At 36.5% G+C, this 72,089-nt stretch overlaps 4 protein-coding genes across 5 annotated transcripts; 2 read left to right on the forward strand and 2 right to left on the reverse strand.

Moving 5' to 3' along the window:
• Nucleotides 1-4,025: 4,025 nt before the first annotated feature.
• On the reverse strand, nucleotides 4,026-5,658 carry LOC133311058 (chalcone isomerase-like protein 2). Its single transcript, XM_061512075.1, has 5 exons — nucleotides 5,451-5,658; nucleotides 5,259-5,342; nucleotides 4,837-4,992; nucleotides 4,432-4,658; nucleotides 4,026-4,329 (listed from the first exon to the last, which is right to left on the reverse strand). Coding segments are annotated over exons 1-5 (630 nt in total). The 5' UTR covers nucleotides 5,452-5,658; the 3' UTR covers nucleotides 4,026-4,167.
• A 9,238-nt stretch (nucleotides 5,659-14,896) lies between these two features.
• On the forward strand, nucleotides 14,897-16,230 carry LOC133311067 (uncharacterized). Its single transcript, XM_061512082.1, has one exon. The coding sequence runs from the start codon at nucleotides 15,208-15,210 to the stop codon at nucleotides 15,940-15,942; it is 735 nt and encodes a 244-aa protein (XP_061368066.1). The 5' UTR covers nucleotides 14,897-15,207; the 3' UTR covers nucleotides 15,943-16,230.
• A 6,186-nt stretch (nucleotides 16,231-22,416) lies between these two features.
• On the forward strand, nucleotides 22,417-23,894 carry LOC133311050 (uncharacterized). Its single transcript, XM_061512064.1, has 3 exons — nucleotides 22,417-22,654; nucleotides 22,796-23,572; nucleotides 23,863-23,894. Exons 1-3 carry the CDS (start codon nucleotides 22,417-22,419, stop codon nucleotides 23,892-23,894), a joined length of 1,047 nt encoding a protein of 348 aa, XP_061368048.1.
• A 7,180-nt stretch (nucleotides 23,895-31,074) lies between these two features.
• Nucleotides 31,075-37,215, reverse strand: LOC133311059 (U-box domain-containing protein 62). Of its 2 annotated transcripts, none has more exons than XM_061512076.1 (8): nucleotides 36,547-37,215; nucleotides 36,118-36,418; nucleotides 35,044-35,125; nucleotides 33,484-33,541; nucleotides 32,091-32,179; nucleotides 31,861-31,950; nucleotides 31,696-31,766; nucleotides 31,075-31,454 (listed from the first exon to the last, which is right to left on the reverse strand). In XM_061512076.1, exons 1-8 carry the CDS (start codon nucleotides 37,064-37,066, stop codon nucleotides 31,334-31,336), a joined length of 1,332 nt encoding a protein of 443 aa, XP_061368060.1. In that variant the 5' UTR covers nucleotides 37,067-37,215; the 3' UTR covers nucleotides 31,075-31,333. The 2 variants fall into 2 exon arrangements, 1 of the variants encoding a protein (XP_061368060.1); XR_009751518.1 differs by having other exon boundaries at nucleotides 31,392-31,454; nucleotides 31,861-31,955.
• Between the last annotated feature and the right edge of the window lie 34,874 nt (nucleotides 37,216-72,089).

Consider the following 72,089-nt stretch of genomic DNA (forward strand, 5'->3'; position numbering starts at 1 on the left):
TAAAAGTTTTAATTTAAATTTTTTTTTTTGGTAATGATCTTGTAAGGTAGTACGAGGTCTTTAATGGTTTCTCAAGTGGTTGAGATTCTTCTATCTTTTTTCTATTTTCAGGCCCAGATCTCGGTTTTTCCCACCCAATATTGCTGCTTCTATAAATTTTTCTAATTTGTATTAATTATTGGCTTGATAATTTCTTTCTACAACCGGTTCGTTTCCATTTTTTTATTTTTTATGTTGCTGTTTTGCTTCTCTGCTTTTGTCTTTAATGGATTCCAAAATTTGTTAAAGAAGAGAACTTGTTCTGGGTTTGCATTTGGCTAGTGCTACAGGGAATGCCTATTTTTGTATTCTGCCATAGCTTTTGGTACTTATTTGTTGTTTGTAGTTGAAGAATTACTAAGATTCATCCAAATGTACTGAACTCTGTAGTATCCCTTGGCAAAAATTCATAAACAATTGTTAGTATCCCAATTCGTAGACGAAGATGAAGATATGGAGATTTACCCGGGTACACTCCTTCCTACTTGGGTAAATAATTTAAGCAATTTCTCAAGTGCGAAGAACAATACCCGGGTACACCACTACCTACCCAGGTAGGCAAAAAATTTCAAAAAATACCCGGGTAGGGAGGGGTGTACCCGGGTAAACTTGGTGGTCAATGATCAAACAGGAGCAGATTGATGTTATGCTTTTTAAGGGGGTTAAATTTTTGAAATAGTTTGTAACGAAGATCAATTTGATAATTAATTATTAATAAAGGGTTACAAGGGTCAAAAAGCCGTCGTATGGCCTATGGTAGGATTAAGTGTGTGTTCTACTACAACTACATATGCATTAAGTAGGCCAACTATCTATGAGACTAAGTTTCCTCCGAAAAGGTAATATTTGTTGAGGGGGGATATTTTGATTACCAAAAGTGTTCACTACCACCTTACTACCTATCAAATCACTATTGGATCAAGGAGAGAGAATGTTAAAAAGTTTTTGAAGAGAGAGAAAATGTTAATCCAATGGTGATTAGATAGGTAGTAAGGTGGTAGTGGAAACTTTTAGTAGTCAAAATATCCTCCTCATATTTGTTTGGATATCTAAATTAAGATTGAAACCCTTTTTTTTTTCTTTTTGGTGCAAATGCATGGCTATCCCAGAACAAAAAGTGTCTCAAAATAGAAAATGAATGCTCAATGACACCACTGGGTTCAACTAGTGCTAACCCAATTTTAGGATTTGAATTTAACACCTGAGCGAAGAAAAGTGAAATGTTAACCATTAAGTTAGATCACATTGATTATCATATTACTTTGATTTATATATTTATTATATATTTTTATATAAAATTAATTTAAGTGGTTCAATTAATAATTCACTATTTTGATACTTTGACCGAATTAATGATCAATATGATTTCAATAACTTGGTTGCACCAGTGAAGAAAGGAGACCCGTTGAGCCATGTTACCCGATTTTTTTTTCTTTAATTAGTACAACAAGAGTACCAAACTGGTCATTCTCTTTTCTCAAAATACGAAAAATCTCATTCCATTTGAATTCAAACCTTTATTCATATTTTTCTTCAAGTCCGAATATTTTACCCCTTTTAAAAATGACGTAGGTACTTCAGGAGTACCCAAAAAACTATACACATTACCATGAGCCACCTATTATCCATAAAAAGATATTTTCTTATACCAGAGTTCAATGAAATACAAAAGTATCTTTTTATCACATCAAAGTTTAAAAATATTTATGCTAATATTAAAATTTATGAGCATTTAAATTTAAGTTAATATTAATGTAAAAAAAAAATAATAAACAAGATAGGCTTTGGTAATTTAAAAATCACAAAAATTCAATTAGTATAGTGATCAAATCTTAATTAAGGTGGCACTTGTAATCTGAAATGGTTTTGTTGATATATATATATATAAGAAAAATTATTTCTGTAGTCGCTTTACGTATAACAACGACAGGTGTATGATTATGATTTTCCACATTTAATGCTTTCATCTTTTGTATGGTTATGATTCCCCGCATTTAATTTTTTACGTATATATATATGACAAGTATTTGATTGCTGCACGTACAACAGCTGCAGAAATGTAAATCCTATATATATATATAGAGGTAGGATCTTTTGACATCAGTGTTAAATTTCAAATTCGACACCTCATCTGATAGCCGTTAGATTAAAAAAAATCAATGATGTCACATGCTTACAAATCAGAGTCATTGATCATTTTTGATCTAACGGCTCTCAGATGAGGTGTCAAATTTTAAATTTAATATTGGTGTCAAAGGATCCTATCTCATATATATAATGGTTGCCCTCTTAAAAGACAAGATTGTATCATTTTAAGAGAAAAAAAAATATACAATGGAAATCTAAGAAGAAATATTAAAATCTCGTCGATCTCATGGGAGGAAAAAGTGAGAGTATAACGCCTGACCGCTTCAAGAATCAATGACTATCCCCACATACTAACACGAGACTTTTCAGTGTGCTTTTTCATCACTCGCACACTTCCCGGGAAAACTTCCTAAGAGGTCACCCATCCCAGAATTGCTCTAAGTCAAGCACGCTTAACTGTGGAGTTTTTCCGATCCGGGCTACCAAAAAGCAGATGCATCTTGTTAGCATAGGTAGTACCAATTAATTCTTATAAGTTATCCCAAACTGTGCAGCCTTATACCTGCACAGCCTTTGGAATCCCTCTCTTTCGAGTGTCGATTCGATTCATTCATGCATGTAACCCCCCGCTGGAAGCCTGTCAAGAGCCGCTCCGTGCCTCTTTGCACCGGTGATCACTCTCCGCCCTCGTCAGTGCTCAGGATGTTACAGAGAGGTTTTTCTTTAATTTAAATTTTAAATAAAAAATATTAATTTTAACAAAAATGATCATCCTTTAAAAGGACAAACATTATTCCCTATATTATATTATAATTTTAACTCGTTAACATTTAAGGAAAATTGTATATTTTTTTAAGGGAAAAGTATTTCTCTAGTGACTGGAGATAAAGTTATCTTCAGTGAACCCAAAACGACGTCGTTTTAGAATTATAAGATTAGAAAATGATAATGATAAAGACTAATATAACCCTGTAATAAATTATGATTACAAAAATACCTTGATTTCCGCCACAAAAAAACGTCGTTTTGTGCTCACTGGAGATAACTTGTCTCCATTGACCGGAGAAATGTTTTACCCTTCTTTTAAATGATGGTATTTTTAAGAGAGAGAGAAATAGATCATTGGGAGAGAAAGAGAGAAAAAGACCCACTCTCTTCCTCCATGATTTATATCTTTCTTTCTCTTAAGGGACTGTTTGGTAGGGGGCAAAAAAAAATTAGTCAGGAAAATAAGATAGGAAAAATAATAGGCAATGTTTGGTAGGAGGATTAGAAAAAAGGTGTCTGGGAAAAAAGGTTCCGTGTTTTCATTTTGTTTTTGCAATCTTAAAGGTGATTACCTTTTTTTCCTTGTTAGTGGCAAATTCTTAACATTTTGTTGTGACTAAAATGCCCATGCATTAAAGTAAATTTATCAAATCTCAATTGGTGAGCCATTGTTTAGTGTGGAAAAAGATAATTTCAGTAAATATTTTCATTATTTTTTTACAATCAACTAAACATAAGTAAAATTAATCCAAGTTTCCTTGCAAAATTTTGGGCTACCAAACACATTTTCATTACTTACCTGACAACAAAAAATTTTCATCATATTCTCATGCAATTTTTCTTTCCGGTCAAAATTTTTTTCTCTCGTACCAAACGCTCCCTAAAAGGATATAATTTTATCCTTTAAAAAGATACACATTTTCCCGACCTTTAAAGACAAAAAAGAGTTTTTCTATTCTTTTCCACTACATATATACTCTATTCATGTTCATTTGTGAATCATTAAAAATAAAACTCTTAAGCTCCACTTATTATTGTGAATGGCTCAAATATAAGAAATATTTACGTAAATTACTAAATTAATGTGTTAGTTCTTGCTACTTGAAGAATGACCATTCATAGAGCACTCAAGAATTTGGCATGTCACAAGATTAACATTATTCAAATAAGTTAATAGCAGAAATCCGCAAATACAGTATGAAGAAAGTTCCAACTACTACAACATTGCAACACAGAACACATACCACCAAGATTACACAACACAAGTTCTCTTCACTTGGACAACTCCTCCGAGAGAGTGCTAGCCAAAGATGAAATGGTTGAGGGAGACACCGCCGCTGAGCCACCAAGGTACCATTTCTTGATGGTCTCTACCACATTGGCATTCTCTACTACAAACTTGGAGTCTTCTTTCCCCTCCAAAGATACCACAATCTGAACAACAAACACAATAATCAACCATGCTGTTAGCTAAAGTTAACTCACATATAATCAGCAATAAAGGATCAAACAAGGTAGCTGATGCTGCTACTTTACCTCAGCAGTTAGAGAATTTGCTGGGAAATGATATGTGATTACTGAATGTTTCTTGAAGTATTTAGACTGAAAAAACTCAACAACTTTTTCCAAAGCTTCTTCTTCTTCATCCTCATATTTGTCATCAGCTGCCAACCGGTCCCTCACAGCAGTCTCAATCTGAACCCCATATTGTGCTCCCTTGATCTCTTTGATCACCACAAGTCTAATAGCCTTCTCCACCGGAGCTGCACATATACACATCTCTCATTCACTATTGTTACTTACCACTTAGCATTTAGCAATATATCATTATTGTTCCATTGATACCAATTAATCAATAGATGAGTTCATATTAAAGCTTTGTCAATAGCCATACTCTCTAAGATATTGGCAAAACTTGGATTAATACAAATCACAACTTACCAGAAATGAGAGCATCAAAGAAGTCATCTTTCTCTTCGAGCTCCTTTGCAGCTTTACCTTTCCACTGCTGCAAGTGCCCTACTACTTCAGGGTCCAAATAAACCCCGATTGAGTAGAATTTCACTTGGAGAAAGTGGATCTCCATGTCGGTAATCCCTGATCAAAGAAAGAAATGAAGTTGTTTCTACTTGCTACTTGATTATAAATCAAGTCAAAGCAACTAATCCAGCAGTTTTATTGTTGTGGAACAAAAATCTAGATCTAGATCCCTTGCTGACTTTTGTTTATTACTTTAATTTTAAACTTAGATTGAAACATTAGTTCACAGGAACATCAACAAATCTAGACCTCACCTCATCTTCAAAATCAAATGAAGAAAAATAACTTGGAAGATCAACAGGTGGAGAATATAAGCAACTCACCATGACCCAGCAGAGAGAGGGGCTTGGTAGTAGTGATCTTGGAAGGATAAGAGATTTCATCAACCAATACCACTTCACTAGTCACTGAAATTAAATTCACAAAACAAACAGTTTCTCTTAGTTAATAAGCAGTTAAAATCAATAAAAAAAAAAAACAGTTAGCTATTCATTTGATTGAGAGAAAGCTCTTACTAGTTGTCTATGCGGCAGATGAAGATAGAGACAGAGAAGGAAGAGTGGGCGTGAGCAAACAATGTTTAGAGGGATTTTGACAAAAAGGGTGAGATGAAAGACTAATAAGAGTCGCTATATAAGGCTGTTTGTTTTAGACCCTTTCTTCCTCACTAGTCCGAAAACAAGGTGGGTAGGTAGAGAGTGATTTGATGCACCTGTGGGCTGTGAGTTTATCAATTGCTACCTCTCTCTAGTTTATAGTTAATGTTGGCCACTACCTAGATCCTTATCTTAACATTACACCAACCTTTCTCTTTTTACTCAAGACCAAGGAATCTCTTTAATTTTCCATTTTACAGTGGCATTTCACAACAAATAAATGATCTGTATTTTCCCCGATTATGCATTTTCTTTGCTTAGGTGGACTTCAAATGAAAAACTTAAATAAATAGCATCATGGTATGTAGGATTGAAGTTTGAATAGTAACATTCAAGAGTTATTTGACCTTATGTTGCATAACACACTCAAAGTGAAAGTCGGTTCCATATCTATTTTTTCTCTTTCCTTTTATATGTGGGTCTCACTTATAATTTATTTCTATAATATAAGATAAGACATAAGATAAATATAACTCAACATACATAATTTTGTCAAGAGTTAAAATGACGTAAATTTTAAATGGGCTTGAGTTAATGAATGTTGGCATGTATTTTCAGTCAATTTAATTGCCTTTGACTCCTCGGAATTGGCCACCCATGCGGTAGGTGGCACGAGCGCCACCGTTCATTCTACCCACCCATCAATAAAAAAGTGTATTTTATCCAGCTCGATTTTGTTGTCTTCTGTGGCTTTAGTATATGGGTTTTATTAATCTTCTTTTACATAAGATATGTATCTTATGTTGTAGAAAGAAACTAGGTGGGTTCTACCATTGCAAGAAAAAAGAAAAAAAGAAGAAAGAAAATGAGATGCAGAAATCGAAGTGAGAGAAAATGAAATAAGTTACCTCATGTAAGAGGAGACTAATATTTCCCTTAGTATATTCCTTTGTTGCTTGTTACTCGATTCAAAAATAAATTGCTCAATGAAAGCATGTTGGGTTAGTCAGAGATTGTGCAAAAGTAAAAAACTACTACTATACTTTCTTTAATCCATGTCTCATTTTTTTTATTTTTTTTGTTTACCTTCAATCCAGCAGCTATGTATCCCTGATTAAAATTTCCGAAAGATCAAAACAAAAAAGATTCAAAAACAAGGTTCTAAATTTATTAACGGCCTTACCAGCTATCTGCCCTGTCTTACCTAACTTCAAAAAACGAATTGTTGTTGAGAATGGGAAAGTGTAATGCTACTTCTAACATCTTTGTTCACGAACATTGCATGATTTTTTGTTCTTTGAAAGGCAAACAAATTACTGAAACTCCGTTTATTGACTAAACAAATGCATGTAAATACCACACCAAAAAAAAAATGCATGTAAATATATCCTAACAAATTCAGTTTTCTATGCATTCATCAACTTGTTTTTTTCCCTTGTTTAGTCAATACAGAGTTCCAACTAATTACAAAATGTTGTTTTTAGACTCGCAGTATAAGTGTTAGATGAATGCATAGTAATAAGTGTTAGATTTACATTATTTTTCCTCTTTAGATCCTGCAACCATGTACCAGCAACAACAGGGTCATACTAAATGCTTCCTGAAAGCATTCAGTTGTCTCTCTCTGGCCTCAGCATTATCCATTGCAACCGTGTGAACAGAATTGCAATCCAGTCTGAATAGTAGCACCACCATGATGACTAGCCTCGCCCTCTCCATCCGATGCTCTACATGAAGAGTATGTGGAGATGGAATGTGTCGAGGTGGTGGGGGTTGGTTCCTCACTCTGCCATCCCTCATGGTTCTCAACTCAGCCATCATCTAGTCATCAAAAGTTGATTGGTAGCAATTACATCTTGATTTGTCTTCATTAAAATCTCATTAGCTTGCCTATTAGTAGCCAACTCCTGCTGCACTCCAGCCAAAGCAATAGCTATAGGATCAGGCTGTCCTGATATGGCCCCAACATTACTTCGGGGTCTCACCAAAGCAGCTAAGGTAGGATCTTTATGATCGTCATCCGTTGTCGGAGGTCTCCTAGGAGGAACCATGACTGTGCACATATTACACAAAGGAATGAGTTGATCAGGTTCACACTAAGTGATTTCACATGCATTATCATAGTAAAACCTAAAAGCCACTCGTAAACAACACAATTATTGCAATACATCAAGGAATTCCCTTTTTAAAACGGCTCTGATACCATAAAATGTAACGTCCCTTCTGCAGCCGGTTAATTAGCATTCATATGATATTTAGCGCAGCAAATTTTAAACTTAATAAATGTGGAAGCTAATTGATTAACTTTTTCCTTTTCCTTATGAATTATAGTTTTTATCGCTTTCTTGTTCAAAATAAAACGGGGAGCATTTTGTCTGTATTTTGGACCACATGGGATAATTCCCACCATGATAATTTCAACCTGATTGACAGTTTAATATAATACAGGAATAAATCATATTACCCAGCCGTCTATGACATAGGTTATCCCATACATAACAGGTCTCAAAATAATGTCCCTAGAGCTACATACATGATTACATCAACCAACCAAAAGAGGTGTAATTAAATAAGTAATATAGACATATGCAGACATAACTAAAAAAATAGATAAACTATCAATATGACATAGACATCTCCTATGCCCATCAAAAGAATACATGACATGTACATCTCAAAAGAATAATATCATGTCATGTACAAAATGAAATAGCAGTCATAATCCTGACTATCAAGTCAGATAATATCTCTCCTCCGCCCTATTACCTCGCGATGCCTCAGCAGCATCAGCTCTTGTCCCTGAAATGGTAATCCCCATAACGTGGGGTAAGATAATATAATTACCTCAGTAAGCTAGGGACCCTTGGAGAGCTCCTTCACCCCTAAGCTCACTTATGGTATAACCACAGTATAAAATCCATGCATGCATTAGAATATGTATATCAATACAGTGTGCAGATAATAAATCCTACTGCTAGAGAATAAAACATATATGCATTATGCAAGGTAACTTGTCTTGTAACATACTCGTACTCCTGTATTACGCATAAGGTAATTCCTCTTATGTTTCACACACAATGTAACTTCTCTTGTGTGGCACACAAACATACATACATATACATGTACCATATAACAGTTCATATCCACATGCCATATGAAAGAACCACCATCCTTTGGAATTTGGTGGAACAAACGAGGGATTAACCCCAAGGACCGAAAGCTTACCTGAAATAGCTCTCAAACCTAGCCTCTTCCAAGCCAAGTAAAGTCCACGAGCCAACAAAATGCTCTATCAATAATCACAAAACCTATTTCAAGGTGAAGATTATCACAATTAATCACATATTTATTATGTAAGTCTCATGTCAAACCATTGTTGATACTTACCTTAATCCAAAATAATCAAGAGCTTTGGTCAATGTCCATAGCTTGATCTAATCCATGCTCTTACTCCACTAGTCCACTTGGTTTTACACTATAACCAATGAACACATATTCACATTTATAAACTCAACGTGATTCCTACACAAAACCAAAGTTTTTACATTTTAATATCACTTGATTTTGAGTCCAATTTATCAAAGTGTTCTAAATGGCGATTTCGTAATTTTTTCTTTTACGGGAACCAATCCCAAACATGTTTAACAAAGGGACTCACATACAAATCACCCTCTAACTACTTAAGTCATCAAATTTTCGAATTACTATTTATGTAAAACTTAAGATTCTTGAATTTCCATAATAATGAGGTTTGAGTGGGGGGAACTTACCATAATTCATCATAGAATGCTAGAGGAAGGAGACTCCAAGCTCCAATGCACTCAAAACACCCAAAATCCTAAAAATTCTTCACTAACTCGAAATGGAAGAGGTGAAAAATCTTTCTCCACAATGAACCCCAACCGAAAATAAGCTATGAGTTAGAAAGAGGAGAAGATTTGAAGTGATTTTGGCTTTGAAATCGTTCGATTTTGTTGTGTTTAGCTCAACTTATCAATTTTTGAAGTTTTGCTCTCATTTTCTTTTCCTTCCAATGGCTGCTACTATCGAAGAAGAACGAAGGAGGAGACTAAAATGTAAGATTTGTGTCTTTCTTTAGTCACTTAAGTGAGTTGTACTGTCTAAGTTGGTATAAACTTATCTATCTCACTCACTTAACTTTCTTTCTAACTTGGCACATTGATTTAGAATATTTTTGTGGTAATATTTATAATTTTACTTTCACTTTTTGGGTAACTTTATTCACCTGCATTTTTACTCCAATACTGTCATTTTTACTTTTTTCACCAAAAATGACTTTAATTCATTTTAATTAAACTTTCCATCTAATTACTCTTCAATATTTATCATAAATTCCTTAATCCATAATTAAATCCACAATTTAATATTTGGGTCATTATACAGATAGAACGCAACTAATACCAAAATTATACCATTTTTGAAAACTCAGTCAATGCCAAGGCTATACCATAATGTTTAAAGAAAATATGTATCATTTTTTAAACGAGCTAATACCAAGGCCTCAACTGATCTTAATGTGGCTCCGACACTAGTTAAGGGGTATCCAATTCCCTCTGTTTTGTGTGTGTGTGTGTGTGTGTGTGTGTGTGTGTGTTGATCATAACTTAGTAAAACATGAAAGTTATGCTTCTTACGGGGGAGGTTGGATTGTACGTCTATGCTCAGCAAATGGGCTATAGTTTTGTTATCCATAAAGAAATCCTTTCTTTTGAACATTCTTTTTTGCCATAGTGGTTATTGATCACAGAAGCCCAAAGTTCCTCATTTTCAAGGCCTCATTTCCCTAATAGCAAACGTGTTATCAAGAAAAAAAATAATTACAAACAAATTATATTTGACCGAAAACCAAAATACAAGCCTTATTTCTTTCAAAGGGCTGTTTAGAGCGCGCGTCAGAACAAAAGCATGAGACCAATATATTAAATTATTAATGAGCCCACGGACAATATGCCTTAACCAATAACCAGCAAGATTTTATCATGTTGCACGTATGTGATATTTGCTAGTCAGTTTTTAACGGTTAAATAAATTATTTGCATATGATTTAGGGGATAATGACTATTTATATTTGTGTGGAATGTATTGCAAATCGATTATGCACTAATTAATGCACTAGTTGCGCATTGGCGCCCTGAAACTCATATGTTTCACATGCTACATGGCAAAGTCACCATAAATCTTGAAGACGTTGCAGCTATACTTGGTTTGTCTTCAGACGGACAACCACTGATTGGAGTGAAGTCATGCATCAAATGTTGGGTTTCCATCCTCTACTGTAGAAGCTCAAGGGTAGTTATCTGCAGATGTCATTTTGAGATTGATACTATGGACATTGGGTTGCGCACCAAGGAGATCCTAATCAGGAGCTACTCTACACATGCACTTATCTATTACACTTCATTGGTGGATTTTTGTTGTGCGACAAGTCATCTAATAAGGTTGTCATACGACATTTGTTATTTCTGGGAGGAGATTTTGCGGGTATGACCTCCTATAGTTTGGGTGCGACAATATTAGAACATTTGTATAGGGAGATGTGTTAGGCGACCAACCTAACCCAAAAGGAAATGACTGGTTACTTGACCCTGCTATAGATATGGGCATGAGTAAGATTCCTGCCCATTACACCGATTATACCACCCGAGACCAATGCAAATGATCATTTTGGACTGGATTGACAATTCTTGAATGGTGTTATGAAATTCGTCGGCACTGCAGTTGAATTAGGATCCTCGTCTTCTTTGCTATTTGACTGATTGTTATCATGCTCAGCAGCCAAACAGGCATCCTCGTCTTCTTCTTCGTCATCATTGTTACGAACCCATGTTGGAATGTCTTCATCCTCAATAATAGCATTGCTTTGCACTGGGGAGTTACAGATGATGATTCATACATGTATAAATTATCAGTATCTGGTATTGTATTCAGATCAAGCGATCGAATCGATATTGACAAATCTTCGGCATTTTCAACATCTACGCATAACTCAACAAACTTTCTTGCACTATTCTGATCAAAACTCATTTTAGATTGTTCCACAAATATTTCTAATATAATATCAACAGCATCATCATATGTAATTGATATTGTTGTGTATTCAGCATTGCCAGCAAGAGCTCTTACAATCACTTTAGAAATAAATTGATTCCCTTGCAACCCCAAAAGTAGTATCATGTGTAATACACATCATTCTTGTCTCACCTTTAAATATTGCACCATGATGACCCATAACATTTCTACCATTATAGTACATAAGTGCATGGACTGTTTGTAAATTTGAACTCATTTTTTTTTTCGCCAATTGCTAAACAAAAGTGAATATAAAGACTGATATATGGAAGAAGGTGAAATACAAAAATGAAATAGGATATGGGAAGAAGACGGGGGTATTGAAAGAAGAGAGTTGAACTCAAAAGAAATTGAGTATTGGAAGAAGAGAATTCGAGAGTTGAACTGAAAAGAATTTTGGTATTGGAAGAAGATAGAATTCAAGAGTTGAACTAAATTCGAGAGTTGAAATGAAATTTGAGGTTTTAACGTTCGGGGTTGGTGTATATATTGACACTGAACGCACAACATGGAGTACCGCGTTTAGATGTGCATTGTCCGTAACCACGAATTTTTCAATGAAGCGCTGCTTTGTGTACTGTGTTCTGGTTTGTCCTGCCATGAGCCTAGAGATTGACGTTGTGATTGCAGATCTTACAAATGTTGGGAGAGAGCCTGGCATTGCAATTGCAAATTGTGCACTTGTTGGCTGTGATCACCGAGTCTGGTGTTCTCAGTCATAGTTAAATTCAATGAAAGCACCACTTATGGGAGAATAGAGAAAAATGATAGAGGATGGGAAAATACTTATAATTAATTCTTCGTACTATTTCCATTGAGGCCTACAAGACTATTTATTAAACTACAAGTTTCAATTTCAAAACACAATGCTACTATTACAATTAACCAAAGTAATTAAAACTCATGTCTAAATAGTCTTTAGGTCACCGCCTTCGTAGCCCAAAACACGGTCTTCAAAATTGGCTGAATTCTTGGTCCTCCTTTTGTCCAGAAGGCCATTATATGTCGTGCATGATTACTTATTGGGCCATTATCTAAATGCTGACCCAATACATAACCCATGGTGCCACAACTCTTGGTCTATTGTTATTATGTAACTCACATTAATTTACATAAGAAAAATAATTGAGCAGTTCAGCTTTTATATAGACTGACTAATATTCCATTGGTTTAAAAATATTATTTTTTAAGATTGAAAAGTCATTAGATTATTTTTATGAGAAGGGATTATTAATATATTTAGCTATATTATTCCATATTTAAATATTAACAATATTTTATCTTCATTAATTCTGTCTATCGTTTCATTTAGGAGAAATACTAATAGTTAAGGACAACATTAAAAATATTTAAAATATAATTTTAGTCTCTATACTTGACATTTATTTTTAATTTAGTTCATATACATATAATTATTTCTATTCAGTCCCTGTTATTTTATTATTACGACAGTAAAATGAAACGAAATCTATTCTTTAAAACAACGAAGGAACGTACGTGATAGGGAACTGCATCGTGCAATTGATGCAATCTAAAATTTATTTATTCTTGTGATTACATCTTTCGAGTACACAAATTTTAATTTATTACTCTATCAATATCACTGACCTACTGCTTATAACTGTTGTGATTATAAATTATATAAATAATAAGGTAACTGCGAAAACTTAACAAATAATTGGACTGGCTTAGTTAATTATTATTGTTATTATTATTATTATTATTATTATTATTATTTTTTTGGGGGGGGGGGGGGGGGGGGGGGGGGGGGGGGGGGGGGGGGGGGGGGGTTGGAAGTTGTTAATTTAATTTACAATTTATTTGCTCAAACCATATTTTGTTTTTTCAAAAATCTAAATCATTCCACTTTATCAAAAAATTGGAAACCAAAACGAATTGATCAATTTGAGATTATTTAGTTGCGTTAATTTGGATTTTAGACTCATTTGAATTTTTCGACTGCCTTATATTTTAGAAATCATTGAGGCAGTTTATATCACACAATTAACTTACTAGTTATATATTGATTTTTATTCAATTAGCTAATTATAAAATCACCGACAATTGCCACAATTTGAAATATGCAATTCAAAAAGAACTAGAGGTGATGAGGTTAAGGTCCAATGGTGATACATTTGGTATTTTACTTTTAAAGTAATTGAAATAATTTGATTTTAACAGTATGATTTATTTTTTATAAACTGTAAAGATCTTCATCTGTTATCTGTTGTTTAGATAGTGGGATTACTCTTGATTCCTTGATAGATAGATACGCAGATGCCATTCTAGAATAGTTATCTATATATTTTGAACTCTTGTTATTTTATTTTTTTGAAATATCGCTTTAAAAAAAAGAATAGATGAGAACTTGATTTAAAAATTAGTCAAGATAATATTGTTTAGAGTAAACATCTTTTTGGTCCCTGGCAATATCTAAGAAATCTTTTTTAGTCCCTGGCAATAAAAAAAGACCAAATTGGTCCTAAAATTATGAAAAAAGGGTCACATTAGTCCTTATGTCAACTCCTCCGTCACTAACGTGGCCCTTTTTGCATACTGTTAGGGACCAATTTGGTCCTTTTTTATTGCCAGGGACTAATAAAGATTTCATAGATATTGCCAGGACCACGAAGATTCCGTCAAATGAGCTACTACGTTATAATAGTGTAATTTAAAAACTAGTTGTTGACGTCAGGAAGAAACAGTATAATCAACAGTAACATGTATCCGGGTAAACAAGTACATAAAAAATCTCTCCGAGGCAGTTAGTTGGATCCTGTTTCGCAATGATTGTGTAGTCCACGTGCACAAACAATAATTTTACCGTCCGCATTTTAAAAACCGCGAAAATGCTGACATGGATATTATTTAATCTGACGTGTCATCCACTTTGCACTCTATTGGCCAAGCTTTGCGCGAAGCGAATGCTCCCTGTGTGCCAGCCTTCGCAATCCATGCACTTTTCGCGTGCAACCTCGTGTAATTCTCGTATTCGTTTCTTTACGTCACACGCTGAACCCGCCGACAATCACCTACATCACCCTCTTCCTACTCCTTCACATCGATCTCATCCTCACCGTTCATTTCAATCTCATCCACTCAAAAGATAATCATAACCCGTTCGTTTCACTTTTAAAAGCGTGTAACACATTTTATAACATACTCACCCGCACAGAAACAAACCCGTTTATTGGTGTTTCGTAGCAATTTCAAACATTAGCCTAAATAAAAACGATAGGAATGTGAGTTTTTGATTTGTAAACAGTGGTTGGTGGGTTTGTTTAAAGACAAAGGCAACTAGGAAACCGAGTCAGAGTCCAAATCACCATTGAATCATGACCCTTCATTTGATAATTATTCGCATTACACTATTTATCCTTTAATTTTGAACGCGTACACACTACTAAAACAGAATCATCCCATCCTCTCTATCTATCTCTACTCTGCTTTTAATTCTTCTTCTTGTTTATCATCCTTTCAAACCCTAATCTTCACAAAACCAAAAGAAAACGCGTTTCGGTTTTTAGGTTTTCTCATTCTGAGTGTTCTTCCACGGTTCCTTCACCAGCCATCCTCGCAGAAGCAGATGGCGTCGTCTCTGGGCATTGCTTACGGCGGAAGCAACCGTGTCTCCGTCAAATACGGAATCCCGAAGCGGTGCAGTCTCACCCTTGCACCACCGTCCTCCGTCGGGTTCGGCGATCGTGTCGGTTATTCGGTGAGGAAGGGGAGGATCTCTGCCGTCGCAGCCGCCGCGGCGACGGCGAAGGTAATGGAGAAGCGGATGAGCTTGGAATCGTACGGGAAGCGCGAGGGAGGATCGAACGACGCCGTTGAAGCGCAGGAGAGGCTCGACAATTGGATGAGGGCTTCGGTGTCTGAGATTGTCAAGAATTTGAAGGACGCGCCGCTTCTGGTGCAGGTTTATCCCAAGAGCGAAACGGCGACGCTTGCGACGGAGAAGAAGGTTGTGGTGGAGGATTGGCCTGCGGTGAAGGAGAGGTGGGAGTCAGGGGAGACGCCGTTGCCGGAGGGGGTTATATTCGTGGAGGAATTGGGCGGAGATGAGACGGAGAACGACGGCGAACAGCGAGGGAGGGAGGAGAGAACGACGAGGGCGTGGGGGATCGTGGTTCAGGGTAAGGGTGTCGGGTGCGACCCGGTTTGTTATTTGTTGAAGACGAGCAGGGTCGGGTCGGGTCAGGGTCATGGAATGGGTATTTGTTCGACCCATTTTTGCTTGGTGAAAGTGAAAAACTTCAGGGAAACTGTGCAGTCGCAGCTGAAGAATTGTTGGCTCTTACAGAGTCAGTGGCGGTGATTGTACATTTTTTAAATAAATTTTTTTCACAGTTATTGCAATTATAGCAAAGCTGTGGATTTGTACAGAACGATTACTTTTAGCTAAGTGGATAATCAAACTGTGAAATAGATCTCATTAAGCATTATTTTGAAAGCGACCCGTTCCTATTGGATTTTCTTTAATTGAATTATTTGTTGCTTTTATTTAATCATTTGGCTTATCAAAATTAAGAATTCCAATTCATGATCGAATACATGTTGAATATTATGTAGATGAGTGATCATATTGTGAAATAGAAAGGCTACCAATTTCTAGGGCATGTTTACTTTTATTAAATGTTTGTTGTTTATGTTTAATCCTTTGGCTAATCCCCAAGTATGAGAACATATTTAGGATTAGCTGTTGTTCTCCCAATTAATGGCGGTTTTGACGATTGTTTGCTGATGTTAGTTTTGCTTCTGTTTAAGTCTGGATCTCCAGTGTCACTAATCAATTTTTGTTGTAGAGACATAAAACACAATACGTAGGAATAACCGAATAACCATGATCAATTATATTTAAAACAAATTGTTCGGTCTATCTCGATGATGTTATCTATTATTCATTTTCAAACATTATGCTATATTATTAATTAATTAGGGCGTCAACCTGCACAAAGGTTGCTGTTATTCTGGGTTTTGCTTTTGCATAAAACTCCGCACTCGTCTTATATTTCAGGAGGTAGGATCCTTTGATACCGGTGTCAAATTTGAAGTTTGACATCTCATCTGAGAACCGTTAGATCAAAAAAGATCAATGGTGTCACATGCTTACAAATCAGAGTCGTTGATTTTTTTTGATTTAATGGCTCTCAGATGAGATGTCAAACTTCAAATTTGACACCGGTGTCAAAGGATCCTTCCTCATATTTCAGATATATCTACTTAAAGCAAGCTTTTAATATGAAGGAGGCAAGTTCTACAATTCAAAAAATTGACTCACTTGACTTCCTATTCACAACAACTGCATAGTTTGTTTTCATTTTTGAGGAAATAAAATTTATATTTTACTTAAAAAACGAAATTAAACTAAATTTTTATATTTTAAAGCCTAAACTCAGTACAAAAACAAAATATTGGAGTTTATTTGAAAATTAAAAACTCGAGGGATATAGCTAATTCACCCTCGATTTTAATTGGAAGCCTCCAAGGAGACAAATTATGAAGCATATAGTCATACAGATTACGAAAGTTACTTCTGAATCCATATTCTCGTTTGTTTAGCCTGTAGCTTTTATATCATTTTATTTAGAAGTATTTTTTTATAAAAGTTAAAGTTATTTAGATTTTTAAAAAAATATTTAATTTTTGAAAAAAAAATATTTGACTTAAGGGGTGTATTGGATTGAGATTTCAAAGGATTTTAATGGATTATTTTTGGACAAAAAAATCTATTAGGATTTTAATGGATTGAAAAAGTGTAATGTGGTATTCGATTAGGATTTTAAAAGATTATTTATAAATAGAATTTGTCTCTCTCACGATCTCACCATAACCTCTAGGATTTCTTGATATTTCTCTTTTGCAATGTTTTCTTTTTCCTTTGGCAGGTTGAGCCGCTCAAAATCGGGTTACGCCATGGGGAGCTTCGTCAAAACTCAAAAATAGCATATTTTTGAGCAATTTTCATCACAAAATATTCAAGAAATAACAAATCAGCGAGATTTTAATATAATCTATCTCAAAACAACATATTTTTTGAGCCATTTTTGAGAAATTTTTGAAGTTTAAAAAATAATTTTTCGAGCTATGGGTCGCGATTTTTCTTGACACAAAAGGTGTGATTTTTGTATTAAAAATAACATAAAACAATGAAAAATAACAGCGGAACTAAAACCCTCAAGCAAATTTTCGCTTTACATCAATGAAACAATATTAATTTAAAGAAAGATTGAAATTTTCAAAATATGAACCATATATTTCGTAACAATACATTCATGAACAAAATCTCTTCATTTTAGAAAATGATTTCAAATAACTTTTGTGTCAATAGATAACTAAAAACTTGTTTTTCAAAAGCCGCAAAGCAATTTAAGGTTTCAATGTATCGATTGAAAAAAAATTGAGAAATTTTCTAAACTTTCATGTAATAAAACCCAGAAATTCAGATTCAAATTTTCTTTAGAATATTTATTGAAAATATGCATATAATATATGTTTATAAAACTCTCATCACGTAGGACAAAAATCTCCAAGGTTTTCAAGATCAATTGCAAAAAATTCCAAACGATATTTTATCATGAACTTTAGGTTCTATATGCAAATTTAAAATTATTTTAATAATAAAAAATTGGGTCTTATAATCATATATGCATAGCTTTGATACCAAATGAAGAAGATAATTTTCAATCCATTGATCAAACTCAAGAGCATGAACGAGAAAATGTCAATGCATGGAAGACTAGTATAACTTTAGATATATGAAGAGCCTTAGTAATTCTGAATGTTTATTAAAAATTATATTATGTTTTACTGATTGAGAAAATTATATTAAGTTTTATTTTTTTTATTAATTTCATTGCATTTCTTTGTTATTTTTATTATTATCTCTTGTAATTTTGAGTGTTTGTTAAAAATTAATATGATTTTTTAAAATTTTATAAATCTATATTGTCCTTTCAAATTTTATAAATTCTATTAAAATCCTTTAAAATCTAATTTTATGAAATTTTGATTGTAAAAAACGTCTTTAATGTCATCAAATTTTAAATAGTTTTTTAAAATCTATAAGATTTTTTTATCTCAAAAAAGCAGTGTTATTAAACCCGACCCGGTCGGGGTACTGGGTTACTGGGTCACTGCTCGGACCGGTTGACCCAGATATATATAGATATATAAAAATATGAAAATATGAATTCAATTATATTCTCCATATCTAAAATGAATTACTCAATGTTCATTAAATAAACTCAAAAATAAGAAGCATGAATAAATAAAAATGAATACTATTACTATGTCAATTTAAATTGCAACTCAGTATCCCCATAAACATACCTCTCAATGACATTGAACTCATATTTTTCAAATTCAACTACATTAAAATGACATATATATATATCGCATTCTCTTAATTTATTATTTCGCAAATTGCTTCAGTATTAGAAGCTAAAATTTGAGGTCATTGTAGAAGAGTATACTAGCAAATAAAATTACAAAAAATTTTAAAATGAGTTCTACATATTTTTTTAACAAGATGAAACAATTTTGGTTTTTTTTTTTTTTTAAATACATGACCCGACCGGGTCACTGGGTCACCGGGTTTGATCGGTTTTATCCGGGTTTTGACCGGGTCGATGCATGACCGGTTCAATGCTTAACCCGAACTGGTCCGATGACCGGTTCGCCGGGTACCGGGTCGACCCGGCCGGGTCGGGCCGAGTTTTACAACTATGCAAAAAAGTCTTTTAAAATCCTAATCTAATATAGCTTTTACAGTGAGAAGTGTTTTTTTTTTTTCGTAAAAAAAAAAACAGATTTTGGAAAGAAAAAAAAACTTATCCAAACGGATTCCAAATAGTGCTTCTGCAATTACTTGTTAACTTATTAATTAAATTAATAGTTAATACAATAGTGCGACACAATGTTGTCAAACTCGAGTTTTTACGTAGAAACGAAAAGGGGTGGTAGAAACGTAAAACGTAGAAACGACATGAAACGTAAAGTTTCTACTTTCTACCACTTAAGGTCAAGATACAAAATTATATATATGCATGTAAAAAAAATATCACATAATGAACATGTGTTTGAGTCACTTATCTATCTAAAAAGGAAAATTATTTTTCATAACCAAGTATCAAAATTATAAATAGTGATAATTAACAAATAACGAATAACCAATATGCTCTAACTGCTTTATACACTCTGCAGATTTTGGATCATCGCTCATCAGGATATAATTCCACTTCTTTCAATGCACACAATGATCCAAAAACACAAAACGATTCTCATAGCATAACTTATAATAGAATTGCAGCTTTATAAGGCAATTATAAAAAACATATATCCAAACAAAAAGATATTAAGATACTGTGAATATGATTTGGGGAAAATATGAAAATTAGTTTTTTTTTAAAAAAAATTTTGTAAATCTTTTTTTTTATTAAATTTTTAGTTTTAAGTAAAAACGGTCAAAACGGTTACGCGACGTTTCTACCAATTTTTACCAATGACAGTTTTTACTTGAGTTTTAATACGCACCATTTTAGTAAAAACGTAAAAACGTAAGTTTTTACGTTTTTACACTAATTTTTGACAACAATGGTGCGACATACATAAAGATATTCCCTCACAGACTACATAAGGATTTTTTATTTTTTATTTTTTTGTAAATAAAGAGGGGCTAAGCCCCAACATAAGGATTTTAATCATCACCATTCATCTTCTTTTTTCTTTCATCCCGTGTACGAGAATTTGTGTAAACTATAACTTCCTTAGTTAACATTTCCTAGGGTAGGAAGTTAACTAAAAGTATGGCTGAAAAAATTATTTTCCCATCATTTTTTTTCTTCATAAAATAGTTATGGAAGATTATTATTGACGGGGTTGAATTGTTTTTTTTCATGTGATGAAAAAATTAACACATAACATCAGTAAAATTAACTCAATATTTTCAAAAAGAAATTAGCCTACCAAACACTTTTTAGTAACTTACATGGAAAAAAAATTGCTCATCACATTCCTGAAAATTATTTTTTTCCGATAAAAAAATTCTAATTTGATAAACACCTCCTTAATATTTACTGACGCCTGTTGGAACGAGGGATAAGAAGTTTGAAAATAAGCATGGAAGTAATTTTGTCCCTTTAAAGTAAGTTCATTCAGATATACTCAATCAGTAGATTTTACACCATATATTTTAATCTAAAAAAATTAAAATATTAAATTTATATGTCTTTTCTACTTGTATCGTATTTACTTTATCCATCGTGAACTAATCTGAGACTCTATTATTTACTGTTCACACATATTTTTAACAAGTATAAAAAAACACGTGTCTGAATAATGATATTCAAAATACAAAAATATCAGGTTACCGTATCAACACTCTAATCACAATTATAAATTTCATAGGATTTTTTTTTAATTTTTTGTGTGACTCGCCATGAAGCGTAAATATAAAGTTCGAGAAGGCTTAATGCAAATCTCTTCCCTGCTGGCTCAATTTCGAGCAGGGAAGGGGCACCGAAACAAAAGCCAAGTGCCAAGCGGCTCGGTTTGTACTATGTAGTCTGTACCCAAACTCCATCTCCTCGGCCTCTGTCCTGCGAACAGAACCGCGTCGTCCTCATTTTTGCATTAACGAAAGAGAAATCATATTCTCATTTTGTATAAGATTGATTTTTCATGTTGCACTAATATAAAAAAATGTGACTCTGTTTTTTTTTTAAAAAAAAAAAATTAGTCACACGACAAAATTTTTGGCTTTTTCACCCTTTTGTCCTTCATTAATTATTTAATAATCATTTTACTCCTTATTCAGAACTATCTACCAATCTGCCCCCTCTTTAATCGATTAAGCAAAAAATTTAATCGATTAAATGATCAAAATAGGCAAAAATCGTTGACTTAAAGATTTAGTCGATTAAATCTCCCTATTTAATCGATTAAATCTCTCATGCATAAGGTTGTTCTTCTGATAAAGAGGAAGATTTAATCGATTAAGTTGAAGATTTAATCGATTAAATATTCATTTGACCATTTAATCGATTAAATATTCAATTTAATCGATTAAAGGGTGGCAGATTGGTAGATAGTTTGCAATAAGGGGCAAAATGATTATTAAATAATTAATGAGGGGCAAAATGGTGAAAAAACCGAAAATTTCTCTCCTAATACATAAGAGAAATAATTCTCCAACAAGGGTAAAAATTATATTTATAAATTTTTTGTTTAGAAATTATATTATATATTTACGGATAATATATACTATTTAAGAGTATGTAATATTTGTAATATATAATAAATTTTATAAAAATTTATAAAGAAAAAAATTTGTAAATATATTGTAACCCTAAAAACAAATACATAATGTACTTGCCTTGACAATTAATCCGACAACCTAACAACCTTTCAACGGCAGTGCACCAACCTTCAAACGTTATTTTAATATACTTCTATTACCATCCAATGCAGAAACTGAAGATCATACTCACGTGACTTGAAATAGCTGATAGTTATGTTAGTTATTAACTATTAGTTGTTAGTTATTGTTAGTTAGTTGGTCACTGTATTCTTTTACTTACTGCACTCTATATAAAGTCAGTCCTGTAATACTTCTTCTTCAATGAGAAATAGATGAATTTTTACTCTCAAGATGAGAATATCAGAAGTTAAGATGGTATCAGAGCTGTAAATGCTCTGGTATTCATTCTTGATCCTTTCTTTCTTTCCGCTGCATTGCTCTTTTTTATCTTTCTTGAACTTTCCAGAATTTTTCTTTCTCTTTCTTTCTACAATGGCAAATCACAATTATGCTGCAGATTTTCTTACAAATCCTGGAAACCTGTATTATCTTCATCCCAGTGCAAATCCTGCATTAGTGCTCGTACCTTCATCATTGACTGGAAACAATTATCATACATGGGCAAGAGGAATGTCCATGGCATTGCGCTCAAAGAATAAGTTGGGCTTTGTTGATAGAAGCATAGTGATTCCAGAAGAAAATGATCCCCTTTTTCCAGCATGGCAAAGATGTAACATAATGGTTTTAGCATGGCTTCATCGATCCATTTCAGATGTGATAGCCCAATCAGTTCTTTGGTTGGATAAAGCCTCTGATGTCTGGTCGAATTTGTGAAAAAGGTACTTTCAATCTGATGTTTTTTGAATTTCAGACTTGCAAGAAGACATTTATCGTCTTCAGCAAGGAGAAAAACCAGTTACAGAATTTTTTACTCAAATAAAAACTATGTGGGATGAGCTTGAGAGTTTGAAACCTCTTCCAACTTGCACTTGTGGAGCTGTACAACAAGTGAAAACTGATTGTGAACGTGATCTTGTTATACGTTTCTTGAAGGGATTAAATGACCAATATGCAGGTGTTCGGTCAAACATTATGATGCTTGATCCATTTCCTGATATTGATAAGGCCTTTTCTTTAGTTGTACAACAAGAAAGGCAATTCAATACAGGAGTATCATTTGAAAATGCATCTACTGTTCGAGCCTTCAATAATTTTTCAAACCAATCCAATTATCGAAGTTCTTTAAACAGAGGCAGAGGACAATTCAATGGAGGTAGAGGTTCAGGAAGAGGAATCAGATCACAAAAGATTTGTACTCATTGTGGAAAAAGCAACCACACTATTGAAACATGTTACCAATTACATGGCTTCCCTCATGGTTACAAGAGCAAAGGGCAAGCCAATCACATATCACATGAATCTGTTCATGAATTTGATGATGAGTTTGAAGCAAATAATAGTGTGCACCATCATGATGAACCACAACAGATGGATCTTGCATTGATACAAGAACAGTATCAAAAGATTCTTGGTCTTCTTCAGCAGAATGGTAAGAGCACAAATGACATAGCTACATCTTCCAATAATTTTGTTAAAGCATCCTCTGTGGCCAACATAGACTCTTCGAACAAGCAAATAAACCCAACAGGTAACAATTCCTATCAATGGATATTAGATAGTGGTGCTACTGACCATATCAGTTCCATTCGATCTTATTTCAAAAATTTATCAAAAATCCATCCCATTTCTATATCATTACTAAATGGATCAAATGTATATGCTCATTATTCTGGTACCATTTTTTTATCTCCTCAACTCATACTCAAAGAAGTTCTCTTTGTCCCTGAATTCCAAGTCAATTTGATTTCAATTACAAAGTTAGTCAAAACCATTTCTTGTTCACTAACCTTTACTGATAATTGTTGTTTGATATACCAGAATATTACCAAGATGATGATTGGTACAGCTAAGCAAAGTGGTGGATTGTTCATCCTTGACATACCAGCCCAAGCCTTAAATACAAAAGTTTCTGATACTTCCAAAGTTTCTGATGATGCAATGCTTTGGCACATGCGACTTGGCCATACTTCCCATTCTAGCATGAAACTTGTATCTTCCCTTTTTCCTTTTATTTCCTTTACAGATGTATCCCCTTGTGACATTTGTTACTTAGCAAAACAAAGGAAATTACCTCATTTTTCCAGTGAAAATAAAACCAGTGCAATTTTCCAAATACTACATGCAGATATTTGGGGACCCTATTCAAATACTTCTATACATGCCATCGATATTTTTTAACTCTTGTTGATGATTACTCTAGATTTACCTGGATTATTCTTATGAAACATAAACATGAGACACGAAAACATCTACAAAATTTTATTGCTCACATTGAGAATCATTTCCATGCCTCTCTTAAAACCATAAGGTTAGATAATGGACCTGAATTCATGATGAATGAATTTTATTCAAACAAAGGCATATCTCCTCAAAGAACATGCATTGAAACTCCACAACAAAATGGAGTAGTTGAGAGGAAACACCAACATATCCTAAATGTAGCCCGTGCCATTCTTTTTCAATCCAATTTACCTATTCATTTATGGTCTAATGCCATACACATAATAAACCGATTACCAACACCAATTCTGAAAAACAAAACACCATATGAGATTCTGTTTGATAAACCACCAGTACTCATCCATCTGAAAACCTTTGGATGCTTATCTTATACATCAACCATTACAGCTCATAGAACAAAATTTCAGCCTAGAGCCCGTAAGTCCATTTTTTTGGGGTACAAGGAAGGAACTAAAGGTTATATACTATATGACTTAACCTCAAGAGAAATATTCATATCAAGAAATGTAGTTTTTAATGAATTTATTTTTCCTCTCAATGCAGAAACTGAAATGGCTACCAAACAGATTCAACCTAAACATCAAACAGATCCTCCTACCATATTACCTTTTGATGATATTTTTCAAAATAACTCATCTGTACCCATCCATAACTCCAACCCATATACATCACATCCAGAAACTGAACCTGATAACATTAGAAGATCAAACAGAACTCGTAAACCTCCTTCATATTTACAAGACTTCCACTGTGAACATCCATCACCTGCTACTGTAGCTGTCACTCAATCAGGTAATTCTCAAACTCCATTGTATCCTCTTTCTTCTGTCCTATCATATAATGTTTGTTCATCCCATTCTACCCGTTTCTATTTAAATACTTCTTCAAATATGGAGCCAAAAACATACAACCAAGCTGTCAAACATGAGCATTGGCAGAAGGCAATGCAATCTGAATTACAAGCTCTTGACATGAATAATACATGGAAGATTGTTGACCTACCTCAAGGAAAGAAGCCCATAGGATGCAAGTGGGTATATAAAATAAAGTATCATGCTGATGGGACAATTGAACGATACAAAGCCAGGCTTGTTGCCAAAGGCTATACTCAATTAGAAGGGATTGACTATTTTGATACTTTTAGTCCTGTAGCAAAGCTCACTACTATTCGAATTCTTCTCTCTATAGCAACTAACAACAAATGGTGTTTAGAGCAACTTGATGTGAACAATGCTTTTCTTCATGGGGAATTAAAGGAAGAAGTTTTTATGGAAATTCCTCCTGGTCTTCCATGTTCCAAACCCAATCAAGTAAGTCAGCTACAAAAATTCCTCTATGGACTCAAGCAAGCTAGTAGACAGTGGAATGCTAAGCTTACTTCAGCTCTGATTTCTATTGGATACAAGCAATCCAATGCAGATTATTCATTATTCACAAAGCACAGTTCATCTTCATTCACAGTCCTTTTAATATATGTTGATGACATTGTGCTGGCTGGAAATAATATGCAGGAAATCAATTATGTGAAATCGTTCCTTGATCAACAGTTCAAAATCAAAGATCTTGGTTTCTTAAGATTCTTTCTTGGACTTGAGGTATCCAGATCCAAAGAAGGAATTATACTGAATCAAAGAAAATATGCATTAGAAATATTATCAGACGCGGGCTTGCTTGCTTCTAAACCAGCTTCCACTCCCATGGATGCAACTTCAAAGCTCAGCTCTGATACTGGTAATCCTTTAACTGATGAAGCTTCATATCGTCGGTTAATAGGACGCCTTTTATACTTAACAACAACCAGACCTGATCTCACTTATTCAGTACAACAACTCAGCCAATATGTCTCCAAACCAACAGAAGTTCACATGGCTGTTGCACTAATATAAAAAAAATGTGCCTCTGTTTTTTTTTTTTTTTAAATTAGTCATATGAGAAAATTTCTCTCCTAATACAAAAGAGAAATAATTCTCCTAACAAAAACAAGAGTAAAAATTATATTTACAAATTTTTTGTTTAGAAATTATATTATATATTAAGGATAATATATACTATTTAAGAGTATGTAATATTTGTAATATATAATAAATTTTATAAAAATTTATAAAGAAAAAAATTTGTAAATATATTGTAACCCTAAAAACAAATACATAATGTACTTGCCTTGACAATTAATCCGACAACCTAACAACCTTTCAACGGCAGCGCACCAACCTTTAAACGTTTTTTTAAAATACTTCTATAGCACCTTACCACTAGATTAAGTTCTGTTTTTAGTTATTGTTATTTTAATAATTATTTACAAAAATACATCTGTTTTGAAACTAAATATAGATTTATTGTACTCAGTCACGTTCAAAATTGGGCATGATCACTCACGCGTTCGCTACATGAGGCGTGATCTATGAGAGAAACACGTCTTGCATGGGATGTGTAACACCCCGTTCTAGAACCGGTTTGTTAACATCGCATTATGATATTAAGCGCAGTTACAATCACATGGGTTTAATTAAAATCCGGTTAAAATTTTCATTTTAAAACATGCCGAATTTATAATGCCCAATTGCGTGATCATAACCATATTACTTTGCGGAATCAGATAAACCAAGCTTAACATCATGTTCTTATTCCATTTTTAAACCATTAATTTACTTCTTATTTATTTCCCAACTTCTACTATATTGTAGATCTCTTCGTTAGCTACGCGTGGTTTCAAACCGTTCCTCATTTGGAGCTCTGTAGCTCAAGTTATGACAATTTTACTAACTCAGGTGTATGCTGAAAAACTACGCGGGAAGGGCGCTTAAGCGCGCTCCAGGGCGCTTAAGCGCCCACAGACAGAGGGAATTCACATTTTTTAGCCACCAAGGGCGCTTAAGCTCGCTCCAGGGCGCTTAATCGCGCTACCTGGGCGCTTAAGCACCCATTTTGGGCGCTAAAGCCCCAGGCGGCAGAGAGCTTTTGGTCTTCACAGGTGCATCAGGGCGCTTAAGCCCCCTCATGGGCGCTTAAGCCCCCTGAGCAGGCTTAAGCCTCCATTTGCAGGCTTAAGCCCCCTCTTCTGGGCAATTTCCTATACTCATATTTTTCATGTATCTTTCTTGGAGAATCAATCCTACACATTTTACAACCTATTTAACAAGCTTGCGATATCCCTATATCATTGCTTAACTCTCATCCTCTCATCATTGATTTAACAGAAATTGGGCAGCATAACCTTTGTTTTCTCAACGTTTCCCAATCTAGCAGCTTAGCTCCTAATAGACAATTCAGCTCAACATTTCCAATATTCATCATGCATTCATAACCTTGAAGTAAATAGCATTAATACAAGTTTAATTACATAACGGGGAACTTAGCTACAAAAGGCTATGATCATCCCTTGGCTCTCATCAACAAAAAGGATATCCAATGGCATGATCATAGGCTAAGTCCATCAAATATAACGAGATTTACATACGTCAATGCTATCAATGATCAATCCTATACATGTAAATCTACAAAATAACATGTATGATCTCAAAACATCATTTTCTTCATGCATGATCTACTGCAAATAAGGCCACTTGCCATTATAGGCTCTTGCAGCTTCCTTACCTGAAAGGGGGTCCCCATAACACGGGGTGAGATATACGAATATATCACAGTAAACCAGAGGTCCTTGGAGATCACTCCACCCTAAGGTTCACTTTCGATGTACACATAATCATAATAGCTTAACACATTCTTATCAGCAAGCATCACATGGACTTCCAAGAGAGATCCCAACCAAAGGGTGTGGATCCCCTAAGCTCTCCTTGAAGGGAATGTCTTCAAACACCTCCAAAAGCTATGTGGGTCGAATTTTGGGAGGAAGAAATCTCCCCCCCACAATGCTTCCCACACAAAACCAAGCTAGGGTTATGGAGGAGAAGAAGATTTGGAGTGATTTAGGCTTTTGAACGGATGGATTTGGTTGAGGATTGCTCCACCTAGGGTTCTCCCTCTCCTTTCCTCTTCCTTTTCCCTTCTTCTCCTTCTTCTCTTCTTTTCCTCTCTTCTGCACGACGGGTTGGGGAGGGACAATTGGGTTTCTTTTGTTGCTTTGGTCACTTAACTTATGTTAAGTGACTTTAAGCGAGTATTGGTTCGTCTATCTATTCAACTCCATTCACCACCAAACTTTACCCAAAAGTCTGGAATATTTTTCTATGGATATTTACATTTTTACTTTTATATTTTGGGTACTTTTGCCTACACCCATTTATACCCTTTAATTTTTACTGAGTACACTTTTTACCTCAAAAGTGACTCAGATTCATTTAATTAAGCCTTATACTTAATTTTACTCACTAAAACATGCTTAATTATTTAATTAAAATTAATCAATTAAATGCTTGAGTTTGGGGTATTATAGGATGTGAGTTATGAGTGTTGAATATATTAATAATATAATCCAATAGTATATTCAAATAAAGCTCAACAGGTGAAAACGTGATTATTTGGATACATGTGAGCTGGAGCCCAATAACTTATATTATTTTTAGAGTTTTCTAAACTGGAAGTAACATTGAATTCAATCTCATTAAAAACTTTAGTATTGCATTAAAAATATTCAATTCAATCTCATTTCAGACTCAAGACCAGGCAACAACACCTTGAGCCTTCTCAATTAGCAAATAACTAAGTTCTTCAAGCACACTTTTTCATCAGTAGCAATGAGAATCATATGAGACACTATTAGGCAAATGAAGCACGTGAAAGAGAAAGAGGAAAAAAATAAAACTCTACCTGTATTATCTGTTATAATGATATTAATTCAATTTTCATTAATCCGAAAACAAGTAAAACTGTAATTCTCATTTTCATTGTTCACTATCATTATGTTCCCCCAACAGCGCTTTCCACTCCAGTATTATCACTAGGTTATTTAATGAAGCCGTTAATGGTTTCAAATTAATTGTCCACCTAATAACTCAAATACATTTTCTGCTATCTGTATTGTGAAGACAGAAACGGCGTGAAGAAGTATTAACTCGTTCACTTTCTGTTATGCCTTAATTGAAGGGTAAACAAGTGTAGAAGTCAACATTAATTAGGTCAAAAAAGAAAGAGAACAAACCTCAGGGCTAGACATAGTTTGCTTATGCGTTAAATCAAGCTTACATCCCTGTTCACGTCCCAATGAGGGTGTGTCTCTTTCCTTATTCACGCTCTAATCTGGATGTATCTCTTTTCTCATAACCCACGCATTCTGTTTTCGTAAATAGTTATTAAAATTGCAATATTTTATTTTTTTCTCCCTAAAATGCATCACTTAATATATTTATTATATAATTTAAGACAAATATTTCATATGTAGCAACTTGTGGGAGTGAAACCCTTGTCATGAAAATGAATAGAATAACATTTACCACTAGACTAACTGTATTATCGGTTAAGAAGCACCATTTAATATATTTATTATATAATTTAATATAAATGTAATTTAATCGGTTAAACTAGTGATCTATCAGTTGAATCAATGACTTAATAATCTATTACCTCAACTGGGTCGATGAGGACAAGTTTAATAACATTGATTTTTATACATGCTTATAGTCTATGAAGCACCGACACTTCAAAAATCCTGACGTGTCGTGTCCGACACTTCCTGACACTCTCGGACACTCGGACACTCCCGACACTCCAACACGTGTTATAGAAATTCAAAAAAAGTTCAAAAGTTAAGTTGGGTTGAGTTTTTAGTTCCAATTATTAGATTCGTTGGATTACAATTACTATTTTATTGAATTTAATATAAATATTTGAGATATCTTATGTTTCTTTGCAAAATTTATGAATATTATAAGTGTAGATATATTTTTTTGTTAAATTATTAAATATTAAATATAATATATACTAAATAAATTAAAAATATTATTTAATATCAAAACGCGTCATAACGTGTCGAAATCTAACATTTTTTAAAATTAACGTGTCGGAGTGTCGTGTCGTATCGTGTCACGTGTCCCGTGTCAGTATCGGTGCTACATAGCTTATAGTTACTCAATGAAAACTATTATCTTAATAATCTTATTTTTTGTTTTAATTTTATCTGTTTATATTTTAATAAATTTAAAACTAATATTTAAAAATATATTAAGAATAAAATAATATAAATAGAACACCCTGTATTTTATTTTTAATTGTTAATGGGGCAAAATAAATAAATTATTCCAATATTTAAAAACGTAAAAGGTGAATTTGGACGAAAAAATCCAACAAATAAATTAGTCCAATATTTAAATGATTACAAAGCAAACCACATGCGAATTTTTGAACATTTCCCTTATTATTGTTTTTGAGAGGGAACAAATCAAGAACTAGTTCTTGATGTTCATCACTTATCAGTAATGTTTATGCTAACTTGACAGTACACATACACTAAAGGTTGAAGATTTAACAGATTTAACATGTCATGTACAAATTTCCTGGAAGATGACAGTAGAATGTAAAAGTGCTATTTAGAACAAATTACTTTCAACCCAACTAGTTTGGTATAAAAGTGTTATTGATAATGTTGATGTATGTAGAAAAGAAATAACTTTAAAAGTATAAAAAGAAAAAGAAAAACTACTTTTATTTAAAACAAATTGTAAGAAAGAAATTTTATGTTGTTTATTTTCCAAAAAAATGAAAATTTCTGCATTTTCCATAGTCAAATATAATAAAATAAATTTCCATGGAGCCTCCCTGATTTCTGGGAGACATGCAGCGCTGGACGTCATACTAAAAGTATAAAACCAACTATTGTGTAAAATTTAAGGTCACAATCATTTCCACATAAAATAAATCTGTTCATGTTTCTGAAACAAAATGATTATATAGATAAAAAAAATCTCAACACAAAGCATGACCAAGGCTTCTATATTTACAAACTCTGCTAACACAGTTGTCTTGCAAGGAATACAACAATGGAATTACAAAGAAGAAATTTTGCTTGGTATGCTAGCGATTAAACGCTCAAAATGTAGTGGCATCTTGGTGTAGAAGCATTATCAACCACATTTGATGATGGTGTATTGCAGATCTAAAGCCAATTAGGTCCCATCTTGTTGGAGGCGGGTTTTGAAGGATCATCCAAAACCTTAGCAAGAGAGCGATACTGCAATTTTACACTCTCCGCATTGTCCAATGTCTTCACCACATACCTGTACATAAGTCTTTAATTAACAACAAAAGCAAGTTTAACGTAGTTCCTTGAAAGCAACATCTTCAAGCAAACAAGTACACGAGGGAACCATCTGGTTCTCCTCCCTCTGGTTCTATTAGGTCGGTTTCATGAGGCAATAAATAGATTGGTATATTACTATATGAATAAATACTAAATTAACATAGCAAAACAAATTTTGATATTAACTGCTAGAGGAAAAAAATTATAAAGACACTAACCATCCATTCAGGCATTGTGTTGTTACAATAGCTTCGCGCCCAACAAAGCGTTGGGGTGTCCTTTTGTTTCCCTGCGTGTTCTCTCCAATTAGTTGCTTTTATAGATTTAAATTAAAGAAAACAGTAAAAACATTTTTGTAAGTAAAAAGCCTGATGACATACTACCTTTATGATAACCCGGTCCATCACAGCAAATGGAAATTGAACACCTCTACTCCTTGGTGGTTCCATAGCAGCTGAATCTCCAAAACCACCCTGTCCTACGTAAAATATTTTTCATATTAAAAAATAAGGGAAAATGTCAAGGCAAAACATAGGCGGTTCCTTGTTTTCTTTTCGTCTCTATTTCTCACTCTATGATGGTATAAACACAGTTGGGGCATGGAAATACACACCTGATCAAATCTTTCTCTTCTTCTTTTGGATGACCGGTAAAATTGTGACTCCTCTTCCCGACGGTATGCCTGCACAGCAGCTCGAAGTGCTGATCAAGGCAGCCAGCACCCCCACAAAAAAATGCAAGAAAGAAAATCAGAGTTGTGCAACATACCATTACTAAGTACAGTACTTTTCTATATAGTCTTCACATTCTTTGAGGTATCTTCTGTGCAGTGTCATTGCATTTTCAACACATACTTTGGTTGCATAGTTTTTAATAAATTTATTAAACGATCAAAAAAACCCCAAAGACATAAATTTAGGGCCTCTTTGAAATCTGTTTCAAAAAACAGTTCTTTGATTTTAAGAAGCAAAAAAACCATTTGATAAGGCCTGTTATGTAAAAAAAAAAAAAAAATTGTAACTTTTTTTGTTTTTAGAATCAAATTTAGAGAACATATCTGAGTTGTTTTTACTTTGTGTTTTGACTTTTAATTTTCAAAATTAAAAAAAAAAATAGAAAACACCTATTTCATTAATTATTCTACAAAACAGTTTAAGAACAAAAAAAATCAGAACATAATCACACACACCCTTAGATTCCGTTTTTCATGAATTCTCGTTCAATTGAAAAAAATTATACATTATAATTGGCAATATAATGGATATATTTAGTGCACTTCAAAAGAATAATAAATGGAGCCTAGGTTGTCAGTAGCAGTCAGTAGCGCTGCTAAACCGCTACCGTAGCGGGTAGTGGCAACGGCAACTACAACCGCGATGCTGGCAGGTAGCGGCGTAGCGGCAATACCGCTACACGCTATATTGCTATACCATTAGTTCAAATGAAGATGAAAGTGAGGGAGAAGATTTGTTGAAATTTGATGGAGAATCTGGAGATGATGATGATTTTCTTCGTTAGTTCACTTCTTGTAGTTGACTATTTGACAATTTCATTGTTCATTTGTGTTTAATGATCCTTCCTTTATGTTCCTTGTATTTGACATTGATTGTGGAATTATGTATTTGATTTTGTGTGGCTTCTTATGTTTGAGCATTTATATTTGTGTAGTATTAAACTGTTAGTATAATACATGTGGAATTAATACTTCACCGTAGCAACAATACCGCTACCCGCTACACCGCTATACCATTTTCAGGGACGGCCGCTAACTGCTACTGACAAGTATGAATAGAGCAGACATCCTCTCAACCCTTGCTAGCCCATTATTTATTTATTTATTTTTGGAATATATAAGCATGAAACCAAAACCAATCATACATAAAAGATTACCTAAAAATAAAAGAAATGACAAGCAAAAATTAAGCTTTAAAAGGCTAGTATTGTTGTTTATAAGACCAGAATTTTTTTTGAGTACAAATAATTGAATTTCAACATAATTTGCTTACATAGGTTTGGAGATATTGATTCCTCAGATGTGGGTTGAGAACAAGTGAAGCAAGCTTTCTGAAAATGCATCACATAACACATATTAGCTAGTTGACCACATGGCAATTCCTGAATGAAAAAAGCAATTTCTTATTTGAAAATTGAAACTTTGTAGTAAGAAACCTAAGTTGAAACTATCGAGCCAATAGCCACTTACCAAAACAGGTCAAACAAAAATTTTAACAGGTGGGAGCCATGTGTATCTCTCAACTTCTACAGCCTACTATGGGCTGATCAGCAACCCAAACATATACAGACGAGTGAAATGACTATATTAACATTCACTCTGCATTCTAGTTTATTAATATTACAGATGAATAAAGGGCATTTCCCAAAGTCAACTTTATGGGAAATCCTCTAATCCTCAAGAACCATGAGTAGAATCTGATTCTTGCAAGCAGGAAGATTTGATATAAAGCTACATACAATGTCCATCCCCATTCAATAATTTTTAATCAACTTGAATATGTTCTTCCACTTCAACATTTGATCAACTTCGTCAAAAATTCAGTTCCCATCTTCTCAAAACCCATTCAACAATTTTCTATATTCTCAAAAAAAGAAATGAAAATTTGAATCTGCTGAATCAATATTGAGTTATTTATGTTTCGGATTTCATAGATTTGCTATCCAAGTTCTAAGCAACTCAGAGCATCACTATATTCTCATCTCCCATGTGACTCTTCAGTCTCAGCATGTATTTTTCAAAAAGCACTACCCAATATAATGCAATAAGCTCATATGAGGTTGAAGAATGCCACATATACATTCTGCCTAATGAAGGACACATAGGCTCTCTTTTTTTGTAGTCATATAATGCATATTTAATCTTTTTTCTCAATAACAAAATGATAGTGAAACTATAAGCTCTAAACCAAATATTGTGATCAAAACTGATCCATAGATATTTCCTCTTCACATCAGAATGGCGACAACAGATGCAAAATTATGACATTTCATCAGGATTTATACCAATATCATCTTGTGAGCATAGCAGACTTATTAACTTCGATACTTTGACACGCACAGTAATGAGAAGAGCACAATATTCTATTCTGTCACAGTTCATAGTGGTAAATGACAAAGAACTATCATCCCTTTCTTTCCTAATTGCATAATTTCAACAAATTTTATACTGTAGTGATTATAGAGAAACTTAAATATGCATGAAATCTGGGAACAGCCTTATGTGATCAAGATCATAGCAAAAGCACAAAAGACCAATAGATGGGGTATAAGATGCAGAAGCGAATCTATGTACCCTTGATCAAAGTAGGATATGAGAACGCAAGTAAATAGGTTTATTTCTATGGCTCATCTGAATTATATTGGAAACAAGTACTTATTCACAATATAGTCACTAGTAGCTTTGAGAGTCCTGCCATTCTACTGTGTGGAGGCATATACATGAGAAAAAGAGGTTGAAAATTACCAGCTGCATAGTTAGTAAGATTTTTCAGATGACTAGTCACAGAAAAGGTCAGTCCGAAAATTATGGCATTTGATGGCTTAGAACCCACCATTCTAATAACATGCTGTATTCCACCTCCACCAAATGAATGTCCACAAGGTAATATCATTGCATCATCCATAAGAGCTCCCCTTTATTTTTCAGAGGATGACACCAATAAAATATAAAAAGCATTAGTTATAAGCATGAAAAAGCAACTCCAGAAATAAATAAGATATCAGCAGATCAAACTTATGTGATTGTATACTTGCAAACCACGGGAGACATGTAAAAAGACCATTTTCTTTATTTTGCATCACCAAATTTGAGATCTTAATTAAAAGAGACTAAAATACACAAGTAACTGATTTTCAACAGGCTGGACACAGTTTTTTACATGAGGGATCAACTAACGCTAATAGATAATCTCATGAAGAACAAACCATATAGTTTCATCAATGATCTGAAGTGAACTGAAGCTCACTTCTTTTTCTTCATTACAAAAATTTTCTGTAGGACAATAACACCAAACTGGTAGCCAAGACCTTCTTGTAAGGGGAAGAAAAGTAGAGAGATGTTTATAAGGATAGTAGGAAGTATGATTTCTAGCAACAAGCTGGTGAAAATGGCATATACTTGCACAATGCTTTTGCGTTCCAAACATGAACTTTACATACCATTGCAGGACCAATTATATTCAATCAAACAAAAAGGGAAGGTTGGAGAACGCTAGCAATAAAAAAACAAAACAAATTATGAAGATTAAACTTGAAAAACTCCACATTATCTCAAATATTGCTCAACAATCATAGTATAAAAGAAGGGTTTAATGATTGTAATTTTAAATGACACAACTTTGTGTCATTTTTAATGAAACTACGTCGTTTTGGTGTGTTTTGTCATTTTCTCTAATTTATAAAATTAAAAAGAAAAAGAAAATGGAAGAGAGAGAATGTAAAAACTTACCAAATCGACGTAGTTCATTAAAAATGACATAACTTTGTGTTATTTTTTTTATTTTTTTGTAATAACTTTGTGTTATTTAAGAAATGATAAACATTTTTCCCAAGAAAGAACCTTTTACCCACTAAAACTTTTTTATTTTATTTTTTCCAAACTCAGAAAAAACTAAAAAGAGACTTACGTAACAGGATCTGAAAGAATAGCCCTCAATGATTCCCCTGACTCGGATGAATACATAACATCTTTTCTTCCACTAAACCCACAACCATTGTCATCCACCATAACTTTCTGCCCAGAAGCTGACCCTTCCGTGCCTTGAAGATAGTGCGAATAGTAGTCCTCACAGTCAGTTTCAGCAACGGTAACAGAATTCTGGGATTTACCTAATCTTTCTCGATGATGATCTTCATCAGTACCACTCGCATTATTATGCACTAGCTGTCCAATGTCACCATCCTTCCCCAATAACTCTCTACCAGAAACTACAATTCAAAAATGAAATATATATATATATATATATATATATATATATATATATGTATATATATCAAAAAATTGAAATTGTCACATATAGAAACTCAAAAGGATGCAAACTTTTCCTCATTCATACCATAAGGGGAATGATGCTGGGCTTTCCCATTTGAAACACCAGGCAAATTACCACCACCGTTACCGTTGTTATTATTAACGTCATTGATTGCATTGAGATTGCGCTTGCTCCCATCACCAACACCAACGAGTCCTTCTACTTCGCCGTCTTCGTCATCCTCGTCATCATCATCTTCGTCATCGTCTTCGTCATCGTCCGATTCATCGCCGCTTGGAGTTGCGGCGCCGCCGTTCCCGCCCCAATTGCGGGCATTAGGCGGGTCTCGGCGACCCGAACAATCGCCGAAAATGTTGCGGCGGAAATCGGTGCCCTGGGCGGCAAAAAACCGGTCGCGCTCCATGGCGAACATCTTGTCGTCGACGAAACCACCGAGGTCCCTGGGTTTCGGACCCGGGTCCCCGACCCGGCGCTGTGCGGGGCCACAGTTGAAGCGCAAGGGGTCGTCTTGGAAGACTAGAGGCGAGTTGAGACCGTTTTCGATCCTCTGGTCAGGAACGAGACCCATGTCTTCGGAGGACATGGTGCGAACCGCAAAGCTCGAATTTCGGAATAGGCAAGAAAATCTGCGACTGCGAGCATCAACTAGGGTTTTGGGACAGTATTTGCCGCAAAACGGCGTCGTTTCGCCGTTGCTTTTCTTATGATAGGTGAACGGGAATGGAAGAAAAGTGTGACACACACACAACAGTCCTTTCTTCGCATGCTGAGGAAGACGTGTCATTTTTTTATTTTATTTTTTTATGAAGACGTGTCGTCTTTAGCTAATGACATTTGTATGCCATTTGAAAAACGAATTCATGTAATAATATATATGATAGAATATTTTATTAGTAATTAGTATTATTACTAATGTTAGTATCATTTTGTTTTATTATTATATTAATTATGTTGATCAAATAGTTATATATTTTTTTTTTTGTATGTTTATATTTTTAATATTTAATGTAAAACATTAAATATAGAGAATCATAACTATATAAAGATAAAAATAAATATAAAATATTAAACATAAGGAAAAAAAATTAAATCATGAATTATAATATATTAGTGAAAGATATTATCAAATTAACATAATTAGTAACAAATTGTGCAATACAGATGTGTAGAACTAGGTATGCATGTATTTTGTGTATTTTTTTTTAAAACGCGAAAAATCATGCCAGCTGGCTTGAACCGTTAAATTATGCATATTTACTTACCATATGAGAATATTCTTATGAGCCCATTCGGTTGGTTTTTTTTTCTTCAAAAATTACTTTTTTTAAGAAAAAAAAGCACTTATCGAAAAAAGTCTTTAGATACCTGCTTTTAAAAAAAGCAGAAGTCAAAAAAAGTCAAAAATTCACTTTTTTCGGAAGCTAAAAATTTTAGCTTTTAAAAAAAGTAAAAGTCAAAAGCCAAATACTTTTTCAAAAATCAAATATTTTTTTAAAATCTAAATAGCTGTAACTTTTATAATAAGGACGTGCTAAAAAGGACTTTCTCAAAAAGCCAATACAAACGAACTCTATATAACAATTGTAAGTCCCGCAAGAGTATTAAAAGTCTCGCAAGATAGGGGTGTTCATGAATCGATCCAAATCGATTTAAATCGCGGTAACCGAATCGAAAAACCGATAACTGAATAAATCGAAAACCAAAAAAACGAAAACCGAAAAAAAATCGCAAGACCGATCGGTTTTTGATTTGGTAGATGAAAACCGATCTAATCCAAATCGATCCAATATATTAATTTCCTTTTATCTACTTGGGTCTTTCCCCAAGCATAGCCCAAAAATTTCTAAACCCAAGACCGATTAACCCATCAACTAAATTCAAAAAAAATCTAATCACATCTCATCAACAAAATTTCATCTATGTAGTGTTTCATATCTCATTGTAAAAAAAAAACTATATTATCGTTTACTGGTGCTTTTGTATTTTAAAAAAAATTACAAAGTCAATGTATACAGAAGATGTTATTTGCACAATAATCATGAAACAAATTTTAAGATTTTCAAAAAATCGAAAATCGATCCAATCCAAACCGAAAAAAATTGGATTGGATCGGATTCAAAAAAATATCCAAACCGAATGGATGATTACATGACCAAACCGAAATGATTGGATCAGATGATTTTTGCTTCTAAAATCGATCCAATCCAGACCGCGAATACTCCTACCGCAAGAGTATGAAAAATGGGTTCAACCTGTCAAAACGAAGTGAGTTGGGTTATGTATTGTAACCCACCAACCCAACATAACCTATTTATTCGCGGGGTGGGTTAGTTTTGTTTTGTTTTGTTTTTTTTGGTGAACTGGGGAGGGTTAGTTTAATCTGTTGATCAACTTGCTTATCATTATTTTTTTTAAAAAAATATTGAATGTTAGATTATGGCTTAGTTGGTTTATATGAATGGGCATTATATGAGATAAAATCTTTTCTTTTAAGACTATAATACTATTATTTTATTGAAAAGGTTATTTTTTATTCACTTTTTATTCGGCACAAAAAGAAAATAGCAAAAGAATAAAAGAAATTTAAGCCTAATTTTTTTATATAAATGTTAATATCTATATAAATCAAGCTAGATACTTATGAAATTCTAGTTTCATGATGCAATAATATGCTCATTTGCAAATATGCACACGTTTAATATCATTATTTTGTTATACAGTGACATTGAAATTATTAATTAATTTTACGATATGATTTGTATAATTATGTTAAATAAAACTATTGGCTTAAATCATTCATTTAACTTTGACTCATTGCTTGATATATTTTTAAAACTTAAGAAATATTTAAATGTTAGATATTAGAAATAAAAAATTAGTATTAATATTTTTTAGATGGACTAAACCGCCAAGCATCTCAAAATGGGGTTGGTTGAAAAATGACTGGACAATCAGCTCTATCTCGTTATTGAGAGGTTGAAGGCGTGACAAGTTAGCCCGTTTTGCCAACTCTACGCAAGACTAACATGAGAGATTAGTCTTCAATGGTCAATGTATGAGACTCAATTTAAGTACATGTTTCAAGAATGAATTATTCTAATAATTATTTTTCATAATTTCACTAGTATGATCATTGAGCCAAATCATCATAATACAAGAGTGCAATTTGATTATAGCGCAAAAAGCTCTACATATGAAAAAACTTTAAAATTCTGTATTTGGATAATGAATGGTTGCTTACTTGATCAATTCCATGGATTACGCTATATAAACTATGGCAAAAGTGTATGTAATTTTAAAGCACTAACATTATTCGCTACCACTCCCGAGGGCTAAAGCACCTTTTTAGGACTTTTAGGCAAACAAATTGCATAGTTAAAGCTCATTAGACAGTTTTTTCAAACTAATGCAATCAAACACGTCAATGTATTGACTGGATTAGTCCCGTCAATGATCTTGATAAGACTGATGTCACATCAGCGCCACGTAGGTCGTCCTGTTACCGTAAAACTTCAAAAGGCCATAATTTTTTACTCGGGTATCCAAATCAGATGATTTTTTTGTTTATTTCAGATAATTTTTTGAGATTTATGCAATGACACCTCATTCGACATATTTTATTTCCCACAAACAAAATTCAAATTTGCAATAATAGTTCCACAATCACAAGAGCATCTAAACCCATAAGCTCCTGAGTTCTTTACAAACCAACACCGTGAGCTACAACATATGTCATCGATTGACACATTTTATCTATGTGAACGATGTTATTTAATTCCTTTTCTTACGAAAAATCTTAAAGTACTTCTTATCTTGTTGCTGAAAAATAATTGGCTCATAGGCTAATTGTAAGAACCCGCACCGTTAATTAAGGAATTTAATTAATAAATTATGAGAAAATAGGAAATGATTCCATAATTGACCCTAATAATTATTATGAGGCTTTAATAATTATAGTGAGTGATTAAGAATGTTGAAAGTCGCTTTTCGGAAGAAAAGTGCAGATACCGGTTCTGCTAGTCGGTATAAATGCGTACCGAAAAAGTATCCTGGAAAATTATTATAAGTGCATGATAATTACTAGAATAATATGTAGGACTTGGAAAACGAGTTTCAAGTCAAAATAATGAGAACTGGTGCCAGAAACTGGTACTGGCTATGAAAAACGCGTACTGGAAAGGTGCTCTCGAAAATTATAAGAAAAATATGATAATTCTTGTAAAATTGAGTAGGTTAAGAATCCAAAGTTTGGGATTAAAATCCTAAGCGTAGCAGTTAAAGTTAATACTGTGTGTTTAACCTTTAAGTGGCCTATAAATACTCTTTATTTGGGCATACAACCCTAGAATTCTGTTGCTACGTGGGTCTTCTTGGTGGCTGACCAGAAAACACTGCTCCATTGCCTTTCTCCATCTCTTGTGAGCCAAGTTGCCATCTTTTTACTTGGTTCTTCATTCTTGAGCTTGCATACACTTGAGAGCTTGCATGGAGAGGGAGTGTGGGTGTATATTCTGAGTTTCTAGACACTGTGAGTAGGGTGTGAGTGCTGACCTTGTTGGTTTGAGGGTTGAGGGGACTTGTTCCTTGCTTGTGAGGCTTCAAAGTGTCAACCTTTGTGAAGAAAGGGCATAGCTTGTGTTGCCATTTTCGTTTTTGGTACAAGTCAGAACTGTAGAGGCTGTGTGGTGAGCTCTGAGAGCCATTCTTGCTCTGTTTTGAGCTTTGGTAAGTGTCACCAACCTTGATCATGTGTCTTGATGAGTAAAAGAGGTGTCTTGGCATGTTTAATGAATTAAACAAGTAACCAACTGTCATATGAACATAAATGAACCTTAAGAGGCATGTTTAAGCTTCTTGAATTGTTAAAAATGGAACCTTGGAAGGATATCTTCGCGAAATGCAGAAACTGCATTCTGTCGCGAAATATCTGGATATTTGCCGTGGAATATCCGGATATTGATATCCGGATATGGGGATCTGGATATTGCCAGAGTGATATCCGGATATTGCCTGTGAAATATCCAGATATTGGATATCCGGATATGTCCCCGAGGAATATCCGGATATTCTGGGGAGGAACTGTTCATCCAGAACTGATCTATGGGTTTGTGGACCCTAGTTTGAGGAAGTTGAACTTCTGTAATTAAGTTATGTAAGTCAGAATCAAATGATTAAGGGCTTATGGCTTGCTGAGAAGCCTTAAGACGTAAAACGTAATGGAAAGGCGTTGTCTTAATATTGTATGCTTGCGGTGCATATTATTGATATATTGTTGGTCCATAACAGATTGTGAATCTGCTGTGTTTGGACTTTGAGCTGTGGACTCTTGGCTTTGGGTGTTAGCTTGCAAGGTAAGCTTTCGTGTCCTCGGTTTAGCCATGTTGTGGTTCCACCATGTCCTATGGGGGTATGGATATATGCATGATGTGTTACATGCTTTGAGATATATGAATTTATGTTGAGCTTTATGTGTTAATGGCTTTTAATATGCATATGTTGTTCCATCTTGACGGTAAGCCTGAGTATGTGGCGTCATACAATACGGTGATCCGGGGTGGATATAAGCGGCGTCTTGTACTTATTGTGGGATTGTAGACGTACATCCTGCATTTCTCTGGCCAGTAGATTAGTATTGACACACATGACATGATTATCTGCTGCATTGCACTGATTTAGAACTGATGATGATAAACTGCTTTTGAACTTATATTGCACATGTAAGTGAGCTTGGGGTGGAAGATCCTTGAGGACCCCTTGTCTTACTGAGATTTCTTATTTAGAGATCTCACCCCACGTTTGGGGAATGCTTATTTCAGGTTCAGGTAGTATGGTGACTGATGCCTCTGGCGGCAGGAGGCCAGAGCTTAGCTGATTATGATATTACTGCTTATTTGCTAGCATGATTGGGTTGGATGCTGTTTATGTTTTCCGCATTATTATTATGATGTTGATGTTGAGACTTATGTTGGGCTTTGTTGCCTTATTTGGGTGAGCATGAGAGTTGTCCATGCCACTATGTTGTTAGTACTTTTGAGTTGAGTTGTATAAACTGATAGTTGGTCCGGTCTACGTGTTGTAGTTCCGTGACTAGAGACATACATTATTGTTGTTTTAATTAATGAGGTATTTCAGTTAGCTATTTTATTGCAATTACATACAGGCGATGTTTTATTAATTGGTTAATAATAAAGTTGGTAATGATAATGACTTCATAATTGAAAAGAAAAAGATATTCCGCATTTTTAATTAAGCGCAGCTTAATACGATAGTATGATAACGTTACCGGATATATACGGGGTGTTACACTAATCGTGGGAAAACTAGGCCAAGAGATCGATGACACGTGTTGCAGCTCATGGTGTTGGTTCGTAAAGAACTCAGGAGCTTCTGGGTTTAAATGCTCTTGTGGTTGTAGAATTATTATTGCAAATTTGAATTATATTTGTGGGAGATGAATTATGTCAAATTAAGTGTCATTGCGTAGATCTCAAAAAGTTATGTGAAATAAAAAAAATCATCTGAGTTGGGCGTGACCTGGCAGGAGAGGGACACGCCTACTTCCAAGCGTGAGTGAAGAGACACATATGTCCAGTGTTGGGCATGACATGGCAGGAAAGAGACACGCCCCACAATGGGCGTGACCCATGTGCCTAACATGCCTACTCTGGGCGTGAGTAACCCAGTTCTCCCCTATTTAAGTCTCTCGCATCTTCACAACTCTTCTCCATCATTAAACCTTACTCTTACATACTTTATCACTTGTTTATTCGTACTTTGTTTTGTGTTTTTTGTTAATATATTTAAGAATGACTTTGAACTCTGATTCTATTGGTATTGTTCTGTATTATAATGGTAGAAAAATGGAAGGTCGGCGTTGAGTAATTTTTGAAGGCCAAAAAACGGCCAACACGTATGAAGCACAACTCAACAATTGATGAATTGCATAAGAGAATTCGTTAAAAGTTAGCTCTCCAAGGTAACCAATTTATCACTCTTGTCACGACAAGATTATGACAATTTGAACAATACATTAGTTTGTAAGTGGTGATGATAAAGACGTAGATATGATAATAGAAGAATTCTTCAACCAGTCAAGGAAATATTTCTTAGAGTTATACGTGGATATTGTCAGAGCAGAGGATATTGCCAAAACAGAGGATGTTATTTTACCCATGAGGCCAATTGCTTTTAATTCTCCACGTAATGCATCATCATTTGTTTCTCCAGTTGTTAACAATTATGAGGAAGATGAAAATGACCCTACCTAGGTTATGGATGATGACTATGACGATGATGAGAATATCGCAATGGAAGAGCGTCTTCTTGCGGAGGATGCTAGTGCTTCGGACAATGACGAGGAATGTGGCTGATCTGTGACCTAAATCCAGCCATATCATGATCGAGGGGAATCTCGCATCCTAGAACATAATGACATGGGCTCAAGTCAATTTTCACAACATCCCGAAGGTATTTTAGTAAACAAGTCATATATACAAATATGATTTTGTTTATGTAAATTTTTAATTTCTACTTTTATTAATTCGTATGTGCAGGTGATGATGTCGTTACTCCTTTTTGGGATGGAATTTCACATTACATATGCATTGATTAGGATCATCCAAGCGAATAAGAATCGTATACCGAGGGTTCTGGTTCAATACAGGGTCCATGGAAATTAGAGGGGAAAGTTGTTTGTAAAGTAGGATTTGTATCTAAAAAAGAGGCCCAGAAAGAAATCAAGCGGAACCTCATAGATGAGCATCAAGAAGAAGTTGTGGTTGAGAGCACGCCAATGAAGTTAAGCATGAAATGTTGTACGCATGAGCAGGGTTGCCCATGGAGGGTTAGGGTAATAAAACCAATGTACATTGAAAATTGGAAGATTACAAAATGGGATGGAGATCACAATTGCTTGAATGACCATATTTCTCAGGATCGTAGACAACTTGATATCGATGTTATGGCTTCACTCGTAGTAGGTACGTTATTACATAATTATATGGTTATAAATATTTCCTGAGAACCATCAGTTTTAATGTGTACGTGTTACTATTTGATTGTTAGAGATGATAAAGAAGGAACCATCAGTCTCGATTGGAGAGGACCACCCATTCATATGGATTCAAAGTTTTTTATAGAAAGGCATGGTATGCGAAGCAGAGACCAATTACAATGATGTATGGTGATTGGGTTGAATCTTATGCTTTTTTACCTAGTGGTGTGAATATATGTTTCGCTTTTCACAATGTTTTTTTATAATATTCAAACAAATGATTATTTTGTGGAGAATTGACCGATAAGTAGAAAAAATGTATTTCATCACAATTTCTAGACTTTTAGACAGTGTTGCAAGGCATTTAATTTTTGCAAACCAATGATTCAAATTGATGGAACTCATTTATATGGCAAGTACAAAGGAAAATTGTTGATTGCCACAGCGTGGGATGGAAATAATAAGTGTTTGCCACTTGCATTTGCTATTGGTGAGGGCGAGACCATGGAAGCTTGGGAATACTTCCTCGCTAACATTCGTATGCATGTTACGCAAGTGCAAAATATATGTCTCATTTCAAATTGGCATCCTAACATATTATCTACTATGGAAAACAACCCTAGTGGGCAGCCACCGCATGCGCATAATGTGTTTTGCCAAACGTATGTGGATGTTGCATACCAGGTTGGGTAGTATAATACTCCTGTTGAGGGGTAGCTCATAATATATGGGTTGATTGCCAAACGTATGACCCAACACTAGAGGCCTGAACCATCCATGTAAATCGATGCGTGGTCTGGGGCTGCGAATAGGCTCAGGGTCTGCTCGCACCTGTTCACGAAGGCGTCCGAACCAGTGTCCCTCTTGTTTACCACGCGGAATGTCAATAGACAACATGGGCTCAGGAACCATCTGTGTTGGTGGTGCATGTGGTCCTGGTTCCTCCTCCTTTGCGGACTCTCCGAAAACCCCAATAATTAGTCCAATCTCCTCGTGGACCCACTCCAATCCGTAGGTCAGGAACTGCTCAGCAATAGTCGCCAAGTATAACATCTCCAGCCCATCTATCTATAACTCAGAATAAAAAAACATAAGTCGGACAAATAATTGTAAAAACAAATAATATATGTAACTATAATAATAAACATAAAATACTTACATTGCATCCAACTCTCGCATCCTTCCTCGCTACAAACAGCTTGCCTCTGTGCCTGTACCAGTCTATGTATTAATGATTCGGTGACATCAGGCCAATACATGGGGCACCCATATATATTGCTCCCTGATTTCCCATCTATGTATGAATTGCCTCAGCTTACATTCCCAACTTTCATCTTTTTTACCTCGCAATGTAGTGTCAGGGACACCCTTGAGCTTTATCGGCCTGTCTGGTATCGGCTGGTCAAAACCAAATTGTCACATGCATCTATCTAGTTGGAAATATTCAACTGTGTGAAAACAAATAACTGGTGTGATGGCCAACCACAAATATCGATCACAATCAGATACACCCAATGATGTACGGTACTCTCCGTATGGTTGCCAACCACCTACACATAAAAACAAACATACAATTAGTATTCACTGTCGTATGTAACAATTTTTGAAATTTATTGAATATATAACATACCTCATCCTTATATAGGGTGTTTAAGTTTGTCCGATACCAACACTGCTCACGTGGTCTGAAGGGGGCTAAAACATTAAACCTGATTTTTGAATTTAACATAAACATTAATTATAATATTCGTGAAAATGTAATGAATAAGCCAATACATAAAACAAACATACTGATATCTGAAGTGCTACTCTGGCTGAGTAGGATGAGGAAGAGGTGGAGCAATGGGGGGTAATCTAATCCAAGCCCAGATCTGAAGCAACATGTGGCACCCACCAATGTCTGTCCTGCGCGAGTCTATACACATGCACAATTGTCTAAACAAATGTGCGAAAACCGCAGACCCCCAACTATATACTCCAACTTGCTCAAACTCCTATCCAAGCAATGAAATATAACGACATGCAATTTTAAACCCCTGATCTTTCGCAGAGCCATATATTTGCGCAATGTGCACCCTAGTGTAACGCCTCACCTCCACCGAGCATACAGTCTTTCAAGGTATCAAATTCGTAGATCGCCATCTACGAGCTCAGTGCCTTCAATAGGCACATGACCAACAACTTGCTCACACTGTGCCAACCAATCCAAAGCGGTACGTTCGGTAACTACTTGCCCATCAGTAGGCAATCCGAGTATAGCAGCCATGTTCAATAATGTAATTGTCATCTCTTCCTGCATCAGGTGAAACATATGTGTCTTTGGTCTCCATCTCTCGACCAAAGCACTAATAAGGGTGGGATCAATATAAAATATAAGTGGTACAATTCTCAATTCATATAGTTATAATTCATAAATTTATAAAAATGTGTAAACACATATAATACATTACATTCTAAAATACATACATGAATATAACACATATGTGCCACATGTATGAAACCGACCTGTGTGACATAGTTAGCGACCACGTTTGGAATATCACCATGAGCGGGTCCCCCCTCTGGTTTACCTCGTCGAGTCTTCAATGCTCTAATCTTACCCTCGTTCGACACGGTCTGTGAAACGTGGGTGCACTGTGTCCTCTTCCGAAGTACCTCCCACCTATATGGTCCAAGAAGGACATATGTAGAGGGATCAGAAGGCTTGACCTCGTGATCAGATGTCAGCCGTGGCGACTCGGATGAAGATGAATCAACTATAATACAATACTATTAAAAATTACAAATACATTATCATAATTAATTTATTTGCGTAGTCCAACAACTAAAATAAATTAAATTAAATTTTAATTTTTATTAGAAGTATATGTGCATATATTATAATTCTCTATAATTATGTTAAGTCACTAACCATACCCTACATCACTAATAATTTTCTAAGTCATTGACCATTTCCTAAGCGACTAACTATTTTCTACACCACTAATAATTTCCTAGGTTAAAAGTATAATATATCTATTGCTGTAATCAAAAAATATAAAAAGCAGATATTGAGACGTACTTGACTGACAGAGCTTCGCTGCGCAAAAAACTCAAGAAGAAATCTAGAGAGAAGTCAGAGCAAAGTTTAGAGAGAAGGTGTGAAGTTAAAAAGTGAAAATTTAGGGATTTTATAGAGCACATGGGTCATACCCGTGGTGGGGCGTGTGTCTCTCTTCACTTACGCTAGTAGTGGGCGTGTCTCTCGCTGCTAGGTCACGCCCAACACTGGAAGTGTCTCTCTCTTTGGTCACGTCTGACTTTGGGTGTGACTGGTCCTGCCCAATTCTGAACATGTTTGAGTGCAACAGCTCCGTATTTTATTTTTCAAAATAGCTGTGTTTTCGCAAAAAGATATTAAAATAGTAATATTTTAATTTTTTTGGCCCTAATAAAGTCACAAGTTTAAAACTTTCATCTAATTCATCCAATTCAATAATTTTAAAATTATTTTAATAAATAAATATTTAACTTTTTTAAAAAAAGTCAACACAAAATATCAATTATTTCATAATTTAATTTTTCTGAACTGAATAATATCTGCACACAAATATAAATTGAAATGCAAACAAAGTTTGAATTATTTTCTCAATAATCATTAAACAAATGGTTTTATATTAAAATTATTTAATTCCTTACTTCTTATTATGTGTTGAAATAATTATATTTTTTTATTAAGTAATACTTAAAATTAAAAAATTATTATCCAATAATACTTTTAGTATAGGTGAAAACTTTAATGGTATAATTTTTTTTAATAAAAATCAGTTAAATAAGACTTTGCATAACCAATGAAGCACTGACACATGATTTTTTTAAAAAATGTATGTCAGACACTGACACGTTCCGACACGTGTCCGGCATGCTGTCAACATTTTAAGACACGTTGACTAGCTTGAAACGCGATTTTGACCGTGTCTAACACGGTCAAAGGTCAGAAATGTAGTATTTTTGAAATTTTTATAAGATTAAATAATTTTATAATAAAAAATAAGCAGCATCAACCAGAGCGTCGAGCAACATGTTGATCAATCAAAATGGCATCCAAAAGAGGTGAAAAAAGAAGACACTTAGATAGTTAGAGGAAGAGGACTTGGTAGAAGCATTTGGAAAGACTTTTCGGTGAAAAAGATGAGGAAGGAAAAAAGAGAAACCCCAAATTTCTTTGAACTTAAACACCCACAAAACCCATAACCATGAATCTTCAAATTATATAAAATCCAACACAATAAAAGTATGTGACACTGACTGGAGGATCATCGTGCGCCACCACGCACGCCATCACCTCGACCACCAGTGACCACTACGCACCACTCACATCACCACATCACCTTTAAAGAAATATCCAGACTATCAAGAGACAGCTTGTTGCGTGAGTTCCCTCTTTATTCTTGTTTCTATCTTAATTTTCTTTCTCTTTCATTTCTCTTGTCAAATTTTTTTTTTTATGCCTAGTCACCTCACATTTATCTGTACAAGCACTTTGGTCAGTTCGCAACACCAAAATATCACTTCACGATTTTGACTTTGCTGCCAAACACTTTCTCTTATTTTATTTTATTTTCAACTTTTATTATTTAAATTATTGGGTTGCATTAATAGATTTTGGGACATGTTAAAATTGGATGTTATCCATTTTTTCTTTCTTTTATTTTCTTTAATTTTCTTTGTATTTTTTCATTTTTTCATTTTTAAATAATAATAGGGACAAAATTGAGTGTTCATGTAAGAACCTGCACCGTTAATTTAGGAAATAGATTAAATAAGTATGAGAATTAATAAATAATTCCATAATTGACCCAAATAATTATGAGAAGGCTTAAATAATTATAGGAAGTGATAAATAATACTGAAAGTCGCTTTTCGGACGAAAAGTGCAGATACCGGTTCTGCTCCTCGGTATAAATGTGTACCGATGAAGTATCCCGGAAAATTATAATAAGTGCATGAATATTCCTAGAATAATATATAGGACTATTATTTCAAGTTTGAAGTCAAAATAATGAGAATTGGTGTCAGAACTGATACTGGCTATGTAAAAGCGTGTACCGGAAAGGTGCTGCGAAAAATAAAATAAAAATATGAAAAATCTTATAAAAATGAGTAGGTTCAGAATCCTGAGTTTGGGATTAAAATTCTATTTGTAGCTATTAGTGCTAATACAATGTGATTAAGTGTAATCCACCTATAAATACTAAGTGGCACAGATTTCTAGGTCATTTTGGCTGAGTGCTACGTAGAGTTTTTGGGTACTCTGGCTGCCACCTTCATTCCTTGTTCTTCCTTGCATGAAAAACTCTCAAGTTACCTTTTTTTCTTGAATTTCTTCATCTCTAAACTAGTAGACACTTGTCAGCAACCTTGTGAGGGTGTGAGGTAGCCATTTTCTAAGTGTCCAGCCATTATGGGTTGGAGTTTGTGGGCTGACTTCATAGTGTGGTTGGTGGAAGCCATTGTCATGGCATTTTGAGCTTCAAGGTGTGACCTTTGAAGAGAAATGACCTTCCTTGGTGTGCCATTTTCGTGCACATTGAAGTCAGAATCTTGAGGAGCTGTTGTGAGAGCTCCAAGAGCATTCCTTTTTTGTTTTGAAGCCTTGGGTAAGTTGTTGAACCTTGATCATTAGTTTCCTTTGGTTAAAGGTTGAGTCTTGGCATGTTAATGAGTTAAACAAGTAACCAACCAGTATATGAACCTAAAAAGGTATAAAAATGCATGCTTGGACGTTGTAATGGGTTAAAAACCCAACCTTGGAAGTGATATCTCGCGAAATGCAGAAACTGCATTCTGTCGCGAAATATCCGGATATGATATCCGGATATTGATATCCGGATATGGGGTCTTGTGACATCCGAATATGGAAATCTGGATATGCATATCTGTATATGATATCCGCATATGGGATATCCGGATATGTCCCCGATATTTATCCGGATATTCTGGATTTTCGATAATAGTAACAGTACTGTTTATACAGAATGCTATTTTGGGTTAATGTGTTGGGTATGGCTCATACTTCACATGATGATGTTGGCCCTAATTGTCGGGGTCAGCAGAAAGGCAACTGGGATTCCGCTATCTTCGTGGTACGTCTGACCTTGGGTTATGCTATGAAGGCGTGAAGGGCTCAAGGGGACAGACATTGTTAGAGCTGAGATGCTTTGTGGATGCTGATTGGGGAGGTGACATTGATAGTAGAAGATCTACAAGTGGATATGTTGTTTCTTCATTTGGCGGAGCTATCAGTTGGATGAGTAAGAGGCAGAGCACTGTTGCTTTATCTTCTACAGAGGCTGAGTACATGGCCTTGACACATGCTGTTAAGGAAGCTATTTGGTTACGGGGGTTGTGCAAAGAGCTTGGCTTTGCACAAGGAGAGATGATCGTTGGGTGTGACAGTCAGAGCGCCATTTTCTTGGCTAAGAACCCAGGTTTCCATGCGAGGACCAAGCATATCGGCATACAGTACCACTTCATCAGAGAGAAGATTGAAGACAAGGTTGTATTGCTGGAGAAGGTTGACACAAAGGTCAACAATGCTGATTTTCTGACCAAGGCAGTGACTTCGGAGAAGTTTGAATGGTGTACAGATGCTTTGGGATTGAAGAAACATGTGAAGCATTCACCAAGTGGGAGAATGTTGGGTATGGCTCATACTTCACATGATGATGTTGGCCCTAATTGTCGGGGTCAGCAGAAAGGCAACTGGGGTCCCGCTCCCAGGTGAGCGGGCGGGGGTCCGGGGGAGCCGCCCCGGCGGGGTCCGGGGGGCAGCGCCCCCATGCCCGTAGAGGCTAGGTAATGTTTAGGCCTCTGTTTCTATTGTAATTTTCTTAGCAGTTTGGGCTTGGGCCCATGAATAGCTGCTGTTAGGGTTTCTTGTAATCCTATTTATATTTGCCTTGTAAACCGAGAGACTTGTAACGAGTGGCGGTGAGGTGAATATAGTACAGACAAGCTGGACGTAGCCTATATTGGGTGAACCAGGGTAAATCATCGTGTCAATCTCTCTACTCTTATCTCCTTTTTTTTGTTTTCTCGATTCTGTGTGATTGTCGATTTCCAACATAATGGACCCATGATTAGTTAATGTAGACTTCTGTAATAATTAATCTAAGTCAGAATCAAAGTGATTAAGGGATTATGGCTTTGTGAGAAGCCTAAAGACATGAAACGTGAAAGAGAAATGTTGTCTTTATGTTACATACTTATGGACTATGGTTGTTGATATGATTGCTGGTCCGGAACAGATTGTGATTTTGCTGTGTTTGGGCTTTGAGCTTATTTGGACTCTTGGCTTGGATAGTTAACTTGCGAGGTAAGTTCTCGTGTCCTCGGTTTAGCCATTGTTGGTTCCACTATGTCCAATGAGGGGATGGTTTATATGCATGATGTGTTTTATTGAAATACGATTGAGCTGTTAAGTGCAAATGCCTTATGATATGTATGTGGTGTTCGCCTAGACGAGATGTGATCCTGTGGGCAGGTATGGCATGGGCGCGTACTGTATGGGTAATATACGTATTATTGCACCTCTCTGATCAGTAGAATAGTTATAACACACGTGAATGATTATCTGCTGCATTACATTGGTTTTGGAACTTATATTGTGTAACTGCTTTTAGAACTTATATTGCACATTTAAGTGAGCTTGGGGTGGAAGATCCTTGAGGACCCCTTGTCTTACTGATATTTCTATTTAGAGATCTCACCCCACGATTGCGGCACATATTTCAGGCTCAGGTAATGCGGGGGTTGAGTCCTCTAGCGGCAGGAGGCCGGAGCTTAGTTGATATTGCTGTTTATATGATGATGTGTTGGATGCTGATATGCTGTTAGTTATCATTATGTGGCTGTTGTTGAGACTATGTTAGGCTCTGTTGCCTTATTTGGTGAGCATGGGGATTATCCATGCCACATTGACTTGACTATGTTTTATGTTAGATTCGAGTTGTAACAATGTATCAAGATATGGTCCGGATTGCGTGTTGTAGGTCCGTGACTTAGATACTCGCTTATTTATGATATGAGGTTATTTAGTGGAGATAGTTGTCTTCTGCAATTTCATACAGGCAATGTTTTGAAAAGGATTTAATAATCAACTTGGCTAATGATAATGACGTCATAATTGAAAGTAAAAAGTTATTCCGCATATTTAATTAAGCGTGGCTTAATACGATGACATGTTAACAAACCGGGTATACACGGGGTGTTACATTTTATGGTATCTGTTGTGCAATTGTGTACCCCTTTATCAATCACACATTACACAAGTGCACGTGTCAACAAGTAATAAAGTGGATGTGTGAGTCCAGATATCGTTCCCACGAAGAAAACTATAAAGTTGGGATCAATGTGAAGCAATCAAGGTAACAAAGATAATTTGGAAGAGGTTAATGAATAATTAAACAATAAAACTAATAATTAACTAAAAGAATGCAGTAATAAAATAGGTTTTCCAAGTATTAAAGATAGATTGGGATTGTTTACCAAAAAAAAAAAAGATAGATTGGGATCAATTTCCCCATTATTGTAACTTCACCAGAATGCAGTAACCATGCTACAAAAATTATCCATTCAGTAACCAGAACACTAATGCATGCAAGGGCTCTCACCAACTCTACATGTATACTAAGTCCCACATCTCTATGGCCAACATAGTTATGAATCATTAAGTGCAAGTTCCATTTGATTTTGTGGTGTGATGATCCCTCTATCCACAATTAACTAATTAAATTAGTTAAACCACAATGCTTAATAACTTTCTGAGTTCACCTATATCTCTATAGCCCGAACCCTAATTATCTTGCAGCTCTCTCTTGATAAGTCAACAAGAATAAAAATAAGCACTTTATTAAAAAACTAAAAGGACAATCATATAGCAAAGTTTAGGCAAACTGATTACATCACAATAAGGGTACTCTATCACCCAATCATAACAATTTAGCCCATACTTGGGAAGAAACAACAAAGAAAGAATAAGATTTCATTAAACTAAAGTAAAGAAAACAGGGATGTTGCTGTAGCACTGCTCTCGCAGCTACCGTAGGCTCCACCACCATCAACCTTGCTTCAGCTGCCGGAATAGTGCAGGGATCCACCAGATTTGATGATCTCTCTACCAAACCCTAGCCTCACCCCTTTGATTCCTTGGATCTCTCTCAACGAACCCTCAAATTCTCTCTATGTGTTTCCCCCACTTTCTCTCTCTAGGATCTGATTGAATGTCTAAAGCATGTGTAGTGTTCCTCCTCCTTTCTGTGTGTAGGGTTCGTTCCTTTATATACTTGATATTCTGGGCCTCAAACAGCTCTTCAGGTCCATGTAAATCTTCATTCAAATCTGTCGTGTGAGTGGATAAGGATGACACTCTGTTTTGCTGCAGTGCTTGATTGAAGATTCTTTCCTTATTTGCTGCAGCACTGATTGAAGATACAGCTGTGTTTTGCTACAGCGCTGATTGAAGATTCTTTCCTTATTTGCTGCAGCGTTGATTGAAGATACAACTGTGTTTTGCTACAGCGCTGATTGGAGATTCTTTCCTTATTTGCTGCAGCGCTGATCATGGACAGCGCATAATGCTGCAGCATATCTCATCAGATTCTTTCCACTTCGTGTTTCAGGTCTAAATTTGGAAATGTAATCGCTGATTTAATGAAGCTTTAATGGTAATCATTTGAATGTTTTAAAGCGCGTAGCCAGCTCAGGACTCTGATTACACGTCCAGAAACTTCTTCTAGCTAATTGGGCTTGGATCCATTCCACATTGACTTGCTGGTGGTGATGCATTGCTGACCTCATCTGCACTGCTACAACACTGCTTTCCGATGCTACAGCATTGACCTGCAGTAAAATAACAAGTGCATTTAAATGTTTCCAATGCTCATTTATATCCAAATACACATAATTAACATAATTCTCCATTAAACCATGAAATCACAGAATTCATGCATTAATCATATAAAATCAAGAGAATAACATGCAATCGTAGTACCCAAAACATCACATGTAAGCCTAGAATAACTCTCTTTTGGAGAGTTATCAGTATCAGAGCACTTTCTAGGGAAAAACCTGTATATATTGCAATAACTTAGGATGTGTTGTAGTGTGTCTTGTCTTGGGTGTTTCTCTGTCGGGTTTTGCTATGATGATGCATGTGTGACCACATTGCGTGAGCCTGATTAACTCACTCCTTGTGTAACTTATGCAGAGTCATGGTAATGCCAAAGAGAAACTGTGAGACGACTGAGGGTCAACCCGACCCGGTTCTGACTGCATTAGCTGAGATGCAGGCGGCTAGACTAGCCTATCAGGAGGCCGCTAGATTGGCCAACCTGGCGATGATGGACGTCGTTCAAGAGGTGAATCGGAAAGCCATTGAAGACGTATTGGAGGCGAATCGACTGACGTATATGACCATGGTACGGGTCATATTGGAGGAGATCAGAATTGGTTGACATGACAACCAACATCCTTTGCTGCCACCACCTCCGTCCCCACATCAGTGTGGGAGTGAAGTTAGAGGGATGTTAGTTGGGAATGAATCTTCGCTGCATAAGTGCATTCCGTGTGGAAAGACTCCTATGGGTACTTGCTGGCAGGGACAAAAAATATGTTTCAAATGTGGCAAGCCAGGTCACCTTATCAAGAGGCGCGCTTCCAAGACGGAGCGAGCTGCAGGAATACACAATGTTTCAGTATGTTGCATAGAAAGGATAACTGGATCGACATCTAAGGACTTCGATACTTGCATTCAACAGAGCAGTGACTTTGAGAAGATCCGTGTGAAGCACGAGGTAAAGGAAGCCAAAGAGTCTGAGGCTAAGGGGAATAACGGTTCCACTTTTTAGAGGGGCAGGAAGTTTGGAGGCAAAGGTAAAGGGAAGCAGCTACAGGTCAAACAATTGTGCAACAAATTCAAGAGGTCTACTACTCTGGCAGACAACTTTGCTAGACCTTTGATTATTCCGAAGTGTATAGGTTGCGAAAAGGAGCATTTGGGACGATGTGCTACTAAAGAGTTGCTATGTTACAAGTGTGGAAAGAGTGGCCATATAGCCAAGGATTGTTATACTTTAGTTGCTAGGGCTGCAGCAGTTCAGACAACCCATATTCAGATGTTTCCTGCACCACCAGAGACTGACCGTGTTTATACACTGGATCGTCAGCGGTCGGACCGAGCTCCGAACCTTGTGAGAGGTACTATTACAGTTGGTGGTTCTGCTGTTGATGTTTTGTTTGACTTCGGGGCTACACATTCTTTTGTTGCAACCTCGATTACTGTGGGCTTAAGTTGCTCATGTCTGTGCTTTCTCCACGTTGCGGGTGACTACCGCCACCGAAGAAAAGTGTGATACTACCACTGTTCATCGAGATGTCGTGTTTCAGTGGGATGGTCGTGACCACTCGGTGGATCTGATAGGATTGCCGATGTCTAGTTGGGAAATCATCCTTGGCATGGATTGGTTGTCCAAGGATTGTGTGTGGAATTATTGTTTGCATAATATGATGTATGAACTATGTTTATACATTGAATGTTGTATTGAAGTGTTTGATAATATAACTTGAAGGACTAGGTTGATTGAGTGGGTTATTGGCCATCAGCGTATTGTGGACTATCCCAGGAGGGGATGTATCCGAAGAGGGTGCCTTTGAGGAGTTTGTTTGGACACTCAGTTGATGTGTGATTCATTGAGTGGTCCTTATGTACGAGGTACACGAGTGACTGTTATGCCTACTAGTTCCTTGGCCGATAACCTAAGTCATGGGCTTCCCTTTGGGGATTGGATCCTAAGAGTGTTGACTCTTAGAAGTCCCATGAGGGCACCGCTTTGAGTTTGACTCATCGGATGGTCCGGGTGCACGAGGTGCACAGATCAATCAATGTTAGTTTGCCTCATGGTATCTGTAACACCCTGTATATATCAGGTTTGTTAACATGTCATCGTATTAAGCTACATTTAATTTAAAAATGCGGAATATCTTTTTCTTTTCAATTATGACGTCATTATACTTAGCCAAGTTGATTACTTAATCATTTTCATAAAAACATCGCCTGTATGTAAATTGCAAAGACAACTAACTGAATACCTCAATATATAAATAATGTGAGTATCTAAGTCACGGATCTACAACACGTAGTCCGGACAATATCCTGATACATTATTAATTACAACACCAAAACTAACATCATAAAGTCAAGTCAATGTGGCATGGACAATCCCCATGCTCACTCAAAAGAGGCAACAAAGCCCAACACCAGTCTCAATACAAATAACCATAAAATGAAGCTACATCATAAAGTCGTAAACAAGATCCAGCATCCAAGTATAACAACAAAACAACATAAGCAGATATCATCAATCAACTAAGCTCTGGCCTCCTGCTACTAGAGGTCTCAACCCCCGCATTACCTGAACCTAAAAATGGTGCCCCAAACGTGGGGTGAGATCTCTAAAAAGAAATCTCAGTAGAACAAGGGGTCCTCACGGATCTTCCACCCCAAGCTCACTTACATGTGCAATATAAGTTCCAAAATAGTTTAACAGCATAAGTTCCAAAACAGTGCAATGCAGCAGATAATCATGTCATATGTGTTTATACTATTCTACTGATCAGAGAAGTGCAGGAATACGTCTATTACCCACACAGTATCAACCCATGCTGTACCAGCCCATGCTATATCCGCCCACAGGATCACCCCATGGCCTCCTGTGTAGGCGTCACACCACATACATATCATAAAGCAATTGCACTTAACAGCTCCATAGCATTTCAATAAAACAGTACATGAAAACACATCATGCATATAAACCATCCCCCCATGGGACATGGTGGAACCAACAGTGGCTAAACCGATGACACGAAAGCTTACTTTGCAAGCTAACAATCCAAGCCAAGAGTCCACACTAGCTCAAAGCCCAAACACAGCAGAATCACAATCTGATTTGGACCAGCAATCATATCAATAACATAGCTCATAAGCATAAACATAAAGACAACGCTTCTCTTTTATGTTTTACGTCTTAAGGCTTCTCACAAAGCCACAAGCCCTTAATCACTTAGATTCTGACTTAGTTGATTATTACAGAAGCTTCACTTCAGCAACATAGAGTCCACAAACCCATAACTTAGTCCTGTATGAACAGTACCTCACTGTTCACGGAAACTCAGAATATCCAGATATTTGTCTGGACAATATCCGGATATCATATCCGGATATGCATATCTGGATATCCATATTTAGATATTAGAGACCCCATATCCGGATATCATATCCAGATATCCCATATCCAGATATCATATCCGTATATTTCGCGACAGAATGCAGTTCTGCATTTCACGAGATATCCTTCCCAAAGGTGACTAATTTCATGCTTCCAGAAGCTTAAACATGCGATTTAAGGTGTGTTTATCATTACCCAATCTTAAGTTATGATCTTTAATCCATTACATGCATCAAGGTTCCATCTTTAACCACTTTAACTCATGACCAAGGTTGGTACAACTTACCCAAGCTTAGAACAGAGGAAATGTGCTCTTGGAGCTCAAACAACAACCCCTCAAGTCTGACTTCCCAAGGAAAACGAAAATGATGATCAAGGTTGTTTCTTTCTCACCAAAGGTCACCACTTGGACCTCAAAATGCCATGACCATGGCTTTCCAACACCCAAACCACACAAGGTGAAAGTTCGAAACTTTAGCACCATCATTGTCGCACAATGATATGCCTACATGAGGGAAAAATAAAATTTTTCTGAAAGCGGAATGCATAGACAATCTATGCCCTCATGTGATTTAGAAAGAAAACGCTCATTGAAACACGAGAGGATTTAGAATTACCTTATTCCGATCTCTTGTAGGCTTCAAAAGGATGATGCCCTCTAATGATAGTCCACACAACTATCTCCAATGTCGCAGCAGAGAACTCTTCTCCTTGATCCTCATTTGCCCTTAATTGCTTGCTAGGCGAATGAAGGCTAGAGGATTTACAAGTGTTTGATTAATTTTCTCAAGACTGTGAATGTTGTCTTGAGATTAGGTGTGGGGCGAAAAATGGAGAAGAATAGGTGATGTTCTGTTTTCAAAAAAAACACATAGGAGCTTCTCATGTAGAGAGGGGCAAATTTTTCAGTCTCTTGTAGACTTTGAAAAGATGCTTGCTTTCTTATATCTTCACAAGTGATCTTTAAAGATTCTTAATTTAAAAAATCAGAATATTAAATTTAAAAACAAATCTTCAAAGATATTGAAAGATTGAGTAGTTTGAGAGAATATCTCTTCCACCAATTTTGCTAAAAATTCGAAATCAACATCTCTCCAGAGGCTCCAAAATTTCGAAAAATTCCAAGAGCTGAAAATATGAAATTCAAGTGTTGAAATTTTGAATTAGATTCTAGAAGAACCATCTTCAAAATTTCGAAATTCATCACTATGATCTTCTCCATTTTGTAGCTCCAACAATATTGTTTAAATTCTAAATTCAAACAAAACTGTTCAGAAAATCTATATCTAACCTCCATTAGATATCAATCAACAACCCAATCTCATGAGTTCAAATTTCAAATTCAAATTTTAAACTTTTCAAACTTTAAATTCAAAATTTAAACTTCATTGTTATCCTAGTTCGTAATTCAAATTTTGAATTCAAATTTGAAATTCAAAATTTCAAAATTTAAATTTCGAATTTCAAAATTCAAAATTTCAAAATTCAAATTTCAAAATTCAAATTTCAAATTCAAATTTCGAATTTGTCCAAAACTTATTTTGGTCAAATCAACTTTTGACTTTCTAGGATCCATGGCCCAAAGACCTTGCTGGGCCTAACTAAACATTTGATCCCATTAGCAAGAAACAATTTCGCTCTAAAGGGCCAAATGTGGCGCATGTTTTTGATTGGGCTTGGAATCCAATTCCAACCCAATTCAACTCATAGTCTTGATAAAACCCAATAACTTATTATTGGCCCAAACCTGCTTGCAACAAGGAATAACCTTTGTGTGTGACCCATTAGGCCCAATTAGTCACTGACATAAATGAACTTGGACCAATTAAACTCTTTTAACAGGCCCAATTCATTTAATGACCACATAAGACACTAGCAATGCTCTGCGGCCCCAGAACTAACTGAGTTGACCAAGTGATCTACCTTTCTAATTTGGATACCGTGTCGGAATCATCCCTCATATCGTCATTCACATTTAGTCGAGAGCAAGGAAATAATATCATCTCTCTTGTTGACTAAATATAGCTTTTCATAGAACTAGGAATCTTTTTTTATTGACTCTAAGATTGATCATGACTCCTCATGATCACTTATTATGCATAGATTCCCGAGTCAATTAGAAGTCATCCAAGTTCCACCGGTCTTGTGAACGACTAATCCCTTATAGGGGACTATGAGTCCTCTCGGCATGTCCATCTAGACCCATGTATTCAAGTTATACCCAAGAGTACACTGTTCTCCCCATGTTTCAGGCGGATAGAGTTGTACAGTCAAAGTATAACCCTAGGACATAGTGTTCGATGACATCCTTAAGTCTAGGACGATCTGCACTACCAAACGATGAGAGACTAAACAAATCCAATGATACTTAGTGAAATCCTTGTGGAGTCTCTCTGCGGGTCAGTTCAGTGCTATCTGTTCCTGAACAGATCCACCTACGACATCAGCTAAGGTATCACCATACCTGCATACCATGAGGTCCCTACCTTGTATCTCCATACAAGTAGAAGATGTCGTACTAGTCTTATTGAGATCACCAATGCCCTCTCTTGGTGATTCAAGACTAGGAACATACTTTAGGCAATAGACATGTGGTGTCCTCGAGTCCTCATGATCATGATCCCTATCATAGATCCTCACATGAACACCTGTTCTATTCCTGGGGCTTTTATCTTTAATCGCATATTAACCTAATATTAAGGCGAGACAAAATATGAAAAAGATAAAATGTGCTCATATATTAAATAAATCATGAAATATAAGTAGTAAAAGGTGTTCATCTGATGTAACAGATAGTCTCTAGGACACCTATATACTAACAGTCAGCACCCACACCAACTCACAGAGGTTGGAACTTAGAATGTGCACTCACACTCCTTCACCATACAAGCTCTCACAAGCCCAAGGTATTTTGGGGAAGAAACCAAGAAGAAAGGAAGCTCCTTGGCTCACAAAAATGGAGAAGAAGGTGGCAAGGGTGGCTGACTTCAAAGGAACCAGATTTTTCACGTAGGAGGCAGCACATATGACCTAGGATCATGTGCCACTAGGTATATATAGTCACTTAAGTTTTAATCGCACTGTATTAGCGCTAAATGTTACGCTTAGCATTTTAATCCCAAACTTAGGATTCTGAACCTACTCATTTTTCTAAGATTTTTCATATTTTTATTTTATTTTTCGCAGCACATTTCCGGTACGCGCTTTTCCATAGCCAGTATCAGTTCTGGCACCAGTTCTCATTATTTTGACCTGAAACTTGTTTTACTAGTCCTATATAATATTCTAGGAATTATCATGCACTTATTATAATTTTTCGGGATGCTTTTTCGGTACGCATTTATACCGAGTAGCAGAATCGGTATCTGCACTTTTCGTCTGAAAAGTGACTTTCAGCATTTTTAACCACTTTCTATTTTTATTTAAGCCTCATAATTTCCTAATTTCACATAATTAATTAATTAACTTTCTTAATTAACGGTGTGAGTTCTTACATTCACCCCATATTTTTAAGGATTTTGTCCTCAAAATGAGAATATACTTGTCTCTGAAGTCGGGATACTGCCGGAGAAACTCGTCCTCTCGCTCTCAGGTACACTCTTCAGGCGTTCTTCCTGTCCATTGCACTTTGACCATCAGAATGATCTTGCTCCTCAGCTGCTTCTCGCCTCGATCGAGAATCTTAAGTGGTCCGACGGGAGTTTTCAAGTTCTCCCGAACCTCCACATCATCCGGTTGCACCACGTGCGAAGGATCCGCTGCGTATTTCCAAAGCTGAGACACGTGAAACACGTTGTGGATGTTGGCTAGGTTCGGAGGCAAGGCAAGCCGGTAGGCAACAGGTCCTACTCTACCAAGGATCTGGTATGACCCAATAAACCGCGAGCTCAGCTTCCTCACTCCGAGTGCCCGTCCAACACCGGTGACAAGTGAAAGTCTCACAAACACGTGCTCACTCTCACTGAACTGCAGTGGACGATGCTTAACATCATAATAGCTCTTCTGGCGATTCTGCGCCTGCTTCAGCTTTTCCCTGATCATCTGGATCTGCAGGGTTGTATCTTGAACAAAGTCCAAGCCAAACAACTCTCTATCTCCAACCTCAGACCAACAGGTAGGAGTCCGACACCTTCTACCATACAACGCCTCGTAGGGTGTCATGCCCAGGCTAGCATAGAAACTGTTGTTATACGAAAACTCAACCAACGGAAGGTACCTATCCCATGCTGAACCCTGCTCCAACGTGCAAGCCCTCAACATATCCTCCAATGTCTGGATGGTCCGCTCAGTCTGTCCATCAGTCTGAGGGTGATAGGCTGTACTCAGTCTCAACTGCGTACCAAAAGCCTCCTGCAGCGCCTCCCAGAACCGAGATGTGAACTTCGGGTCCCTATCACTAATGATACTCTCGAGCACCCCGTTAAGCCTCACGATCTCGCGAACATACAGTTTGGCCAACTGCTAAGTAGTAAAGCTCACCTTCACTGGAAGAAAATAGGCAGACTTCGTCAATCTGTCCACGATGACCCATATAGAGTCACAACCAACCTGAGTCTTCAGCAAACGCACTACGAAGTCCATGGAAATGCTCTCCCACTTCCATTCTGGAATCTCAAGAGGTTGAAGCTTACCAGACAGCTTCTGGTGTTCTATCTTCACTTTCTGGCAAATCAAACACTTGGACACATAAACAGTTATGTCCTTCTTCATACCCGGCCACCAGAAATTCCTCTTCAAGTCTTGGTACATCTTAGTCGCACCAGGGTTGTCCGTAAACTGACCCTTATGGGCCTCTGCCATAACCTCTTCAGTCAAAGGACCTCGAGGAACCACAATCCGCTTCTGAAACAACAAAAGTCCATCCTCATTCCAGGACACGCCTTCCTGATTCTTCACATAATCAAGGCACTCTCTTTGCACTTGCGCCTTTTTGATCTTTTCCATTAGCTTATTCTCGACTCTCACAGTTTCCATCTCGAGAAGTACATCCTCAAACAAGGAAGTCACCGTCGAATCTCGAAGTTTCACAATGACATCAAAAACGTCATTCAGTTCTCTGGGATCACCAGTCAATCTCTCCATAGAGGTGACCTAACCCCACAACTCAAAAATCCATACAAAACCTGAGTGAGTTTGGTCCTATTCCATGACTCTAACATCGACTAGTTTTACAATTTGATAAATCATTATTTTCAAAATAATTTCATATTCATTTTCCAATACAAAATAATCATAATCATGTTCATTTCAACCCATACATGTTAGTTAACATGCTAATTCACATAGTAACGTACCTTAGTTCACGTACACCTGCAAAATTTTCAATCTTAGTAACATAATAATTCGAATACTAAATGCAATAGTATACCTCAATCTCCATGGCCTCTGCAAAATCAAAAGTCAATAACGGTGAAATAACATCGATACATTACCACGATCTATCATAATTACTTTAGGTTCAGCACTATCCATGGTATCTACATGCCAGTTATATATGAAACATATCAATAATAACATGTAAACCTAGAGTCATGGAGACCACTCAACTCACAAACGAATTGTACATGCACTACCTCGTATAAACAAGATCGCGTGTGGCCCTTGCCACAAATTCCAAGTGTTACACACTCAGTTTCCCTTAAGAGAATTTCACATTCTGAAACAAAGTCCCATCACACTCATGTAATGGCGTAAGGTATCATATCTTATAATAAAATTGACTGGTGCTCCCTGTAAGAACCCACACCGTTAATTAAGGAAATTAATTAATTAATTATGAGAAATAGGAAATAATTCCATAATTGATCCTAATAATTATTATGAGGCTTAGATAATTATGGTAAGTGATTAAGAATGCTGAAAGTCGCTTTTCTGACGAAAAAGTGCAGATACCGATTCTGCTACTCGGTATAAATGCGTACCGATGAAGTATCCCAGAAAATTAAAATAAGTGCATGAATATTCCTAGAATATTATATAGGACTTGTAAAACAAGTTTCAAGTTAAAATAATGAGAAATGGGTGCTAAAACTGATACTGGCTATGAAAAGCGCGTACCGGAAAGGTGTTCTAAAAAATATAATAAAAATATGATAAATCGTAGAAAAGTGAGTAGGTTAAAAATCCTAAGTTTCGGATTAAATTGCTAAGCGTAGCAATTAGCGCAATACTGTGTGTTTAAGCCTTAAACCACTTGGGGGGAGGGCTCAATATGGGATAAGTACCTGTCATCGGTTAAATTTCTGTGCAATTGTGTTTTTCCTTGCTAGCCTGGGCATGGACCCCTACGAGGCGCTGTTTGGTAGGAGGTATAGAACTCCTACCTGTTGGTCCGAGGTTGGAGTTAAAGCGTTGTTTGGCTTGGACCTTGTCCAGATTACCCCCCAGCTGATTCAGATGATCAGAGGAAAGCTGGAGCAAGCGCAGAGTCGCCAGAAGAGTTACTACGATGTAAAGCATCGTCCACTGGAGTTCAGTGAGGGTAAGCACGTGTTTGGGAGACTTTCACTGTCACCAGTGTTGTCTGAGCACTCGGAGTGAGGAAGCTGAGCCCGCGATTCATTGGGCCATACCAGTTACGTGGTAGATTAGGACCTGTTGCCTACCGGTTTACCTTGCCTCCGAACTTGGCCAACACCCACGACGTGTTTCACGGGTCTCAACTTCACAAGTTTGTAGCGGATCCTTCGCACGTGGTGCAACTGGAGGTTGTAGAGGTTCAGGAGAACTTGAAAACCCCCGTCGAACCACTCAAGACTCTCGATCGTGGCGAGAAGCAGCTGAGGAGCAAGATCATTTTGATGGTCAAAGTACGATGAACGAGAGGAATTCTTGAAGGGTATTTCTGGGAGCGAGAGGACGAGTTTCTCCGGCAGTATCCCGAACTTCGAGACAAGTATGTTTTCTGATTTTGAGGACAAAATCCTAAAAAGGTGGGGTGAATGTAAGAACTCGCACCGTTAATTAAGGAAATTAATTAATTAATTATGAGAAATAGGAAATAATTTCATAATTGATCCTAATAATTATTATGAGGCTTAGATAATTATGGTAAGTGATTAAGAATGCTGAAAGTCGCTTTTCTGACGAAAAAGTGCAGATACCGATTCTGCTACTCGGTATAAATGCGTACCGATGAAGTATCCCAGAAAATTAAAATAAGTGCATGAATATTCCTAGAATATTATATAGGACTTGTAAAACAAGTTTCAAGTTAAAATAATGAGAAATGGGTGCTAAAACTGATACTGGCTATGAAAAGCGCGTACCGGAAAGGTGTTCTAAAAAATATAATAAAAATATGATAAATCGTAGAAAAATGAGTAGGTTAAAAATCCTAAGTTTCGGATTAAATTGCTAAGCGTAGCAATTAGCGCAATACTGTGTGTTTAAGCCTTAAACCACTATATATACTCATTTTTGGCTCTAAACCCTAGGCATTCCCTATTTTCTACGTGGAAGGAGGCTGACCAGCTTCTTCCTTCTATGTTCCTTGCTTGTTTCCTCTTCTCTTGTGAGTCTAAGGTGCCATTTCTCCTTGGTCTCTTCATCAAAACACTCGGTGAGTGTGAGAGCTTGCATTGGGGGTGAAGGGGAGACTTCTTTGTTGGCTTGAGGTTCTGAGTTTGTGAGGTGGTGTGGGCTGAGTGTATGAACATTGTTGAGAGAGCCTTGGTCTTAGCACTTTTAGCTTGATGGAGTCATCTTTGGGTGCAAAGAACCAACCTTTGTATGCCATTTTCATTTCTCTATGAAGTCAGAACCTTGGAGACTGTTTGTGAGCTCCAAGAGCCATCTTTTCTGAGTTGTGGAGCCTTGGGTATGTTCTTGAACTTTTGATCATGAGTTTTATGCTTAAATGTGGTGTCCTGGCATATTTAATAAGATAAACAAGTAACCAATGTGTTAGATAACCTAAATGGGCTTAAAGATGCATGCTTTAACGTTTAGAGTTGTTAAAAATGGAACCTTGGAAGTGGTATTTCGCAAAATGCAGAATCTGAGTTTTGCCGCGAAATATCTGGATATTGGGTTTAAATATCTGGATATTAATATCCGGATATGGATATCCGGATATGGGGTTCTGAATATCCAGATATTGATATTCAGATATTGTCAGTGAGATATCCCGATATTGATATCTGACTATGCCCCCGAGGAATATCCGGATATTCTGGGTTTTTGATGAACAGTGGTTGCACTGTTCATACAGATTGATATTTATGGGTTTGTGGACCCATGATGGGTTATGTTGAACCTCGGTAATAATTAACTAAGTCAGAATCATGTGATTAAGGGCTTGAGGCTTTGTGAGAAGCCTAAAGACTTGAAACGTGAAGGAAAGGCGTGGTCTTTATGTCATGTACTTGTAGAGTATGAATATTGATATGAATGTTGGTCTAAACAGATTGTGATCTTGCTGTTTGTGGGCTTTGAGCTGGTGTGGACCTTGTATTGGATAGTTAGCTTGCAAGGTAAGCTTTCGTGTCCTCGGTTTAGCCATTGTTGGTTCCACCATGTCCCATGGGGGGATGGTTTATATGCATGATGTGTTTTCATGTTCTGTTTTATTTAAATGCTATGGAGCTGTTAAGTGCAAATGCTTTATGATATGTATGTGGTGTGACGCCTACACAGGAGGCCATGGGGCGATCCTGTGGGCGAATACAGCATGGGTTGGTACAACATGGTATTCCTGCACTTCTCTGATCAGTAGAATAGTATAAACACACATGACATAAATATCTGCTGCATTGCACTTCTTTTGGAACTTATATTGTTAAATGCCTTTGAACTTATATTGCACATGTAAGTGAGCTTGGGGTGGAAGATCCTTGAGGACCCCTTGTCTTACTGAGATTTCTGCTTAGAGATCTCACCCCACGTTTGTGGCACATATTTCAGGTTCAGGTAATGCGGAGGTTGATTCCTCTAGTGGCAGGAGGCCGGAGCTTAGCTGATATTGCTGTTTATATGCTGACATGTTTGGATGCTGGATTATATCTGATGATGATATGCTTTTAGTTTGCTAGTGTTATGTGGCTTTTGCTGAGACTCTACTAATTATGCTGTCTATTTGGTGAGCATGGGGATTGTCCATGCCACGTTGACTTGATTATGTCTTATTTTGGTTTGGAGTTGTAATAATGTATCAGGATATTGTCCGGACTACGTGTTGTAGATCCGTGACTTAGATACTCACAGTTAATCTATGTTATGAGGTATTTCAGTTTGTTGTCTTTGCAATACATATACAGGCTTTGTTTTTATGAAAATGATTAAGTAATCAACTTGGCTAAGTATAATGACGTCATAATTGAAAACAAAAAGATATTCCGAAAATTTTAGTTAAGCGTGGCTTAATACGATGACATGTTAACAAACCGGGTTAACACGAGGTGTTACACTCCCCAGGGAGACATGCTCGGTCAAAAGAAGTCTTTCGCCGAAAGACTCCCAACAAGCTTCTTCAGCTCCGCCAACTCTGGTGGCGACATTCGATATGGAGCTAATGAAATAGACCCCACACCAGGCAACAAATCTATGGAGAACTCTATCTCCCGCTGTGGCTGAACTCAAAAATCTCCTCAGGAAACACCTCGAGGAATTCCCCACCACAGGAATGCAGTGATATATTCTTGTGCCCCATTCACCAAACCTCCCATCATGACATATCTGAATGCCCCTGCACTCAAGGCTCTCCTAGCCTGCAGTAATGATATATAAGGCGAGGAACTGGCTGTGGAGTCACACAGAGACATCACCACACGCTTGGCACAACAGTCAATCATCACACAATTTCTGGACAACCAATCCATGCCCAGAATAATCTCCAAATTGGCCATCGGTAATCCTATCAGATCTACCGAGAACTCACGACCATCCCATTGGAATGCTACATCACGATGAACAGTGGAGGTATCACACTTTTCTCCGGTGGCGGTGGTAACCCGCAACGGTGGAGAAAGCACAGACATGGGCAACTCAAGCCCCACAACAATCGGGGTAGCAATGAAGAAATGCGTAGCCACGGAGTCAAACAATACATTAACAGAAGATCCACCAATGGAAATAATACCTCTGACAAGGTTCAGAGCTCGGTCCGACTGTTGAAGATCCAAGGTATATACTCGCCTAGTGGCAGGTGGCACAACAGGTGCCGCTGTAGGTGGAAGGGGAACCATCTGCAATGGAACTGCCTGAACTGCTGCAGCTCTCGCCGTCGACGACGGACACTCTCTAGCATAGTGGCCCTCCTTGCCATACTGGAAACAGATAGTCTGGTCGGTAGCACACGGCCCCAGATGAACCTTCCCACATCCCGTGCATCGGGGAGTAGGAGGTCTCGCTGAACTCCCCTGAGTGAAAGTCCTCTTGAACTGACCAGGCGCCTGCCTAGCAGCCAACTGCTTCCCTTTGCCTTTGCCAGCAAACTTCCTGTCCTTCCAGGAAGTGGAACTACCAGCTACCTTCGTCTCAGCCACCTTGGCCCTCTTGGCCTTACTCGAGTTACAAAAATCCTCAATGTCTCGACACTGTTGCACCAATGTCCCGAAGTCTCTAGAAGCAGAGCCAGCAAGGTAACCAACAATATCCTCACTAAGTCCTATGCGGAACTTCTCAGCCAAGAAGATAGGAGTAGGTTTCTCCATCCGGAAGTGTGCAAACTTCACCAGCTCATTGAACTTGGCCAGGTACTCGTCCACAGACAACGAGCCCTGCACCAACCTGTCAAACTCCCCTTGCTTCCGCTCCTGTGCATCGTACGGAAAATATCTCCCAAGGAAGCAATCCTCAAAGAATGGCCATGTCATGACATGACCCTGCATCTCAAAAGCGTGAGAGGTGTTCGCCCACCACTCATGAGCATCGCTCTCCAGCATTTAGGTAGCGAACATCAGCTTCTGCTGATCTGAACACTGCATGACCCGGAAGATCTTATCCAGCACTTGAAGCCATCTCGCCGCAGCAATAGGCTCGTAAGACCCATCAAAGGAAGGTGGCTTATGCTTACAGAAAGTATTCAGCCGGCGATCAATCACATCTCTATCCTCCGCAGGCATCGGGAAGGCCTGCATCGCCCCAGTCAGGTGGCTGCCATCTTCCATATGGCTCTGACTGTCGTCCTGTAGACTGGGTGGAGGTGGAGGCGGTGGTGGCGGTGGAGGTGGGAACTGACCAACAGCAGGACCAGCTCTCATCTCCTCCAACATGACCCTCATCATGGTCACGTTCGCCATACGGTTCGCCTCAAGAGCATCCTCCGTGGCCTTCTGGTTCGCTTTCCTAACAACGTCCATCATTGCCACGTTGGCCAATCTAGCGGCCTCCTGCATCTCAGCTAATGCAGTCAGGATTGGGTCGGGTTGACCCTCAGCAGTCTCGCGGGTTCTCTTGGAATTTACCCTGACTCTGCACAAGTTACACAAATTATGAGTTGATCAGACCCACGCAATGTGATCGCATATGCATCATCATAATAAAATCCAACGGAGCAAACACACAAGACAGACGCAACCAAACATCTTAGTTATTGCAATACATACAGGCTTTTTCCTAGAAAGTGCTCTGATACCATAAAATGTAACACCCCGTATATATCCGGTTTGTTAACATGTCATCGTATTAAGCTATGCTTAATTTAAAAATGCGGAATATCATTTTCTTTTCAATTATGACGTCATTATACTTAGCCAAGTTGATTACTTAATCATTTTCATAAAAACATCGCCTGTATGTAAATTGCAAAGACAACTAACTGAATACCTCAATATATAAATAACGTGAGTATCTAAGTCACAGATCTATAACACGTAGTCCGGACAATATCCTGATACATTATTAATTACAACACCAAAACTAACAGCATAAAGTCAAGTCAATGTGGCATGGACAATCCTCATGCTCACTCAAAAGAGGCAACAAAGCCCAACAACAGTCTCAATACAAATAACCATAAAATGAAGCTACATCATAAAGCAGTAAACAGGATCCAGCATCCAAGTATAATAGCAAAACAACATAAGCAGATATCATCAATCAACTAAACTCTGACCTCCTGCCACTAGAGGTCTCAACCACCGCATTACCTGAACCTGAAAATGGTGCCCCAAACGTGGGGTGAGATCTCTAAAAAAAAATCTGAGTAAGACAAGGGGTCCTCACGGATCTTCCACCCCAAGCTCACTTACATGTGCAATATAAGTTCCAAAACAGTTTAACAACATAAGTTCCAAAAGAGTGCAATGCAGCAGATATCTCATTAACATAGGGTCCATAAACCCATAACTCAGTTCTGTATGAACAGTACCTTCACTGTTCACGAAAACCCAGAATATCCGGATATTTGTCGAGGCAATATCCGGATATCAATATCTGGATATCCATATTCAGATATCAGAGACCCCATATCCGGATATCATATCCAGATATTTCGCGACAGAATGCAGTTCTGCATTTCACGAGATATCCTTCCCAAAGGTGACTCATTTCATGCTTCCAGAAGCTTAAACATGCGATTTAAGGTGTGTTTAACATTACCCAATCTTAAGTTATGATCTTTAATTCATTACATGCATCAAGGTTCCATCTTTAACCACTTTAACTCATGACCAAGGTTGGTACAACTTACCCAAGCTTAGAACAGAGGAAGAATGTGCTCTTGGAGCTCAAACAACTGCCCCTCAAGTCTGACTTCCCAAGGAAAACGAAAATGATGATCAAGGTTGGTTCTTTCTCACCAAAGGTCACCACTTGGACCTCAAAATGCCATGACCATGGCTTCCCAACACCCAAACCACACAAGGTCAGCACCCACACCAACTTACAGAGGCTGGAACTCAGAATGTGCACTCACATTCCCTCACCATGCAAGCTCTCACAAGCCCAAGGTATTTTGGTGAAGAAACCAAGAAGAAAGGAAGCTCATTGGCTCACAAAAATGGAGAAGAAGGTGGCAAGGGTGGCTGACTTCAAAGGCACCAGATTTTTCACGTAGGAGGCAACACATATGACTTAGGATCATGTGCCACTAGGTATATATAGTCACTTAAGTTTTAATCGCACTGTATTAGCGCTAAATGCTACGCTTAGCATTTTAATCCCAAACTTAGGATTCTGAACCTACTCATTTTTCTAAGATTTGTCATATTTTTATTTTATTTTTCACAGCACTTTTTCGGTACGCACTTTTCCATAGCCAGTATCAGTTCTGGCACCAGTTCTCATTATTTTGACCTGAAACTTGTTTTACTAGTCCTATATAATATTCTAGGAATTATCGTGCACTTATTATAATTTTCCGGGATGCTTTTTCGGTACACATTTATACCGAGTAGCAGAACCGGTATCTGCACTTTTCGTCCGAAAAGCGACTTTCAGCATCATTAACCACTTTCTATATTTATTTAAGCCTCATAATAATTATTAGGGTCAATTATGGAATTATTTCCTAATTTCACATAATTAATTAATTAACTTCCTTAATTAACGGTGCGGGTTCTTACAGTATCATAATGCATTAAGAAACTTGAAATATGAGTTAAGACTCTACAGCCACCAAGTGGTAGGATGAGTAAAATATACAGAGAGTGATATGCCAAGTTTGGCATGAGAGATAAGATGCCTTATGCCTTTACATGTTGTGATGGTGCTTTATTTTAAAAACGTAAGAGAAGATATCTTATTGCTGGTGAGTGAGGAATACTCTCTAGTTAGGAATGTTGAGAATGTGAAATTCTCTTTAAGGAGTTAAGTGTGTGACATTCGTGGCAAGGCCACACGCGATGTTGTATATGCAAGGCCAGTGTATGTAAAGTTAGTTTTGTGGGATGAATGGTCTCCATGACTCTAGGTTAATATGTAAATTGTTGATATGTTTCATATGTAGTTGGCATGTTGATACCATGGATAGTGCTAAACATGAAATAAGTATGATAAATCGTGGTAATGTATCGATGTTATTTCACCTTTATTGACTTTCGATTTTGCAGAGGCCATGGAGATTGAGGTATATTGTTGCATAGAGTATTTATGTACTATGTTATTAGAATTAAATTTTTTTTGCAGGTGTACGTGAACTAAGGTACATTACCATGTGAATTAGAATATTAATTAACATGTATTGATTGAAAGGAACATGATATGATTTCGTACTGTGAAAAGGATATGATTTTATTTTAAGAATGTAAATTATAGAAATTATAAGTTGAGACGAGGCTAGAGTCATGGAATAGGACCTAAACTCACCCAAGTTACTATGAGGAATAGAGTATGTGGGGACAGGTCACCTCTATTGATAGAGTGACTGGCAATCCCAGTGAATCGAATGACGATTTCGGTGTGATTGC

The sequence above is a fragment of the Gastrolobium bilobum genome, unplaced genomic scaffold, assembly GCF_033153095.1.
Source record: "Gastrolobium bilobum isolate Gb01-03AN ecotype WA unplaced genomic scaffold, APGP_CSIRO_Gbil_v1 utg12942, whole genome shotgun sequence".
Classification (NCBI taxonomy): Eukaryota; Viridiplantae; Streptophyta; class Magnoliopsida; order Fabales; family Fabaceae; genus Gastrolobium; species Gastrolobium bilobum.

Coding starts and splice junctions, on each gene's coding strand:
- LOC133311067 (XM_061512082.1), top strand. CDS start 15,208: ATGGCGTCGTCTCTGGGCATTGCTTACGGCGGAAGCAACCGTGTCTCC.
- LOC133311058 (XM_061512075.1), bottom strand. Junction 4,993..5,258: donor CCTCTCTCTGCTGGGTCATG/GTGAGTTGCTTA, acceptor TTCTTTGATCAG/GGATTACCGACATGGAGATC. Junction 4,659..4,836: donor CTTTGATGCTCTCATTTCTG/GTAAGTTGTGAT, acceptor GTATATGTGCAG/CTCCGGTGGAGAAGGCTATT.
- LOC133311050 (XM_061512064.1), top strand. CDS start 22,417: ATGGCAAATCACAATTATGCTGCAGATTTTCTTACAAATCCTGGAAAC. Junction 22,655..22,795: donor TTTTCCAGCATGGCAAAGAT/GTAACATAATGG, acceptor TTTGAATTTCAG/ACTTGCAAGAAGACATTTAT. Junction 23,573..23,862: donor CAAGCAAATAAACCCAACAG/GTAACAATTCCT, acceptor TTGATATACCAG/AATATTACCAAGATGATGAT.
- LOC133311059 (XM_061512076.1), bottom strand. CDS start 37,066: ATGTCCTCCGAAGACATGGGTCTCGTTCCTGACCAGAGGATCGAAAAC. Junction 33,542..35,043: donor TACAGCATGTTATTAGAATG/GTGGGTTCTAAG, acceptor ATGCATTTTCAG/AAAGCTTGCTTCACTTGTTC. Junction 31,455..31,695: donor ACACAATGCCTGAATGGATG/GTTAGTGTCTTT, acceptor ACTTATGTACAG/GTATGTGGTGAAGACATTGG.